The sequence below is a fragment of the Neomonachus schauinslandi genome, chromosome 5 (genome assembly GCF_002201575.2).
Source record: "Neomonachus schauinslandi chromosome 5, ASM220157v2, whole genome shotgun sequence".
Lineage (NCBI taxonomy): Eukaryota > Metazoa > Chordata > Mammalia > Carnivora > Phocidae > Neomonachus > Neomonachus schauinslandi.
This window is the reverse complement of record NC_058407.1, coordinates 75,781,339-75,835,395: the sequence shown is the minus strand read 5'-3', so window position 1 is coordinate 75,835,395 and position 54,057 is coordinate 75,781,339. Positions and strand designations below refer to the sequence as shown.

At 40.4% G+C, this 54,057-nt stretch overlaps 1 protein-coding gene across 2 annotated transcripts; it reads right to left on the bottom strand.

Annotated features, from left to right (window-relative positions):
- Nucleotides 1-10,747: 10,747 nt before the first annotated feature.
- On the bottom strand, nt 10,748-42,888 carry SINHCAF (SIN3-HDAC complex associated factor). 2 transcript variants are annotated; one of them, XM_021690549.2, is made up of 6 exons: nt 41,740-41,793; nt 28,163-28,310; nt 26,476-26,575; nt 24,561-24,687; nt 16,889-17,039; nt 10,748-12,838 (listed from the first exon to the last, which is right to left on the bottom strand). In XM_021690549.2, exons 1-6 carry the CDS (start codon nt 41,783-41,785, stop codon nt 12,679-12,681), a joined length of 732 nt encoding a protein of 243 aa, XP_021546224.1. In that variant the 5' UTR covers nt 41,786-41,793; the 3' UTR covers nt 10,748-12,678. The 2 variants fall into 2 exon arrangements, with proteins under 2 accessions (XP_021546224.1, XP_021546225.1); XM_021690550.2 differs by lacking the exon at nt 41,740-41,793 and adding an exon at nt 42,796-42,888 and having other exon boundaries at nt 10,766-12,838.
- Nucleotides 42,889-54,057: the final 11,169 nt, after the last annotated feature.

Genomic DNA, 54,057 nt, shown 5'->3' with positions numbered 1-54,057 from the left:
CCATTTATATAAAGTACAAACATAGGCAAAATTAATCTATATTGTTGGAAGTCAGGGGAAGGTAGTGACTGGAAAGGAGCATGGGTTGGGGGGCTTCTGAAAAACCTGGTAATATTGCATTTCTTAAACTGATGCAAGTTACATGGGTGTGCTCAGTAAGCAAAAGTCATTGAGCTATACATTTATGATAATGCCTTTCTATTTTTTTTAAGTAGGCTCCACACCCAATGTGGGGCTTGAACTCATGACCCTGAGATCAAGAATCCCTACTGACTGAGCCAGCCAGGCGCCCCAATAGCGCCCTTCTTTTTATGTATTATACTTTGATGAAAAGTTTGAAAATAAATGTACCCAGGGAAGCTTAGATTTTTAGTGGCTAGATGTTTATCTGCAAAAAAAAAAGTTTATCTGCAAATACTTTTCAAATTACTTCTTAGTTTTTTGGATTTCTACTTACAAAATTTTTGATATTGGCATCAAAATTGTTTCTTATCAGTTGGCCTTTCCGAACCTCTGTTTTCTCATCTGTAAAATGAGGACAATAGTAGAATTTAAAAGCCAGTGTGATTTTTAGGGGTGCCTGGCTGATTCAGCCAGAAGAGGATGCAACACTTGATCTTGGGGTTGTGAGTTCGAGCCCCATGTTGGGTGTACAGATTACTAAAAAAGAAACTTAAAAAAAAAAAGAAAGAAAAGGACTTTTAAAGTGCTTAGCACAGTGCCTGACACAAAATGTTCAATGGTAACTTAATACTTTTCTCTAAACCAGTGGGACTTCCCATGTGGCTAATACAGCATCCTGTACTAACCCCAGTCTTAGCATTTTTTACTATCTCTTTTCCAAGACTCTGAGGCACTTGAGAGCTGGGATACCGCATAGTATACACTATTCCCAGAGTCTAGCTCAGCACCTGGTATAGAATAAGAACTGGATATTTTTTTTTTTAAGATTTTATTTATTTATTTGACAGAGAGAGAGACAGCGAGAGAGGGAACACAAGCAGGGGGAGTGGGAGAGGGAGAAGCAGGCTTCCCCGCGGAGCAGGGAGCCCGATGCGGGGCTCGATCCCAGGACCCTGGGATCATGACCTGAGCTGAAGGCAGACGCTTAACGACTGAGCCACTCAGGCGCCCCAAGAACTGGGTATTTATTTATTTATTTATTTATTTTTTTAAGATTTTATTTATTTATTTGAGACAGAGAGAATGAGAGAGAGCACATGAGAGGGGGGAGGGTCAGAGGGAGAAGCAGACTCCCCGCCGTGCAGGGAGCCCGATGCGGGACTCGATCCAGGGACTCCAGGATCATGACCTGAGCCGAAGGCAGTCGCTTAACCAACTGAGCCACCCAGGCGCCCTAAGAACTGGGTATTTATTAAAAAGATGATTGAAAAAATAAATTTCAGACACTTTGCAGCACTATTTTATTGCTAAATTATGGAATCACATTTATTTTCCCTGAAACAAGTTTTCTTGGTTTCTATCATCCACTAATAATTTCTCCCAGAATATTCTGACTTTCTACTATTCCCTCATATTCTTCATTACCTTCTTGTTAGGGTAGCTGTAGAACTTCAGTTTTACAACTACTAAATCTAAGTAACTCCATTTCTACTCTCCACTCAACCTTCTTTAAAAAGCCTTGCAAGTCTTAATTTTTTCCTGCTCTGGCCCCAAATGTAGAGATTTATCTTTGATGAATAAACCAGTTTGGCCATTCCCACTAATTTCTACAACGTTTCAACATGAGTAAGAAAAAATAATCTGGGGGCCGCCCAGTTGGCTCAGTTGTTAAGCATCTGCCTTCAGCTCGGGTCATGATCCCCAGGTCCTGGGATCGAGCCCCGCATCAGGCTCCCTGCTCCGTGGGAAGCCTGCTTCTCCCTCTCCCACTCCCCCTGCTTGTGTTCCCTCTCTCACTGTGTCTTTCTCTGTCAAATAAATAAAATCTTAAAAAAAAAAAATCTGGGGCTAAGAATTGTGGGCATCCAATTAAATGGGAGGCGAAGGAAGAAACCAGAAGTCCCCAGGTAAAGCCAGGTTTTTGTTTTCTTTCCACTGATAACATGGCACGCTTAATAACTTTACTCCTGAGGGAAGATATTTCATTCTGAAAAACACTGTGATAAAGGCCAAGAAGAAACAACCTTTTGATAAGCATGTAATATAAAACAGCTCTGTGCTGCTGACCCTCCTCTTTGTCCCCCAAATCTAGGAACAGTTAATAAACCCAGTTTCATCAAAATCATCTCTTGGACTTGAAAATAAACAGCCCTCACCCCCAACCTTCCATGGCTCTATGGTTTCCTTCAAACACTTTCCATCTTACTGACATGTAATGCACATACAGAGAGGTACACAACTCTCCAAACCTTTCTGATCTCTCTTTACTTTTCATTAGGAAAGAAATGAGTACATACCCGTGTTTTTTTTTTTTACATACTATGCATGTGTAGCACTGTGCTGATATTATATATAAAACATAAAACAATACATAAACAGATCTCAAAATTTGTCATAAGAAAAAAATTTTTGTAACTATGTATGGTGACAGACATTACCTAGACTTACTGTGGTGATCCATTTTGCAATATATACAAATATCAAATCATTGTGTTGTACACCTGAAACTAATACATTACATGTCAATTATATACCTCAATAAAAAAGATAGGAGAAATAAGAATAAAAAAAAACAGAAATGGCAGTCTTCTGGGATAAGGACATTTAGAGGAGAACACTTTCTTTCTCCTTTGTAGTAATTTAAAGTTAATTGCAGAAAATAGTAAGGGCTGGCTTTTAGTTCTTATTGAAGAGTAAAATTGTCTTTTCCAAAAGGTACTAGAAATAAGATTCTCCAAACATTTTACATGTTTCTAAGGCTTACCTTTAAGCTAAATGACTACTTAGCTATGGATGAAGCAATGGGTTAGCTCCAGTTTTAGCTCTACAACTACCTACCTAGGTGACCGCTAGGTAAATTTCATTTGCAAAATGAGGGTGCTAACCTGGATGATGCTAAAACCATCTCAAAGTATGATGCGTGACTAGCACCACCTTGTGGACATTCGTATAGAAATACATGATAAGGGAAGTTACATGGCCAGAGTAGAAAAGCTGCTGGTTAAAATAGCAGTGAAGGCCTTAGTCGCTCAGTTCTTCCTGGCAGTCTCCTCAATAATTCATAGTTTACTGGGAATATGTGAAATGTTTTTAGTTCTTCAGGAAAAAAAAAAAATGAAAATTGTAATTTTTAACTATGACAGATTTCTTCCTCTTAACACCTGACAGACTGACATCCCCAGGACGCTCTACAGACAGCCAAACCTATCCCGGCAGCACTCCTCTCTCATCACTGGCTTACTTGGAAAAGAAAGAAAACATTACGAAGAAATCTGAAATCTGTCTAATGGAGAGTTTAAGAAGCAGAGTCTCAAGCTGCAAGAGCCAAGAGCACCCCTGAAATTCTGCACTCCGGTGCCACTGTCTTTGGCACTAGCCTAACGGGGGAAAGGGGACAGCATTTTGGTTACAATGTGAATTGTGCTCAGGGCGCCTGGGTGGCTCAATCAGTTAAGCGTCTGCCTTCGGATCGGGTCGTGATCCCAGGGGTCCTGGGATCGAGCCCCACATCGGGCTCCCTGCTCCGTGGGAAGCCTGCTTCTCCCTCTCCCACTCCCCCTGCTTGTGTTGCTCTCGCTCTCTGTCAAATAAATAAATAAAATCTTAAAAAAAAAAAACAAAAAACAATGTGAATGGTGCTCCTTTGGAGCTGTTCCAGGAGGCCAGGCTGGTGGAAGCAGGCAACTGGCCGGGCTTAAATTGTTTAGAGCTTTGGGCCTCGAGGCTAAAAGGTATTCTGAACAATTTCAGCATGTTTTATGAATTGGTTCCACTGTTACAACACAGCCAAATTTTACCCTTCAAAAATCATCCCAAGAGCCTATCTTGGCCACTCCCTGAATTTCAGCACACTTTTGTGCAGCTTAATTACTGTATATCTGGCACCACTTCATGCCCTTTATACACTTTCCCAATCCTGGGATTCATGTGCTGCCAAAGCATAATCATCTTGTAGTGAATACATTTTCTCCTGTAAGCACTGAAACTTAAGAAAGCTTTAGAGCTTTTTTTGAGGGGATAGCTGTCTTGATGTGCAATGTTGAAGACCTTTCCTGTGTTCACCATAGCTATAGATTATAAAAGTTTTCATTCCTCTGGTAACCACTTAGACCTCATAAAGATGAAAAGAACAAATGATGGCACACACCTTTCACTGTGCACCTATTTTAGGCCAGGCCCCTTATGATGCATTCTCTCACTTTATTCTTTTTTTTCTTAGATTTTATTTTTTATTTATTTGACAGAGAGATTGAGAGAGAGAGAGTGAGCAAAAGCATGGGGTGCGGGAGATGGAGAAGTGGCCTCCCTGCTCAGGACCCTGGGATCATGACCTGAACCAAGGCAGACACTTAACCGACTGAGCCTCCCAGGAGCCTCATTTTATTCTTACTACAGCTCTGCTATATTTCCTTCAATTTACAGAGGAGGAAATGAGCTCAGAGAAATTATCAGAGATCATAAGGCCAGAAAGTACCAAAATCAAGATTTGAATTCAAGTCTTTTTTTTTTTTTTTTGACAGAGCGAGTCACAGTGAGAGAGGGAACACAAGCAGGGGGAGTGGGAGAGGGAGAAGCAGGCTCCCCACCGAGCAGGGAGCCCAACGTGGGGCTCGATCCCAGGACCCTGGGATCATGACCTGAGCCGAAGGCAGATGCTTATCGACTGAGCCACCCAGGCTCCCCAGAATTCAAGTCTTCTGACTCTAATTCCATTGTTTATTCATATATGCCCTGGCGATATTTACTAACAAGCTCACGTGCCAAACATAACCCCTGCACCTTATCCACCACAACTTTACTTCTGAATGAAAACCACAGAGAAATCAAGAAAATGAGTCAAGGGCAATGAAAGGACAAGAATAAGCACAACACCCTAAGTGAGCTGAGATCCTCAAAGGAATTAAGGATGGCATGATTTCTCAAGTGTAAGGGACTATTTAGGACATGTAATAGGGTCTTGACATAGATGCTCAATGAATACTTGAAAGTTTGTTTAAAAAGCCTCACAGTACTGGGCGCCTGGGTGGCTCAGTTGGTTGAGCGACTGCCTTCGGCTCAGGTCATGATCCTGGAGTCCCAGGATCGAGTCCCGCATCGGGCTCCCTGCTCGGCGGGGAGTCTGCTTCTCCCTCTCCCACTCCCCGTTTGTGTTCCCTCTCTCGCTGTGTCTTTCTCGGTCAAATAAATAAATAAAATCTTAAAAAAAAAAAAAAAAAAAGCCTCACAGTACTTACCACCCCACAGATTGTCTATCTACAAAAGGAAAAAAATGTCCTTTAAGATGGAAAGGTCTGGCAGTCACCATTTTAACCAAATGATCAATCTTAGCATTAACCAGTGGGGCAACTTGACATTATGTGCATCTTGATATGATACAATAAGAGATGAACCACATAGCCTGTTATATTCTTACCAAAAAGTATAGTCCAAATCTACTAAGAAAACCAGAAAAAGCCCAGGATATGGGACATTGTACAACTGACTGGGACACTTCAAAAAATTCAATGTCATAGGGGAGAAAAAGGAAGGGAGGACTATTCCAGATTAAAATGTATGCAAAACCCTTGATTAGATCCTACAAGAGGAAAAAATTTTAAAGATTTTTATTTATTTGAGAGAGAGAGAAGATGGGGGGATAGGGGGCAAAGGGAGGGGAGAGAGAAAATCTCAAGCAAGACTCTGCACTGAGCAGAGCCCAACACAGGGCTTGATCCCAGGATCCTGAGATCATGATCTGAGCTGAAATCAAGTCAGACGCTTAACCGACTGAGCCACCCAGGTGCCTCGAGGAAAAGGTTTTAAAAGACATTTTGGGATAATAGGGCAAATTATCCCATACAGATTATATTAAATGTTATTGAGTCATTGTTAATTATTCAGGTATCGCAGATTGCCTGGGTGCTCAGTCGTTAAGCGTCTGCCTTCGGCTCAGGTCATGATCCCAGCGTCCTGGGATCGAGCCCACATCCAGTCTCCCTGCTCAGCAGGGAGCCTGCTTCTCCCTCTCCCTCTGCCTACCGCTCCCCCTGCTTGCGCTCGTGCGCTGACAAATAAATAAAATCTTAAAAAAAAAAAATTATCTCAGGTGTGGCAATGGCTTTGTGGTTTTATGTAGAAAATCTTTATTCCAAGATGAATGCTCAAGTATCCAGGGATGAAGTACCATGTTGTCACAACTTACTTTCAAATGCTTCAGCAAAACAAATTAGATAAAGTACATTTGGTAAAATGTTAACAGTTGGTGGATCTAGGGAAAAGTTATTCTATTGTACTGCCCTTTCAACTTTAACTGTTATTTTTAATTCTTGAAATTCATCGAGACCATTAGCATAGGGGCACCTGGGTGGCTCAGTCGGTCGGGCCTCTGCCTTCGACTCAAGTCATGATCTCCAGGTGCTGGGATCCAGCCCTGCACAGGGCTCCTTGTTCGGCGGGGAATCTGCTTCTACCTCTCCCTCTGCCCCTCCCCCTTCCCCACATGTGCTCTGAAATATTTTTTTAAAAAACAGACCGTTAGCATAAATTCAACTCTTCTATGAACTTCTGAAAATACAAAACTATAATCAATAAATATGTATTGTGCTATTTACATAATAGTAATCACTGTACTAGACTGTGGGAGCAATAGTGGTGAGAAAAATAGTTCCAGCTTTCATGGAACCTACTCAGCATGTAATTATGAGTGATGGGGGCGGGGTACGGTGGCTGCTCTGGAAGGCTTCCCCAAGTGGTACTGAGAGGAAACCTGAAGGGTGAGTAGGTGATGCCTAGCTAGGTGGTGGTGGGGAAATGGGTCAGGGGGACCAAACAGTATGTGTGAAGGCACTAAGAATGGAGTTGGTCAATCTGGAAAGTGACAAGAGTATGTATTCCTGCTGCTTCCCAGTCTCCCACCCTTTCTACATAGCTGGTCTCCTGGTTCCATTAACCACTTCCTCCCTTCAACCTTTCAGACCTAAAGGTGGTAACAACACCCCAATACTACTAGTCCCAGTGTTACTGGGCCTCAGAACTGTATTCTCCCCTGGGATTTCCCCACACCCTGTGCACAGCTTTGTAAACTCCTTTTATTAAGCTTTCCTCAAATTACCCACTTTCAGTAAGTCATCTATTTCCTGCCAGCACCCTGACTGATAAAAAGCTCTGGAGATAGACTTGAGAGATGCCAGCACATTTTAGATAGTATCTGGGATGGTGGGAATGGAGATGGCCCAGGAAGAGGGCCAAAGATGACCCTGGCCAGTGAGCATCTGAGATAGGAAAGCCTAGAAGCTGCAGTGTTATCAGCCAAGAATATTTGAAGATACTATGCATAGTATCAAGTGCTGTTGAGGGGCTGAATGAAAAAATTGAGGGCTCTGAAATTCCCCATGAGAAAGCCATCAGTGGTCCCTGGAGTGGTGGGGACAGAATCAACACTGGAGTGGATTGTAAAGGTGGTTGGAGGCAAAGAATACACTTGTTACCTTAAAAAGGTGGGGGGGGGAGGGACGGACATAATTGTTCAGGTTCCTATTTTAATCCTACCAATAACTTGCTGAATAATCTTGAGATTTTTGAGTCTTAATTTTTGATATTTAAAACCACTCTTTCTTGTAATTACAAAAAAGCAAAACAAAAACCCAGGGCAATGTTAAAGCTAATGTAAGCTGAGTATAGACAACTGAAGTTCTAAATGGAGCTAATTATTTCCCCCCCCTTTCAAGCACTGAAACAAAGGACAGGCTTTGCCAAAATATTTTCAGTTCTCTAAACTACAAGATTAAGCTCTTTTACACTGAAGCCTGCAACTAAGTATGTCCAAGACCCCCTAACTCAACATACAATAACAAGCAGCTTCTAACCAGGGTGCAAGATATCTGAAACCCAAAGCATTCTCATGATCACAATGAGTAACCAAACTCCACAGCTCGAGAAATTGTTAGAACCCTCAGATCCCTTTCTTTGAGAACATAAGCCTGTGAAATTATCTATCTTTGATCCAATTTGGCTTTTTCCTCCCTTCCCAGTTCACTGAACATCACACAAAATTGATTGCCAGAGTACCACAATGCTAAATCTGGAGTATTAGGAAAAGTGTTACAGGACCACTGAATCAAGAGGCTCCCTGGCATCCATCCTTCACTGCAGAGCAAGCCATGAGCTCTGGCTACCTTCATTTATTTTTAGAATATCCAGTTGTTTCACTACACAAAAAGACAGTATATTAATAGGTACATCAAAATTAAGAATCTTAACTTGATCAACTGATTTAAACTGAGTAAGTCATTCTCTCAGCAAGGGTAACATTTGCCTCTCATTTTCAGCCTTCAAAACAGAGCAAGGTAGGGCGCCTGAGTGGCTCAGATGGTTAAGCGTCTGCCTTCGGCTCAGGTCATGATCCCAGGGTCCTGGGATCGAGTCCCGCGTCGGGCTCTCTGCTCCTTGGAAGCCTGCTTCTCCCTCTGCCTCTCTCTCTCTGTCTCTCATGAATAAATAAATAAATTCTTTAAAAAAAAAAAAAAAAAACAGAGCAAGGTAACCACCTCCAAACGCAGGTTAAGACAGTACCACTGCTAGAGCAGGGACGGGGCCAATTCAGTGAGGAAAGGCTTTGCAATCAGGGAAGTTGATTTCATTTAAGTTACAAAAGACCTCCTGGCACCTCCACTTACCTGTGAACAGGTTTTTGGTGTTTTTTTTTTTAACTTTGCTGTTGTTTAAACAATGTTTAAAAGTGCCTGACCCACAGTAGGGGAGCTTTTTTTTTATTTTTTTAACTTGCTACAGAAAGCACTTGTAATGTAGGGCAAAGAGGCCCAATTTCAAGTGATTCAGTCAGAAAAGAAAATGAGGTGCTGTGGCAGACAACACTCCAAGATGTCCCTCAAGAGCCCCACACCCCAGCACGGGGTGTTCATTGTGTAATCCTCATTTGAATGTGGGCAGGACCTGAGGAGACTCGGACTTGCTAGCAAACTGGCTCTGGAGACCTGCTGGCATGATGCAGGAAGCAGCCACCTCAGAACCACCCAGGGGCCCTACAGCCAGGTGAGGAATCTGGGCTCTCCATCCTAAAGCCACAGGAAATGATTTCTGCCAACAACCTGAGCTTAACTTCAGGTTAACTTGGTAACTTCACAGTAACTGGATTAGGTGTTGGCAACTCATCTGGACTATCCCAAACCAAATTTAAATCCTAACCTATGGGGCGCCTGGGTGGTTCAGATGGTTAGGCGCCTGCCTTTGGCTGGGGTCATGATCTCAGGGTCCTGGGATCGAGCCCCACGTTGGGTTCCCATCTCAGCGGTGAGTCTTCTCTCCCTCGCCCTCTGCCCCTTCCCCTCCGCTTGTGCGCTCTCTCTCAAATGAATAAATAAAATCTTAAAAAAAAAGCCCTAGCTGTAGCATAGAAAGTTTGGCCCACAGGATCCACCTTTCCCAACTAATAATCTACTTTTAAAACTTTGATATGGTGGCACTTGGGTGGCTCAAGTCAGTTGAGTGTCTGCCTTCGGCTTCATGACCTCAGGATCCTGGGATGGAGTCCCGGGGCCTCGTGTAGGGCTCCCTGCTTAGCAGCAGTCTGCTTCTCTCTCTGCCTGCCCCCCACCTGCGCCTGTGCTCTCTAAAATAAATCTTAAAAAAAAAAAACCCACAGGGGCGCCTGGGTGGCTCAGTCATTAAGCATCTGCCTTTGGCTTGCGTCAGGATCCCCGGGTCCTGAGATTGAGCTCCACATCGGGCTCCCTGCTCAGTGGGAAGCCTGCTTCTCCCTCTCCCTCTGCTTGTTCCCTCTCTGTGTCTCTGTCAAATAAATAAAATCTTTAAAAAAAATAAAAACCCACAAAACTTTGATATGGATTACCCCTTTAGATTCCTCATAATTCTATGAAGTAATTTTGGTAAGTAAATTACAGAAGTTTGGAGGTTCACAAAGGCCAAGTGACTCAAATGGCTAATAAAGGGGCAGAGCCAGAAATTAGAGACCACGTCTGACTCCAATGCCAAAATCCACCTTTCCCTATAACCAGTTTTGATAATTTCTTTAAAGTCTCAATGATGATTCCCATTATGCCAATAGACAGTAACAATAAAATCACATCATAGACATTAAAACACCAGAGACATTTTAAAAAAATAATAAAAATAGGGGCGCCTGGGTGGCTCAGTCGTTAAGCGTCTGCCTTCGGCTCAGGTCATGATCCCAGGGTCCTGGGATTGAGCCCCGCATCGGGTTCCCTGCTCCGCGGGAAGCCTGCTTCTCTCTCTCTCCTGCTGCCCCGCTTGTGTTCCTGCTCTCGCTCTCTCTCTGTCAAATGAATAAATAAAATCTTTAAAAAAATAATAATAATAATAAAAATAAAAAACAGAAGAGCAGAAAAGAAAAAAGAAAAAAGAAATCAACTAACCAACCACTGGAGAAAGTTTGTCCTTCATTATTAAAATCATTTTATCTACTAAGGTTAGTTACTGGGCATGTCTGTTAAAACGTCTTTTATTTTAAAGTACTTCTCAGTAAGGAGGACTTTGTTCCTTCATGGCTTATTATAAAACTTAGGGAGTTAAACTGAGTATCTGTGAAGGCCAAAAATGTTAGTTATTCTTACCTAAAAACACCTTTTAAACAAAGCCACAAAACAGCTTCTTTTATTTTCTAGTAAGACTAAATTTATTCAATACCCTAAGTAAAAGTTTTGATTATAAGTATCCAACAGTATAAAAAGTACAAAACAGATTTGTAGATTTCTAATATATTAATACAAAGTGCATGACTACATACAGTACATCCTACAGGCAAAGAGGTGGAAGGGGAAAAAGAAGACTGTGGTTGAGGTCTAGTAATAAATAAATAAATACAGAAGTAGAGATGATCCATATTATAGTATATTCTACCACCAATACTGTAGCCAAAATGTACAAAAAAAAAAAACCAAAAAACCATTTCAAAATAACGGGAGGAAGATGGTAATGGCTGGGACTCTTGGAATACACCTCAAAGGCTGTGGGAGAGCCAACCCAACTCACTGCGTAGTCTGTGCATATGGTGGCTTGTAGTTTGTGCCATAAGAAATATAAAATTTTAAGTTTAGATTAAGAACTATAAAACTATAGGGTGCCCATAGAAAGTGGCTCACTCCTTGTTATTTATACTATCCAATTTTAAAAATCCAGTTTTAAAAATAAGCACTGAGTCATGTTACTGTAAGGTAGGCAAATGATCCTCCCTTATTATGAAAAGTCTGAACTGGTGATATGTTCTTCCTGAATGTTTAGAAAAGAGGCAATGAGAGTACTTTGGTTTGGGTTCAAGTAAAAGGCTTTCAAATGAAGATTTTAGAACTGAAGAGCTCTGTGTTCAGGATTTATCATCTAATATCTCAAGGTTCACAAAGCCTGACCATAAGAAGCCAAACCTAAACCAACCCACTCAGCATTAACACACACCTCTCTTCTTTTAGTAGAATTTTACTTTAATAGAGTGAAAAGAAACCCAAAACCCTAATAGATTAAAACAAGTCAAACAACCATTCTACACAGATAAAACCTTCACAAAGGTCAACTGAAGTAATCCAGAGCTAAAACTGAATTGTGCAGATTTTCAATGAAGTCACCAGTCATGTAACACAAACAAAAGTCAATTATTTACACACTAGGCAAGCCCTCTAAGAAATGTGCCCCAAGAAGCATTAACCTTTGTTTATTTGTGTATGCCATCCTGAAGACTTGCACATTTTTTCAGATAATTTAACCTTCTTAATAGAATGTGATCTCTACCATGTGGTAATGCTTTGGTACTATTCATTTAGGATTGCTCATCCTAAAATCTGACATTCCCCAGAGGAGCTTTGATTCTGCTTTAGAAGTTTCAATATAGATTAGAATCTTTATCAAATATCAATATGGAGGGAGGTGACACAGGATGCGACATATACAGTTAGTCAAGTTACCTGTGTATTTAGAAATTACTCCTTCAAGGTATTTGCACCAGACAGCTTAGTCTGTCCTGCTTCATATTCAGTAGTACAGGTTTGAATCATCAGAACCTTGGCAAGACCTTATTATTGCAAAATTATTAACAACTACCTCTAGGGGCAAGTCCATGTTACTGAGTTATGACAAATTTATTATCATGAAGGAAAACAAGTATAGCCAGCCATCTTTAAAAAATGCCCCAACCACTGCTTCTCAATATAGAAAGACTAAAACTACATACGTTTATCATACAACAAATCCCATCTCTGTCCCCTGAAATTCCCCTAGTTTCATTCATTAGAAGGGGATTAAAAAAAAAAAAAAAGACTTAAAGAGCACTTTACAGCAGCATTCAGCTTTCCTATGAAATACTCAGCATCTTAAATATTATGTACACTTCTTTTTTTTTTTTTTAGTAAGCTAGACACTGGCTTCAGAGTTTGTGGAACTGGAGGAGAAATAACCACCCATTCAAAACTATTCTAGAAATTGTCTTTTGGCAGAATAGCAGGTATCAGAGTTAAAAATAAAAGGGTTTTGTTGCTTTGTTTTCTTTGCAAAATTTAAATCGTTTTTCTTCCCCTTCTCCCTAAACCTCAGTCACCACTCCTGAGTGGAGATGGGCAGAGGCTCTGGGCCCTGCTCCTCCGGCTTCTCAGCAGCTGTTTTCTTATTGCTGCAGCAAGGCTTGAAGAGATGCGTGTCAATGAGGACTTCCCCAAAACGGCCTTTATAGATAATCCCGCAACATATTTTCTGTCTAAAAGAAAAAAATGGGAAACAGATTAATAAGGTAGAAAACTAGTAATACAAGAAAACAAAGGGGGGAAAAAATCTACATCCTTATAACTAAGTACCACATGAGCAAGCATTCCAAATGAAAGGCTCCTAGAGAGATCCCCAATTAGCTAAATTATGGGAATTACCCAGGTCCCTTAAATCTCACACTGGAATCTTATCAAATATTAAGGGGGGCAGGGGTCATTCTGAGAGACAGCAGTTTCGGAAGCTGCTCCTAACATTGTAAACTGTTTCTTCTAAAAATCACCGACCCTTGGAAAAAAACAAAACAAAACAAAATCCACCATCATAAACAGGCTGATACAACTGGTAAATATATATACCATCAAATATACATAAAGGCATAAAAAATGACAGAACAACAAAACATCCATGGATCACATACTCTACGGAAAAAAAAAAAATCATTTTTTATGAAGTACCCTTGTATGCCCTTCTCCAATCCCACCCTACCCCATCTCATTCTCTCCTCCTTAATTTTAAGCCTATCACTACTTTTTTTCTTTACACTTCATAGTTTTACCACATCTGCATCTCGACAGATATTGCTCGGTTATCTCCTATTTAAAAGAAACACATATATGGAATCATACTCTATAGTGCAATTTTTTTGCTCAACATTGAAGTTCATAGCTATTGTTAGGCAGAGCCTTTATTTCATTTTATGTATAGAATTGTACCATGTAAATATACATTCATCCACTGTCCTTTTACTGGGACAACTTCCACTACTACAAATATGCTATACACACATCAATGCATGCTTAAACGTTTTCTAGGTTATGTTGCTGGGATACAGAAATGGAAACATGTTCATGTTTACTCGAAAACGCCAATTATTTATCAATGTGGTCCCTTGTATTCCTATTTACTAAAGGTTTTAAGTTTTGAAGAAACATTCAAATTTATCAAACATCTTCAAAATACTGCTAAGATGGTAGGCATTTTTTCCCCTCCTTTACAAACTGTCAATGTGGCAAATTTCTATCAGTTGATTTTTAATGTTTAAACCAATCTTATATCCCTAGAATAAATCTAATCTGGTCATGATACACTCTTTTGCTATCGAAGTTATGTTAGCCTCACAGAATGCTTGGAGCCTACGCTCTCTTTTACTCATCATCTGAAAAAGCCAATGCAAGAGCAGAATCATTTGTTTCTAGAATGTTTGGCAGAACTTGCCTAAATGGGTCTGGGGTTTTGGGAGGCAAGACTGACCAATGAATCAACTTTTTATACTATACAGGTTTTCTTTTTTTTTTCTATTTTTTCTTGAGACAACTTAGGTAAACTTTTCCTACTAATGTATCCACTTCACCTATATGTTCAATTTATTGGCATACAGTTGTTTATAATGTGTGTCTTTTAAATTTGATTTATAGCTAAATCTCCCTTTCGTTATCCAAGATGCTTATGTGTATTATCTTTTTTTTCTTTATCTGCTTCATCTCTAGTAGTTTTTTTGGTCAGGTCTTTTTTAAGATCTAACTTGTTTCTTTACTGATCCTATTCGCTGCATACTGGTTTTCTACTCCCATTTGTTTCTACTCGTATCTTTTTTTTTTTTTTAAGATTTTATTTATTTATTTGACAGAGAGAGACAGCGAGAGAGGGAACACAAGCAGGGGGAGTGGGAGATGGAGAAGGAGGCTTCCCGCAGAGCAGGGAGCCCGATGTGGGGCTCAATCCCAGGACCCTGGGATCATGACCTGAGCCGAAGGCAGACGCTTAACGACTGAGCCACCCAGGCGCCCCTCTACTCATATCTTTAAGACCTCTATGCTTTCATTTTTCTTTGTATTGGGCTTCATTAACCTTTAAATTGGACATATATCACTTCATTTACTTTTAGTCTTTCTTTTCTAAGCATTAAAGGCATTAACTTGGGGCGCCTGAGTGGCTCAGTTGGTTAAGCGTCTGTCTTCAGCTCAGGTCATGACCTCAGGGTCCCGTGATAGAGACCCACATCGGGCTCCCTGCTCAGTGGGAAGCCTACTTCTCCCTCTTCCGCTCCCCTCTGCTTATGCATCCCCCTGCTTGTGCACGTACTCCGTGCTCTCTTTTGCGCACACTGTCAAATAAATGAATGAATGAATGAATGAATGCATTAACTCTTCTTCCAACTCTTTGAAACTTCATATCATTTGTTCTGATTCGTGGTATTTTTCAGTTATTCTTTAGTTATAAAGGTTTTCTCATTTATATTATACTTTCTTCTTTGGACTCATGGTTTCTTAATTTACAAATATATAGAAGTTTTCTATTTCCATCTTGTTTTGCTAGGTATATTTAGGTATATTTTTAAATATTCTGCCCTGCCCTTCTCAACTCTGGAGGTTTTCACTCTTTTTTTTATTCTTCTAGTGGTGACACAGTTAATCTAGTCCCAATGTTATTCAATATATTTATTCTCAACAATGCAAAGGATGTTAGGATACCTTAACTCTTATCACTATTATTGCCTAAACTTATGTTACTGTCTTGTAATTCGCTTTTTTTTTTTTTTTATTCCCACAACTATTGTTATTTCAAACAGTCAGTGTTTGTTTAAATTCACCTAAATGTTTACTACTTTCTTTAACTATCCTCAGAATTTTAATCTAGGATCTCTTTTTCTGCCTGTAGAACTTTGTTATTTAGGGTCAGCTTGGCAGCAAATTCTCAAAATTTTTTCCCCAGTGAAAAAGTCTTATACCCTTGTTCATGAAAGATTTTTTTTTTAGTTTATTTATTTATTTTAAGTAATCTCTACACCCAACGTGGGGCTCAAACACAATCTAATGATCAAGAGTCACATGCTCTTCCAACGGAGCCAGCCAGGCGCCCCAAAGGATACTTTTGCTACATATATATAATTCTAGGTTGAGAATTTCTATCTCTTGGTCCATTGAAAGTATTAATCTATTGTTTTTTGGCTTCCTTTGTTCATGCTGAGAACTCAGCTTTGTATGTTTGTTGTTCCTTTGAAAATAATGTCTTGGGCGCCTGGGTGGCTCAGTCGGTGAAGCGTCTGCCTTCGGCTCAGGTCATGATCCCAGGGTCCTGTGATCGAGTCCCACATGGGGCTCCCTGCTCAGCAGGGAGTTCACTTCTACCTCTCTGTCTGCCCCTCTCTCCCTGCCCCTCTCTCCCTCCCCCTCCCCTCTGCTCGTGCATGCTCCCATGTACACGCTCTCTTTCTCAAAAAAATAAATTTAAAAAAACAATTAAAAAAAGGGGGGCGCCTGGGTGGCTCAGTCAGTAAGCAGCTGCCTTTGGCTCAGGTCATGGTCCCAGGGTCCTGGGATCGAGCCCCACATCAGGCTCCCTGCTCGGCGGGAAGCCTGCTTCTCCCTCTCCCACTCCCCCTGCTTGTGTTCCCTCTCTGTGTCTTTCTCTGTCAAATAAATAAAATCTTTAAAAATAATAATAATAATAATGTCTTTATTTTCCCACTGCTTAAAGATCTATTTTGTCTTTCATGTTCCACAGATTCACTGTAACAAGTCATCTATGGGTGAATTTTCTCTACCATAAGATAAATGCTTATTATCCCACTTTTGTTAGTTTTCCCCAAATCTGTGAAAAAGAAAACCCTTACTCACTTTCTCTTTGAATATTCTCTTTCTTGGTCTATTCTCTTTTTTGACTTTGGGGGCCCCACATTCACTTAGCATTTTGGCCTTTGATTATTCCTTTTTAATTTACTCACCTATCAATGCTATTTTTAAAGACTTAAAAATATGTATTTCTACCTTTTACTTTTTTCAGTGAGAGAACTGGTCAGAATACCTAGTCTACTCCATTATAGGAAATTTAGGTTCCCTAACATGATTTTTATTTTACATCAATTTTAATAGGAAAAGCACACAAAATCCCAACTCTCAGCTCAATTCTTGCTTAATCCACCTCCAACCATGTGTGCTACCAGCTGTTTGCCAAATGCCATTTAATTGCTAAGGAAGTGGGAAACCATTGCCTGTAATTAAGAAGGTTTGCTGGTTAGAGAGAGATTTTCTGTTGCTTTTACCTTTTCCAGTATGTGAGATCTAAAAAGGAAAAAACTGGCGTTCTGTTAGAGCCAGAGGCCATCTCTGTATCTGAGCCATCATCTGACTGGTTACTGTAACAAGGAGACTGAGCTGGGGAGGCACTTGAGGTGGTACTGTGAGCATCAGAATCTGTAATGAGGAGAAAAAAAATGTATAATTTCATTATCTGCAACTAAGGCTCAGCATAAAAAACTGTGAATGAATTAGTAAAAGGATTTATTTTCTATTCACTACTTGTATTTGAAGACATTTGTACTAAAGTGTTTCTAAAAGAAAATGAGGACATAAGCTTCCAGGAAGATAAGAATAGACAGACTTTTTCCCCATTCCTCCTACTACTACTAAATAAGTACAACTAAAAACCCTGGATATTACACATAAAACAATCCTAAAGACTCTAAAAGTTGGCAAGTTAGAGAGCTTGACCCAAGGAAAGACACGGTGGTGAGTTCCCTAGTTTTTATGGGTTTTCTTTTTGCCTCATAAATCCCAGTCTTGGAGCTATAGAAGCCAGCAACCCAGAAATGCCAAATGGGTATAGAGCCAAAAAAAAAAAAAAAAGTGCCAACAAAACCCTACTCTCTAAACAAAAGGCCAGGAGCAAAGTGGTAGCCTAAAAAGACAGCAAACTTTTATTAGACAATAATCACTCTACTCAAGCACCATAAAAAAAAAAAAAAAAAAAGGACCCAACCCCACCCACCCCAGCATAGGCCAAGTGGGGAGCCTAAGATTTCCATCCTTATAAGATTGGTATGAAACCCTCAACAACTCCACCAGGGTGTCAAGAGGAAGCCTGTTGAAGACTCAGGACTTTCATCATGGCCCACCAGGAATGAGTACCCCCACCATGTGGGAGCTTTAACTCCCACCCCCATCCCATAGCAATGAGGCGCTCCTCCCACCTCAGGTGTCAATGGAGGTTGAGGGGGGAACCTGACTTTTAACACCACTGGGCAGTAACTTTTAACACCTCTGCTACAGGGGTGTCCAAAAAACCCAGTAAAATCAAAGGTTTAAATAAGATCCATAACATAATTTTTAAATGTCCAGGTTTCAATTTTTTATTTAAATTCAATTTAATTAACATATACAGTATCATTAGTTTCAGAGATAAGAGTTCAGTGATTCATCAGTTGCATATAACACCCAGTGCTCATTACTTCAAGTGTCCTCCTTAATCCCCGTCACCCAGTTACCTCATCCCCCCAGCCAACTCCCCTCCTGCAATCCTCAGTTTGTTTCCTACAGTTAACAGTCTCTTAATGGTTTGTCTCCCTTTCTATTTTCATCTGATTTTATTTTTCCTTCCCTTCCCCTATGTTCTCTGTTTTGTTTCTTAAATTCCACAGGTTTCAATATAAAAAAATGCCTCAGGGGTGCCTGGGTGGCTCTGCCGGTTAAAGGCCCGACTCTTGATTCCGGCTCAGGTCTTTGATCTCAGGGCCTGCAGGTTTGGGCCCCACTTTGGACTCCACACTGGGCATGGAGACTACTTTAAAAAAAAAAAGAGGGGTACCTGGGTGGCTCAATTGGTTAAATGTCTAACTCTTCATTTCAGCTCAGGGTCATGATTTCAGGGTCCTGGGATCAAGCCCCATCTAGAACTCTGCTCAGCAGGCAGTCTGCTTGAGGATTTCTCTACCTCTGTCCTTCCCTCCCCCCCACCTTGCACTCTCTCTCAAATAAGTCAATCTTAAAAGAAAAAAAAATCCTTCAGAGGGGCACCTATGGTAGAGCTCAGTTGGTAGAGCATCTGACTCTTGATCTTGGGGTCATGAGTCCGAGTTCTACACCCAGGGCAGAGTTTACATACATACATACATACATAAAAGAAAAATTTTTTAAAAACCCATATCCAGAACCAAGATCTCAAACTGAAAGAAAAGGTAAGCAGATGTTAGCACCAAGATGACAGAGATGTTAGAAGTAATGGACCAAGATTTTAACAGAACTATGACAAAAATGCTCCAGTGAGCCATCATGAACATGACTGAAACAAGTAAGAGTCTCCATGAATATATCTCAGTTTAAAAAATAAAAGCTACAAAGAAGAACCAAGTGGAACTGAAATTTGAACTGGGAAAAAAAGAAAAAAACCAATAAATGAAATAAAAAGCTCAGTGGATGTGCTTAACAGCAGAATGGAAGGAACAGAGGAAATAATCAATGAACTGGAAGAAAGAACAACAAAAATTACCCAACCCGAACACCACAGAGAAAACAACTGAATAGAGACTTAAGAGACCTCTGGGACTATAACAAAAAAAAATCTGCATTTGTGCCACTGCAGTCCTGGAAAGAGAGAGAGGGTGGAGGCGAAAATGTACTCAAAGAAACAGAATGGCTGAGAACGCGCCAAATTTGTCAAGAGACATAAACCGATATATTCAAGAAGCTGAGTAAACCCCAAACAGGATATACTCAAAGAAATCAATACCAAGACACACCATTAACTAAATTTCTTAAAACTAAAGATAGAGGAAAAAAAATCTTAAAAGCCACCAAAGAAAAAAACAATACCTTACCTATACAGGAAAAACAGTAAGATTTTGATTTCAAATGGAATAAAGGCAGTTCATCAGATACAAACTAAACATGATTTAGTATTTTTGCCCTTAAAAGACAAGTCAAATTTACAAGCCAGAAAATAAATGTTTTGGTTGATGGTCACCATGCTCTAAGGCTTTCATGCTGCTATTTTCCAGTCACAACAATATCACAAGTAAGGGTCAAGCTTACCACACTCCCACCATCCCAGGATAGGTGGATAGAGCAATCCTCCAATTCAAAGAACCAATTATTTTTTTTAAAGATTTATTTATTTGAGAGCGAGCCCATGCAAGTGGGGGGAGGGGCGGGGGAAAGGGAGAAAGGGTCTCAAGCAGACTCCACACTGAGCATGGAGCCCAAATGGGGACTCCCATCTCCTGACCCTGAGAGATCACAACCCAAGAGTCTGACACATAACCCACTGTGCTACCCAGGCGTCCCCCAATTAGTATTTAGTAAGGACGTACCTATTATATATCAAACCCCATTTCATATGCTACATGGCAAGAAACAGACCAAAAAAAAACCCTATGAAGAGAGCTTATAGTGTTTTGTATTAACAAAAGTTTACCTACAAAATCCTCAAGAATAGCAGGCTTTAAGGGCGCCTGGGTGGCTCAGTTGGTTAAGCGACTGCCTTCGGCTCAGGTCATGATCCTGGAGTCCCGGGATCGAGTCCCATATCGGGCTCCTTGCTCAGCAGGGGGTCTGCTTCTCCCTCTGACCCTCCCCCCTCTCATGTGCTCTCTCTCTCTCATTCTCTCTCTCAATAAATAAAATCTTTAAAAAAATAAAATAAAAAAAAGAATAGCAGGCTTTAAGAAATAAGTCTACTGGAATGTTTAAAAGACTTCCCCAACAATCAGAAGCAGCAGCAATCAGCTCGATGCTGGTTTTGAAGAAAACTCACTATCCTAGGAAGTGCTTAGTATCTAAGAAACAATTTTGAAGCTGCAGTTTATTAAACCATTTTCTACCTATAAAAATGGCAATTTCATATGGTTTAATCTAACACTTGGGATACTAGAATAAAACTAACTATATAAGAATGCAGTAAGGAAGAAAATTCCCTTCTAGAATGCAGGCCTGGAACTTCTTCAAAGAACTACAATTTTTAAAATGTTAAAAATTGTGGAATTTGAAAAGGCACAAAGGAGTAATTATCTAGCATGGGGTAGGTAGAGATGATAAGCAAAGCAGTGGAAGCAGAACTCACCATGCACAGGAAGGGAACTGACTCAGCCCAAATATTCTTTGCCTAAAATAGGACCTCCAAAAGACTCACTAGGGATTTTCAACTTTATTCCATAGCAACCAGAATTCATTGTAGATTTTAAGAAGGATGACAGGGGCGCCTGGGTGGCTCAGTCATTAAGCATCTGCCTTCAGCTCAGGTCATGATCCCAGGGTCCTGGGATCCAGCCCTGCATCGGGCTCCCTGCTCTGCGGGAAGCCTGCTTCTCCCTCTCCCACTCCCCCTGCTTGTGTTCCCTCTCTCGGGGTCTCTCTCTCTGTCAAATAAATAAATAAAATCTTAAAAAAAAAAAAAAAAGGATGACAAAAAGAATAACATTTATATAGGAATTTGTTTTGTTTTATAAAACCCTTTTTAACCTGATTTATCCCCATTTCTCAGATTAGAAAAATATGGTTCAATGTTCAGTGCCACGAGGGTCACATATTTGTTAAGTTTCAAGAACAGTAACTCAAATCCAGATCTTTAAGCTCTAGGTCTAATGCCTTTCCAGTACACCACACAAAAGAAAGAATATCTCAGAAAGAGAAATAAAGGTCAGGTACACACAGGATGCATGGAAGCAAATACATAACCAGAGGTGGGAACACCATTTAGTGGGTGATGTATAAAAATTCAAGTAACTGTTGTGTTGCACACAGGTGCTAGCAATTCACAACGCACACGGGAAAACCCTGCTTCAGTCTAAGCGTACAAAGCCCACACACCTTTTTCAAAGGGACTTATTTTCAGTCTCCAATCCCTCCCTCCACAACACAGCTTTATAATAAAAATCTAAAATTACACTGGAAATATTCCCTTAGGTAAGGCAAAACTGAGTCAGGTATCACTTTCCCTATAATTAAAGGGAGGAGCTAAGAATATACATATGAATAATCAATTCCTCTAACCTTCAAGTGGTAGAAGAAATTACTATTTCCCAAATGTTCATTAAAACTTAGTTGGAGGGGCGCCTGGGTGGCTCAGTCGTTAAGCATCTGCCTTCAGCTCAGGTCATGGTCCCAGGGTCCTGGGATCGAGTCCCACATCGGGCTCCCTGCTCCACGGGAAGCCTGCTTCTCCCTCTCCCACTCCCCCTGCTTCTGTTCCTGCTCTCGCTATCTCTCTCTCTGTCAAATAAATAAATAAAATCTTTAAAAAAAAAAAAAAAAACTTAGTTGGAAAAGAGGGTAGAATTAATCTTTTTCTTTTCCCCGGGTGATAGCTGATTAAGAAGGGAACATATGTAAACAAATAATCCAGTAACAAAATGGGCAGAGGACCTTAATAGACATTTTTCCAAAAAAAGAAAAGAAGGACAAAATATAGTAAGTGTTGGCAAGGATGTGAAGAAAAAGGAACCCTTGTGCACTGTTGTTGGGAATGCATACCGGTGCAACCACTGTAGAAAACAGTACGGAGGTTCCCTCAAAAAAATTAAAAATAGAGGGCGCCTGGGTGGCTCAGTTGGTTAAGCGACTGCCTTCGGCTCAGGTCGTGATCCTGGAGTCCCGGGATCGAGTCCCACGTTGGGCTCCCTGCTCGGCAGGGAGTCTGCCTCTCTCTCTGACCCTCCCCCCTCTCATGCTCTCTATCTCATTCTCTCTCTCTCAAATAAATAAATAATCTTTAAAAAAAAAAAAAAATTAAAAATAGAAATATGTGATCCAGTAATTCCACTACTGAATATTTACCCAAAGAAAATGAAAACACTAATTTGAAAAGATGTATGCACCCCATGTTTACTGAAGCATTATTTACAATAGCCAAGGTATGGAAGCAACCCAAGTGTCCATCTATATAGATAAACAAATAAAGATGGGGGGGTTGCACATGTATGTATATGTGCACACACACATGCAGAAATATTACACAAAAGGTTTGCAATGATGTGAATAGAGCTAGAGAGTATTATGCTAAGAGAAAGACAAATACCATATGATTTCACTCGTATGTGGAATGTAAGAAATTAAGAGATGAACATGGGGGGGTTGGCAAACCAGAAAACAGACTCTTAACTATAGGGAACAAACTAGGGGTTACTGGAGGGCGGGCGGGGGGAGAATGGGCTAAATGGGGGATGGGTATTAAGGAGGGCACGTGTTGTGATGAGTATTATATGTAAGTGATGAATCACTAAATTCTACTCCTGAAACTAAAATTACATTCTATGTTAACTAACTGGAATTTAAATAAAAACTTGGGGGGGAAAAAACATTTTTTAAATAAAAAAGAACATGTATAATTAAAATACACACATATTTGATATTACCTAAACATTTTACTATAAAGTATTAAAATATTTTAGCCAAAGATTAAATATATCATCAGAATAACTATGGACTAGTAACACCTACTTAAAGAGCAGAAAGCAGAAGATCTGCAAAGATTTCAGAGTCGTGGGTATTGATTATACTACCCCCCAGAGAGCAGGGTGGTATTACAGAAAGAGCACAGGGCTTTGAAGTCAAGACAAACCAGAGGTCGAATTCATCTCTACCATCTTTACTAAGTGACCTGGGTCAAGGTTAAATCACCACTCTACTTCCTATCCTAATCTCTAAAACAAATTATTGAGATAGTTATGTATGTAAAGTGCTTGGTACATATACCAAAATGCCCAAGAGATGATAGTTCTCCTTTCCTCACTCTACCTTGTTAGTATATTTAACTATCTTTTACCATTATTCTAAAACAAGCATTGATTGGTAATATTTTGTCCTATAAATTGTTATTATATTTGTCCTACAGGGTCCAACAGATTGTTCTTTTAATCCTGAAAACTCTATTACCAGTCCACAACCCCTTACCTACAATTTTGAAAAAGCTCTGAAAACAGAAAGTTCGGCCACAAAATCTGGCCTAACCTGAATTATAAAATTAGGGTAGCTAAGGGACGCATGGGTGGCTCAGTCGCTTAAGCGTCTGCCTTTGGCTCAGGTCATGATCCCAGGATCCTAGGATCGAATCCCTCCTTGCTCAGCGGGGAACCTGCTTTTTCCCTCTGCCTGCCGCTCCCCCTGCTTGTGCTCTGTCTCATTCTCTTCCCCACCCCCTCTCAAATAAATAAAATAAAAATAAAATCTTATTAAAAAAAAATTAGGGTAGTTAAACCTGACTAGCCCATGCAAGTTTTATTTATTCCACCTATGTGAATACTCCTAAATTTGTGCTACAGAAATACTAATGTGTGTGATTCAGTAGTGCTGCCTTAGAAACCCTCCCACTTGATGCAAATGCTACATATAACATTATATGCACTGCATTTCCCTTTCAAACCCTGAAATTCTAAACTCCAAAATATTTAAGTGCCACTACAGGTACTCTCTCCTTCAACAACTTCCGTTAAGAGTATATGAACCTGATATTAGTTTGTCATTCCTTTCCCATTCCATCACACACAACACACACTGCCCCAGAAACCTGAAGTCCTGAGGCTAGCTTTACTGCAATATGTGAGTTATGATCTCTAAAGTTACTTTCCAGAAAACCTGGGCTTTGGTCTCATATTGTCCACTAATTATTTACATACCTTTTCTGCACATCTCCAGACCTCAATTTCTTTATGCATAAAAAACAAGTGAACAAACCTGAAAAACGCATCTAGAAAATTTCAGATGGTAATAAAGAGATCAGAGCAGTCAGAGGGGTCTCCACACAATCTGAAGAAGTGGCTACTCAAAGTACTTTGATGGTATCAAAATTAGAGTTTCAAGAGTCCATAGAAATATCTCTACAGTACATAATGCCTTCACATTTTTAAAAGAAATTTAAGAAATCTATACATACCATATGCCACCCCCAGACAAAAATAAAAACCAAACAACTATCCTTAAGTACCCATATTTCAATATCAAACTTACTGTGACGTTTAAATTCCTTCTGTAGTTTACTGATCTGGTTGCTTTTTATCCTGTTTCCAGATAGAGTTTTCACTTTCTTTGGTTTCAGTGTAGTCTTCAGACTGGGTCCTGCCCTTGCATCTACCACCTGGAAGAAAATACTGAATATTTAATACCATTTAAAAAATGACACCTCTTGTATTCCTTTGGTTCAGATAAATGCCTATTTGAAGAAGCCAAAATTGAGAACCAGTTTTCTACTCAGAGTGTTTGAGTCCACATGAACTTTTAATCACCACATGATAGTAAAGAATAAACAGTTCATCTAGTATTTTCTCCTTTGAAGCAAGCAATAGTAACAGTGTGCTGTACAAAAAATCGGAATAGATTTATATATGGTAAGAATGACCAAGAGGTTAAAGAAAATCAAGCCTAACAAAAACTAACATTTCTATAGGACAGTGTTTTAAGGTTTACAAAAAGCTTTCATACACTTTTGATTTTACCCTTCACTACAAAGTAGTAAGGGAACTATTTTTGTTACTCCAATTTAGGGTGAAGGAAAACAAGAGAAATTCTCTTTTGCCTTATTTCACTAAGATAGTAAATGGGGGAGAATGGGTAGAAAGGGGTACAAGACCAAATCAAGGTTTTCACACCTACACTTTATGCTCTTTTCACTATACGCTTTTATCCCTGAGGTCATTTACATTGCAATGGTATGTTCTCTCACCGCCTAGCATGGCACTGGTCCAGCCCTGCATGGTACCACTTCTCATGAACTCATTCACCTTTACTATTTGCACATTTCCACCCTTAAAAAGGTTGCCATCACCTTCAAAAATCACAATTTGGATTGTCTCTGGATAAGCTATTAATAAAACTCACTTTTTAAGTAACTTTTTTTAAGTCATAAGACCCACAAAAACCTATCATAATAATGTAACATGGTCACCAAACGACAATGTAAGGCTAGTGTTAGGAAAAAAGATAAAGAGGGGCGCCTGGGTGGCTCAGTCGTTAAGCGTCTGCCTTCGGCTCAGGTCATGATCTCAGGGTTCTGGGATCGAGCCCCGCATCGGGCTCCCTGCTCCGCGGGAAGCCTGCTTCTCCCTCTCCCACTCCCCCTGCTTGTGTGTCTGTTCTCGCTTTGTCTCTCTCTGTCAAATAAATAAATAAAATCTTTAAAAAAAAGGAAAAAAGATAAAGAATAAATGGCTGCCTGCTTAAAAACAAGTATTCTGTATAAATGCCATAAACGTTCTAAAAGCTAGCATACAAAAGAATAAGTAAGACTTAACAGTGTTGTTTTTGGTCATTGAAAACCAGTGACCATGAGCAAGTAGAACACACATTTACATACCAGTATGACCTCAACTAGATTTAAATATAGAGAATAAGAATAGCTTCCACATAATTGATCACTATGTGTTAGACTTTATATAATCTCATTCAGTTCTCTTAAGAGCTACGAGATAGCTATTATCCTTGCACTTTATAAGTAAATGTAACTTGCCCAAAGTTCACAATTACTAAGTGGTAACGGCAGGATTCAAATCCAGTTGATTCTAAACCCTATGTGCTCATGATGGTACCACAGTGAGTTAGGATAAATGTTATCCTAAGAGATGAAAAAAGGATCCATGTCTAATTAACTGGAGGAATGTGTGTTAAACCTAAAAATATGTGAATGTACACTGTGAATCTCCAAAATGAGGATATTGGATACAGCCTTAGGGAAATGCTACACCAAGCTATTTTGCTTCTAAACATGCCAAAATGTTAAGTAATTATATCTGAGCAGTAACCGGTGTTTTTCTTTATTTTTTTCCACTTTTCCATCTGAGGGATGTACTACTTCCTAAATTAGGGGGAAAACTAAAGTTACTTTAAATGTAAAAGAGGTACAACTGACAAAGACAAAAGATGAACTAACATGATTCCAGTTTTTTTTTGATCCTGCTGGCAATTTCTTCCATCTTTTCACAAGCAGGACACAGGCGTTACAGATGTCTCCAGAACGGGTCTCATGCAACCTGATAAGAAAACAATCAAACCTTTATTAGTCTCATTTACATTAAAGAATTCATGCAGGGGCACCTGGCTGGCTCAGTTGGCAGAGCATGCAATTCCTGCTCTGGGGGTTTTAAGTTTGAGCCCCACGTTGGGTGTAGAGATTACATAAAAATAAAATGTTAGGAGGGAAAAAAAGAATTCATGTAATTACATTTCTTTTAGGAAAAAATACACCCGATTATAGTTTATAGATGCTATTTCTAATTGTCCTGGGTGACCCAGTTCCATTGTTTCTGTGGTACTTTTTGTAAATATAATTAAATCCTTGATCCAATGAACCAATTCTATGTACTGCAATTTGGTCATCCTAAAATAATGTTTTTAAAATTAAGTAATAGTAAAATTTAAGACCTAGAGAAGATCCTTGTCACCACAGTTTCAAACAATGTAGTCCAATTAATCTTTCTGAAGTGTGTAGGTACTTCCACAAACAAAATATCACCTTTTAAGTAAAATAATGTATCATGATATTCTAGTTTTACAAGACACATAACTGGAGAGGCACTGTAATTTTTTCAAAATGACTGCATCTGCATAGGGGGAAAAATCTATAGGACTAGTCACCAAGCTCTTTAAATTTTATCTTTGAGAAACTTCCATTTAATACACCTTTCCTGTATTATATATACATACAGAAAAATACTGGTAACTTTTATCATGTATACCATTGGAAACAGTAAGAGAAAAATGTAATTTAAAAAGGCAAGGTCAGGAGAAATTCTTTGACAACATTCAAAATAATTACAAAATCCAGGATTAACAAATAAACAATCAACAGGTATTTTGATTAAAAAAAGGTGGTAAAAATAACTTCTAACATGGGAAATGGTTCAACACTAAGTATTTTACCCAAGTATTTGTCAGAAAGTAAACTCCATTCTATTAACCAGAGATTTATTGTCAAAAGATAAATGAGGGGCACCTGGATGGCTCAGTCAAGCGTCCAACTCTTGATTTCAGCTCAGGTTATGATCTCAGGGTCCTGGGATGGAGCCCCACCTACTGCCTGCACTCCGCAGGGAGTCTGCTTGATTCTCTCTCTACCCCTCCCTTTGCCCCTCCCCCCCCAAATAAAGAAATCTTAAAAAAAAAAAGATAAATATAGAACAAAATTATAAAATGAAACATACCCTGACAGACTTCAGGGCAGAACAGTAAGTCCTGTTATTATCCTCAGGAGGCTGAGTTAAAATACATTTCTATAATTTAGAAAAACAATGCAAAGAATAGAAAACTATCGAAGACGACTATTAAGAGAGAGTAAGACTAAAGTCTCTATATATCTCGGAGTTAAAAACAAAAAAGTTTGTTTGGTATAACTAAGGGGCTTCCAATACAGTAGTTCCTTATAATCTGGAAAAGGGTTAAGTGGTCAGTATTGTTTGGTTCGTTTTCAAAGCAAGAGCCTTAAAATAGCCTAGATGAGAATGCAAGTGATTTTAATTTATTAGCACGTTACTCCAATTGCCTGCCTTGCTTGGAAATATTTCCGTAAGCTGTGATCTTTTTCACTCTAGGAATGGTAAAAAAACATCAGATGACCTTACCCAAAACAGCTCTGGAAGTCCTTTTCATAGCGTTTACTGTCAGTGAATCGAGAACTGGAGGACTTCGCTCTGCAAATACAGCAGCCCTCTATACTTCGGTACATCTTTGGCTTGTGAAAACCAAACATCTTTTCTTCTGGGCAATAGTCTGTAAAGCCAAGGGAATTGACACAGCTTTGCTGAGGGCTGTAACAAGGAACCATTAAAAGAAGAGTTCTCTGCTCCACCACACCCCCAGCAACTTGCTATTACATGACCAAGCCAGACAGGAGGGCTCTGGGGAAGACCTCCCGGAACTACCTCCATTCTTGGCACTAGCACGGCAAGTGCATAAAAACACACGGAATAGCTCAGTTATTTAACAAGGCCTCTACCACACGTCCTTCTACCCCACTGGCAACACTCATTCCAAAAATGAGGGGAGGGAGGCATTTTTTAGAAATCAACTTTTTAAGTAGAAAATATAACAAACTCTCCCCACCATAAAATGATGGAATCATACACAATGAAGGACACATCCTAAAATTTAAGATAAGGCACCCCCTTCTATTTTGCACCTTTGCATGGATACGATTCCCCGCTGGGAAAGTTCTGAGCATTTACCATAACCACTATTTGATACTAAGAACAAAAGTAGCTCAATATGCATCAATCCACAATACTTTGCCCTATGGGAAGTTAGAGGGGATTTCTCCTGTGATAAATGGGAAGCTCTAAGCCAGCAAGTTGACTCTGAATTAAAACTACTGAAAGGAGGATGTAAAATTCACAAAAATCCAGGGTCAGGATTTAAGAAGAATAATTTTATGAATTAAAAACAAGCGCCTATTTCTTGACCATTGGTCTAGTTCAGCTGTTACAGAAGTTTCTGGAGCTCTTCTATGAAGCCCTGTGCCTGAGAGCAGTAATAGTGAGAGGCAGATGTCCAAGAAATGTAGAGTGAGATAAATGATGATTCTCATGATAAAAAAAAAATCTCAACATCAAGCAAGGAAGGAAGACACAACTCTAGAGCTACATGTAGCAAACAAAAATGTAGCTGGCATTAAATAACCACCTTACAAGAAATTTAGAATATCCAAACCAGGGGCACCTGGGTGGCTCAGACGGTTAAGCATCTGCCTTCGGCTCAGGTCATGATCCCAGGGTCCAGGGATCCAGCCCCGCATTGGGCTCCCTGCTGAGCAGGGAGGCTGCTTCTCCCTCTCCCTCTGCTGCTGCTTCCCCTGCTTGTACACTCTCTCTCGGTCAAAAATAAATTAAAAAATCTTAAAAAAAAAAAGAATATCCAAACCAAGGGCCAGTTTCACCAGAACATCTGGTGTTCTTTTATGGTATCCCATAAGAGAGGGACTAAAAAGGCAATGAATATAGAAGCTAAACCCCAATGGTAAGTGTTAAGAGTCCAAATACAAATCATCACAAAAGCATCACATACAGCATCAGTAAGAAAAAATTATTAATACCAATTAGATTGGTGCCCATAGTTTTAGGAGTCATAACCACAGAACATCCTCTTTTAAAGGCTTTTAAAGGTCTTTTAGAAACACACTGAAATATAGGAGTAAAACAAAAACTTTGGTATGTCTTTGGATGATCTATCTGATCCCATTCCATCTCAATTCTGGTTAGTATACCAGAGCAAGTATTTACAAAAGCAATTCACAGAAATAATCTAATATCCAGGCTGTGTGTGTGTCTGAGATTGAGGGATTCTGAAATATGGACAGAGGATTTATGATTTATTTTTAAGAAAATGTTTTATGAGCAAACAATTAGCTAAACACTGAAGCTTTCCTTTTAAACAGGGGCTATTGTTTATCAAGTGTTCTTTAATGTTATTGTTGGTGAGGGAGGCAGGCAAAGAAGGGAGATGGGGCGGGGCAGAAGGCCACTGATGCATTTCAATAATTAAGCCTAAACAGTTATTTCAATTTAAGAATTGTTGAAACAAGAAAACAAAATATTCCTAGTTGATTATTTTTGTTAAATGGAGCACTCAGGAATTTGATTTTTTTGAGAGAAAAAAATGAGGAAGATACTCTATATAGTAGGAAGAGGTATAGTAAGTAAGGCCTGTGAAATGAGATAGAGTTTCTCCCAAACAAACCCAAACGATAAATGAAAATATCCTGGGGTGTCTGGGTGGCTCAGTTGGTTAAGCGTCTGGGGGTTCATGATCCCAGGGTCCTGGGATTGATTTCAGCATTGGGCTCCCTGCTCAATGGGGAGCCTGCTTCTCCTTCTCCCCCTGCTTGTGCTCTCTTGCTCTGTCAAATAAATAAAATCTTAGAAAAGAAAAAAGTGTCCTAAAGAAAATGACTGTGTATTCCTGTTTTGAGGCAAAAATGTTACTCTTTCCAGTCCTCACAACTAACCTGTGGGCTCTCCAAACTCCCCTAACATTCTCCATTACTACCATCAAGGTCAAAAGTCCACACTTCCTCTTACAGTCGCCAGCTTCATCAATAGCTCTAGGAAACTTCAGCCTCCCTTCTCAGCAAGGACAAAGGAAGTACAGCAAGAAAGGCCAGTTCATTCCATTAATACACAGACCAAATCCTATTACAACAGATAGATTCCTATCTCTCCACTTACAATCCCCTTCCCTCTCCACAAATAAACATACCATCAAAACCATACAGCATTCGGGTCATCTCCGAGATAGGAACTATCTTCAATGAGGCTGGATTTGACCAAGAAACAGAGTTTGTGCCAGTTATTACACTAGCAAGCTTTTAAGGAATGCTAGGGTTACAGCTAAATACTGAGGCCTTCCGTTTTATAAGCAGCTATTGTGAATCAAGTGTTCATCTTCAATATGATTTTTTTGTTGGTGGGGATCTCCACAAAACTTACCCAACAGTCCCCACAAGACATCCCAGTCTTCAGATTGAGTAATATTTTTTTAGATATCAGGGGAAATCGCCTGATATCTTCTGACTGACAATCCTTTATGCAGCTCTGAGACCTCTAATGTTCGTCCTGATATAATTCTGCTTCAATGTCTGAGAGGGAGTAAATCCTAGGGTCCACGCTCTTCTAGGCAGTGCTAAATGCAGTAAGGGACAAGGCACTCACCTGATGCAACACACAAGTAGTGTATGAACCTTTTAATGGATCACTTAAAACCTATTAAACCTTTTCTGAGCTTATTCCTGCATTTGAGAGGCACCTGGGAATCTGCAGCAAATACACAGGGGTTTCATTTTGGGCTTTGTTTACAGCAACCCAGTTAAGCAGTGGTTGGTGTTTTAACCATTTTGAGCTTTGGAGAGCCCAGAAATTAAGGAAAGTATTTTCACAGAATCTACAGACCCGCTAATGTTTAAAAAAACAAAACAAAACAAAAACAACCCTAAAAAACCTACCCACTGTCTGGAGGAAAAGGACACAAAATGGCTCTAAAACCAACTTACTTTTTATATTTGAGAAGGTGGTAGGTGGGTGTGACACAACTAGATTTTAAACCTGGAATTTCTGTTATTTCAACAAACCTGGTAGTTCCTTGGAATACTTCTTTCCTAGTCCCACATTTGTGCAATATTGAACGATTCCTCCAGAACAATTTTATTTGTTCAAAGGCACTGTAAGCTATTAAACTATTTGTGACTTTTGCATCTATTCTCACAGGAGTCACATCATTCAGCACCGTTTTCACAGACGGAAGCTAATACCATCTGCTTCCTAATTGATGAATAATTACAGAAGAGAATGGGCACCATACAATCTTGCTCTTAAGTGTGTGGGGAAAGAAGAAAATTAAGCTTTGAGATAAAGCCAAAAATCAGGAAAGACTTAAAATGCTTATTAAAAACTGCCATTTATCTTCTAAAATTAGAAAAGTGGTGATGGTTGCAAAACTCTGTAAATATACTAAAAACCACTGAATTGTACCCTTTAAAAGAGTGAATTTTATGGTGTGTGAATTATATCTCAAAAAGATTGTTTTTAAAAATGAAAACAGGAGCACTGGGTGGCTCAGATGTTAAGCATCTGCCTTTGGCTCAGGTCATGATCCCAGGGTCCCGGGATTGAGCCCCGCATTGGGCTCCTGGCTCAGCGGGGGGCCTGCTTTTCCCTCTCCCTGTGCCTCTTCCCCTGCTCATGCTCTGTCTCAAATAAATAAAATCTTTAAAAAATAATAAAAATAAAAATGAAAACAGACTGGGTTAGGAATTTTCCTGTCTTTATACATCTTTGTAACCTCAGCATCTAGAATAATCCCCGTCACTTAGTAAGTACTCAATAAATGTGATCAAACTTTTTTAACAAGTTATTTCTTTTAAAAAGTTGCTGTTTATATAGCATTTCATGTTTTATAAGGCACTTTCATTAACATTTCTTTGGCTGCTGTCAGCCAAATAGCCACAAATTTTTACTGTTCTGTCCAACTTAATCCAATCTCCCAAAGTTAAAAAGATTAAAGTTAATAGTTAAGTCAGCAAAAACCGTAAGAGAAGTAACTGTAATTATATGGGCAAAATATCATATATAGACAACAAAAAGTGAATTTTAAAAAAATGCAACAATTAATTCTAAACATCTGATTAATTTCCTGGGGTTTTTTTTTCCCACTTTAAAGCTGCACACTTCATATAAGATCTAATGATCAAATTAATTAAAGGATGGGGAATGCAACCTTAGCATTTCCTTAACACAAGGAAAGAGTGGGGTCAACGCTGTGTATCAAAGATACAAAAGGACCAATTCTATTCTTTATTTATGTATCAAGTAATCTCTATGCCCTATGTGGGGCTCAAACTCAACCCTAAGATCAAGAGTCCAATGCTCTACTGACTGACTGAACCAGCCCGGAGCCCCATCAAAAGGGCCAATTCTAATCTAATCTAATGAGATTACGAAGCCAAAGAGCAGCGATGGTATCTATTTTACACTTAATTCAACATGCAGATGGTAAGTATACTGAGTGCAACACAATATAAATGGGAAAGAAAAGGAATCTTCACAGCAATAGTTAATACTGAAGGGATGCTATTTAAGAAGTTTTCTGATAAATAATTCTAGCCTTAAAGAGGGTCTTTTAACAATACTAATTTTAAACTTGACTTTAATCAGGAAACAGTATGAAGAATAGTGAAATGCAAATTTTAAAGCTTTTAGTACCCTTTTTAATATGGAATTGGAGACAGTGAGGTGAAAAACTTAATTCTACAGAGTATTCTTGTCTTTTATCTTACAAGGGTATTAATTTAACATTTAGAAAAACAGAGATTTATCTTCTTATGATAAATACAACATCTAATTGGCTCACCTTTTTTGGTACACTTTGAAGGACACCAACAGTTCCTCCTAAATACAACTTCCCCAATTCCACTTTCTAGATTCCTTTCAGGAAGTAAAGGGTTTTTTTATTTTCAAAAATACCTTTCAAAACTCAAAATGCCACTGAATGGACTGGATAGAAGAAAACTGAAAGAGAAGTTATGAATGCCAAGGGTGAGAAATCAACTTTATAGTTAATGTCACAATTTGTCCATGCCACTTAGGGAAATGAAATTCTGATTAACACATTTACAAGTGCAACCTCCCAAAAAAGTATTCCTAAAGTGTTTTTCATTTTCAATAGACCAAAATCCTACAGCTTCTAATCATCACTTTTTCTTAAAAACTAACTGACACAGACCTTAAAGAAAAAAAAAAAAATACACAAGATACTGGAAGCATCCTAAATGTCCACGGATTCTTAGACTGGTTAAATTATGATGTCTTCGAGGCACCTGGGTGGCTCAGTCGTTAAGTGTCTGCCTTCGGCTCAGGTCCTGATCCCAGTGTCCTGGGATGTGGAGCCCCACATCGGGCTCCCTGCTCTGCCGGGAGCCTGCTTCTCCCTCTCCCACTCCCCCTGCTTGTGTTCCCTCTCTGGCTGTGTCTCTCTCTGTCAAATAAATAAATAAAATCTTTAAAAAAAAAAATAGGTTTTTAAAAACTAATAAGTAGTGGTTGCCTCTGAGGGGAGCAAGAATGAAAGCAGCTTACTTTCACTTTCCTCTTTCTAGCACCACGCCCCAAAACCTTAGTTATCATCGCACACCTTGACTTAACTAAAGAGGGATCTGAAAGAGCCCAGAGAGCTTAAACAAACTTCCTCAAAGACACAAGATGGAGAGATACACATTAGGAAATATGCTCCACAGCAGAGAGAGTACAGAACAGACATGGAGCAGAATGGGAAGGAAGCTGCAGAGAAGAGACAAGCAAAAGATTTGTAAAGTGGGAAGGAAGCAGCGGTGAACAAAGACAAAAGAAATCAAGCAACCAAAGACAACTTTGAAGTGAAGGAGATGGCATTTCTTAAATGACAGGATGATGGGAAAGGAAGAGAGATAAACACTGAAAAACACCCGTGATCAAAAGTTATGAGCAACCTTTAGTTGCTGTAATTGTTAATGTCACCCTCGACACCATTTTTAGTCAGTGGTATGCTATCTTCAATCACCTGTAAGTACAGGATCCAGTAAACACTAACAGTGTAACTGGAGCAACACTTCACGGAGTCAAATAGGACTAAGTGTGTTTTGTGTTCTGATGCTGCTAGGCCACTTGGCTGCAATGTTCCCTCACAACGAGCCCTGTTTCATCAGCAATTAAGGAAAGCCATGGAGCAACTGAACGTGATTATTCCCTTACCTCCTTGATACCAATCCATATCCCAACATCAAAAGTTCTGAATTTACTTATTCACTTTTAAGGGACAAATTTTAACTTGCCTGGAGGAAAACTGAGAAAGGGTTGTGGACCCCACTTGTTTGCCATTGGCTTCTTCACACATGCACCCAGTCTCTGAGAATTTATATGGTTAAGTATTTATTATGGCTGCCTATGGAATCCACACTTAGCAGAAGAACCTAGAACTCATCCTACAGGAAAGAGGTCAAACTCAGAAATAAAGTCTTCAACTGAAATAGCATAAGTTAAAAATAAAAATCAAAAAAATCCAGGTCTCTGAGTTTTAGATAGTGTAAAAAAAAATACTAGGTCCTCCCATTTTTTTTTTTTTTAAAGTTTTTATTTATTTGACAGAGAGAAAGACAGCCAGAGAGGGAACACAAGCAGGGGGAGTAGGAGAGGGAGAAGCAGGCTTCCTGCGGAGCAGGAAGCCTGATGCGGGGCTCGATCCCAGGACCTTGGGATCATGACCTGAGCCGAAGGCAGACGCTTAACGACAGAGCCACCCAGGCACCCCTCCCATTTTTTTAATAGTGTGAAAAAACACGGGGTATCCCAATTCTAGATTAGGAGTGATTCCAATGGATGAGAAAATTGTAAAGGTTGGGGACTGCTTCTCAGGGATGATTATTATCATTTAAGAAATGTAACTACTGTTGAGTCTGGTGAAAAAAGCACTGTAATGAGTCAAGCTGGAGTCTATTTCTGCTTTTGTCTTTATAACTGAATAGGAAGTCACTTCTAATTTTATTTGCCCCTCTGCAATATTAGGGTGAAATCTCACTTCTACTTTCCAGGGATGCTGTGAAGCAAGGGTATGAAAATACCAGTGTCTGTATACCATCTATTTCCTTGAATTTATAAGACTTGCACATTATAGGGGCGCCTGGGTGGCTCAGTCCTTAAGCGTCTGCCTTCGGCTCGGGTCATGATCCCAGGGTCCTGGGATGGAGACCTACATCGGGCTCGTTGCTCGGCCGGAAGCCTGCTTCTCCCTCTCCCACTCCACCTGCTTATGTTCCCTCTCTCTGTGTCTCTCTCTGTCAAATAAATAAACAAAATCTTTAAAAAAAAAAAATGAGTTGCACATTATAGAAATATAAGCTCAATCTATCCCAGGACATGTCCAACAAATTAAACTGAGGATAGAATCCTGATTTCTGAAGGTTTTCTTTTAAGCCCAGGTTTGTGGGAAAAGAGGAACTTGGTCTTTTCAGGGAGATTTTAAGGTCATGAAATTGGACCATATTCTTTTCTGTGAAGCTATCGTGTTTCCAAACTTATGAAAAATGTTAAGAAACGGGACATGGTAGCATATACCTGGTCTGACCCAAACCTCAGAAAATTTTCTTAAGCTCTCTGACCCTTCCATTTCTGAATAGTACCTATTAAAGCATCAACACAAAGACTGGCACGTCCTAACCTTTAAATACTCTAAATTAATTCTATAATCTTCTCTTCCAGACATGCTCTTCTGGTGTTCACCTTAGTTATGACCTATAAAGTCACACAAAAAATCTGGAAGTCAACTGGGCTCTCCTTTCTCATCCTCTGCATGGCTCCCAACATGTTTCTACTATGAAGTCCTTAAAGATTCTACTTCTTCCTTCACTTCTCTGGTTCATGTCCCTTCTGTGCCCACTGCCCATTTGTTCCTCATTATGGTGCTGGAGCCTCATAACTGACTTCCTCAGAACCTTCAAACAGGTGGTCCCTTCCTAAAGCTCAAACATTAATCATCTCTTCCAAGTTATTAAGACGGGCTTTAGGATAATATCTAAGCTCCCTGGCAAGAAATGCAAAGCTTTTCAGGATCTGGTCCTGCCTACCAGCTGCTCCCAACTTGGAATCCTGATATTCCAGGAGTGTCAAACCAACTTCAATAACTAGCCACATCTCTACTCAGGTTGTTATCTCTGTCTGGGATGGTTTCACCTCCATCGCCTTAACTCAGGAAATTATATATATATATATATATTTTTTTTTTTTAAACAAAAGCTGTCTATACCTGTATTATAATACCTAACATAGGATTTTTACATACTTGTTTGCTATATTATCTTCTCCTCTCAATGGTAAACTGTTGCAGGGCAGGAACTAAGTCTTATATTACAACCAGGTGCTGCCTGTATATGGTACACAGATACACGAAGAATTTGCGAACACCTGAAGAGTGGGATAGGCAAAACAGATCTGAACGGTATACTTAAGGGCACAGATGGGAAATGGCGTCCACAATAAAAAGGTGTATTAAAAAACTGATATTTTGAATGGAGTCATTTTTAACACTGTCTATAGACTTCTGCAGAAAAAAAAATTGTGAGGTTCAAAGATTTCCAGGGAATGTAAACCAAGTGAATTACTTTAATTAGAGAAGATTAATAGTAAATAATTCAATGCTTTCATAACAATCAGTAGAAAAATATTTCTTATGTGAAGCAGGCATGTGGGGAGGAAGGAAAGATTAGGAGAATAGTGCGGAACAAAATGAAACCTCAAAATGAGAGCTATTTAAACTCAGCATACATTAACATGAACCAAATTAAAATTACATTAAGACAGATCAAACTTATAATAGGTGGAAACAACTCAATAAAAAGCTAGCAATGAATTATTTTAGTTCAATTGCAACTCTCATATTTCTGGTACAAAAAGAAAACCTTCCTTGAAAACAAACTGCCTTCTCTTGGACTAGATGCATTTCCAGATCATTTCCATAATACAGAAAACCTTAGTTATAGACTCAATTAAGAGAGAAACTGGGGGCGCCTGGGTGGCTCAGGTCATGATCCCAGGGTCCTGGGATCGAGCCCCACGTCGGGCTCCCTGCTCAGCGGGGAGCCTGCTTCTCCCTCTCCCTGCCTCTCTGCCTACTTGTGCTCTCTCTCTACCTCTCTCTCAAATAAAATCTTTAAAAAATAAATAAATAAAAAAGAAACTGAAGAGCCAAAGACAATGAAATGTTTTCATTTATAACCTTCCAGAGTCAAAACTAAGTGTGGGAAATCCAGGACTCTTGTGGACAAGAGAAATCAGGAAGAAAGAAAATGGCATTTTCTTGATTTCCACAAGTTTTTGATATAAAATGGTTCAATCAGAACTGGACAGGCAACCTGGTGTAGAAGACAATGTCTTCCCAGAACCAGTTTCTGAAGGTGGGGGAGAGGGCCAAAGACACTCATTCTTTCCACTCAACATTTACTGAATTATTTCCTCCAGCAATGTTACTGGCCCCAGGCCTCAGTTTTGTCTCCTGTAAAATGTCCACTTCCCAAAGTTGTGAGAACAGCCAGTATTTACCAAGTACATTACTTGCTTAACTATTTACAGCTTTGTGAAGTAGGTATTATTATTACTATTTTGCAGAGGAGAAAACTGGACCACAAAGTGACTTATTTAACATGATCACAGCTTTGAAACCTAGGCATTTTAACCCACTTCCGAACAACTAACTAGTGCATCAACAAATGGGTTCCCTTCTTTCTCAGCCAATTATATTCCCTTTAAGTATAAATAAATAAATAAATGGTCGTATTTTTAAAGCAACCTACTATGTGTTAGCATGGTAAATTAATTTGTCCTAACAGCTTATGCAGTTGGTTTAGATTTCAAGCAAGCTTAAGCTTTCACCAGTGAAAAACTTATTTTACATGGAAAATCATTCTCAAATTGCTTTTCTGCTGGAGTCTGAGCCCCACGAGCCAGGTTTTTCCAGGGCCTGATTACAACTGGGAAAATAAATTGACCATCCAGGTTCCAGACCTGTAGAGTTAAGAACACTGCGCAACAGCAGTACACTGCTGCCTAGTACAGCTACTACACACTACCCTGCACACTACCCAGGCCTGCTGCCCACCAAAGTTCCAGAACGCGCTACCTATTGAACTTTTCATGTCCAAACTCCCTCAAAAAGTAACGCAAGGGCGCCTGGGTGGCTCAGTTGGTTGGGCGGCTGCCTTCGGCTCAGGTCATGATCCTGGAGTCCCTGGATCGAGTCCCGCATCAGGCTCCCTGCTCGGCGGGGGGTCTGCTTCTCCCTCTGCCCTCTTCCCTCTCATGTGCTCTCTCTCTCTCTCAAATAAATAAATAAAATCTTTAAAAAAAAAAAAAAGTAACGAAAAGAAAGGTGGCAGACCTTGTCTGTCAGTCTTTCCCACTCTCCATTCATTCACCTTGATAAATCAAATCTCCCTTGCACATATCATGTTATATGTAAAGTAAAAACTATTAAGCTCTTGTATTTGAAATCTCCCAGAACCCTGAAATTCTAGCTGTATCCCAGATATAAAATACTAATTCAGAAAAACAAATCAAAGAATCTTAGTGTACTTAAAGCATCTCTTATGCTTCTTAAATAACCCAGAGAAATAACTGCACAAAAGAAATTCATAAAGTTATTAAATACAAACTTTTTCATTTTCTTGACATGTTCCTTCTACCCGCTTGAGAAATGTACTGTTACTAGTATTGGCTGCCTTTAAGTATTTGTACTTTGGTCAACCAAAACTTGGGAGAAACATGTCTATTTAATAACAGAACAATGAAAAGCACAATTTGTAGAGGTTTTTTGTTGTTGTTTGGGCGTGGCATCTAAGGATATTATTTTTTGGTAACGACCACTTTTAGATTCTAACCCTTAAACATGATCCAAACGCAGGAGAAATCAGGAAAGAAGCAGCAGATACGGTGCTGCTTATCGGCTGTCTAGACTGCAAGCAAACCCCAAATACCAAAGAAGCATCCATGTGTCAAACCAGCATAATTTTTGAGCTATGCCTGGGGCCACACTAAAAAAAAAAAAAAAAAAAAAGTTGGCTTGAAAAAAATCTAAGAGGGGTAACCAGAAGGTCAACCCCAGTTCACAGGAACTAGGAAGCAGCTAGCAGGGATAGTATAGGCTTTTACCCTGTCATCCCCCTGATTAGCTTCCTCCCCAAGCCCCATATAAAATCTCCAAGAAAGGCCCAACTCCCTACGAGCTAGCTTCTTCAAGGTCATCCTAAGATAACGCAGTGAACAATCACCAAACATTGAGCCAGGCATACCTTTAGGCCTAAGAGAGATTTTCCCCTTCCCCAAATGGTTATATAAATACTTTAAATGCCATCAGGCTTTTCTCCAACTCCACCAGAAACAAACTCCCAGACTTTAGATTGAGCAACTAAATAAACATGTTCGGTTTTGCGACCCACATTATTAAAAGGCTTTTCAAGTCTGGCAAACTCCAGTTCAAAAACAGGTGCTTTCAGTGTACTTTTAATGACAAGGTCAAATTCATATTTTTAATTTTTAAAAGAAAAAGAAGAAGAAAAGTTTTTTCAACCTCCTTACGACAACGTGAGGCGTGGGGACTGGGGGAGTACTGCTGGGGTAAAACTGCCTCACACAGGCTCCGTATTGGTCTAATCAGTAATTCCTAGTCTTCCCAGCGCCTGTAGTTACCCCAGGTTAGACAGAGAAAATAAAAACAAAGAAACCTACTGGGTCTAGTTACCAGAACAAACTGCACCGCCCTGCCACCCCAAGAAACCAACCCCACCCGCAACCAAAACAAACCTCGCCCCTCCCGGATCCCCCTCCCACACGTAAACACACAAAGAAAACGGCAGCACGCACAATTCAGCTACAGTCCTCACTTCCCTTTGTAGGACAACGGGGAGCCCCGAAACTTCCCCACGGTGGTTTTTTCGGGTGTCGTCGGGGCTGGGTCCCCTTAACGTGCGGGCCACGGCTCGACTGCGGGGGGTTGGGGGTGCTCGCCGCACGCACCGGCTTCCCAGAAAGCAGCAAGATGCCTCCCCAGTCCTCCCGCGGCCCTCCGGCCCCCCCCCAAACGCGCTCCCCCCCCACCCCGGCACGCGGTGACGGCCGAGAGAGAGGCACCACCGCAGCAAATAGAAACGCTCCCCGGTGGGTTTGTTGGTAAATAGAACAACTTGGGTCGGAAAGTTCCTGCGGAAAGCTGCTCGCCCGGACGAGGGCGGCAGGAGGTGACCCGCGTCCCTCACCGCCTCCTCCCTCACCTGCGCCGGAACAACGGGCCCCCGCGCACGCCCGCCCGCCCGGCGCCTCCCGCAGGCCGCGCCTCCCGCACGCCGCGCTGCCGGGGCTTGTTCCTCCTCATGGCTTTGCCCTGACGTAATTCAAACATGGCAACAGTTCGACTTCAAAGGCAAATCCACAGACCTCCCAAACACAGGCTCCGGGCCACGGGTAACGGGCCAAGAACTCGGGGCCACGCTCTCCCGGCCCCTCGGCCGTCGCGGCACTCGGCGCCCGTACTGAAGCGCCGGGGCCCCGAGACCGCCGCCTCCCTGCCCGCCCGGAGCGCGGAGCACGCCGCCTCCCCGCGCACCAGCATGGCACCTCACACCAGCAGCGCCGCCAAAGTTTCCCCGCGAGGGGCTGAGGAACAAAAGCCCCTCTCGAAACTCGCCCGAAGTTCGGGGGCCCGGGCCCGCACGGCCCTCCGCCCCGCGGCCGCCCCGAGCGCCGGCGGGGCCCGCACGGGCACATGCAGCTCTTTGTTTTCTGTCCAGCCGGGCGCTGCCTACGTGCAGCATCAGGGATGTCGGATTGTTTCTCGGAGGCGAGACACTTGACGATCACCCCGGGGAAGGGTCCGGGCCCCGCGCCCCGAAAGCCCGGAGCCTGTCCCCCCTTCCTCCCCTCAGCAGCAAGCCCATTTAATCAAAGTTTTTCAGTGTCCTTGATGAGAAACGCCCGATTACCCGCCCCGCACCAGCGGAGAGTTGGCGACTTTCACTCTGCTTTTTAAACTGGCAAGACGCCATCATCAGCAAATCACATTGTCCTGCCGGCCGGCCGGCCGGCCCCAACACCACCCGCATCTCACTGCCGGCCCGGAGCCGGACACTCACACAGACCTCCGGCGAAAACCAGGGTCGCAGCCCCAAGCACGTGGTCTGTCATATTCAGCACAAAAAGCTGTGCCCTCAAGAGTTCTTTCACTCCTTCGGCGCAGACAACGCCGCTGCCTCCATCCCCAAGTCAACTTGGCTCTGACTGGCCATCTTAAGCCGCACACGGTTACCCCAGAAAGCCCCCGCCGTGGCGCCCACATCTACGCTACAGGTGAATAAATTGCGAACAAAACTTGAGGCTCCACAGACACATCGCCCCCCCCCGCGCTGCCTGGGCGCGGTCCGGGGGGGAAGAGGCGTTGGGAGCCGGGCTGCTTCGGAGCTGCCGCGTGTTGGCTCTCATTGTCGCATCCGCATCCCTCCGGAGTTCGGCAAACAACGCCACGCCGCGTGCACCCCGGCCACCCCGGCGCTGACCCAAATGGCCGATTTAAAACCCCCTCACGCCCGCCAGCTCATAAGTAGACGGCAACTTAAGTTTCCGAGCGAATGGCGTTTATTGTCCACCCTTCTCAAACACGCGCGGGGGGGCTGCAATGAAACTAAACCACGAGGTTCAACCACGGCGCCCGACCACTCCCGGGGCGCGCGCCCACGCGGATGCACCAGCCCGGGGCCCCTCCGCAATTGGCAGCAAGTCGTTTTTCTCTCGGGCCTTCCAGCCACCGAGCTCCTTTCCGCCAGAGAACACTACGGCTGAGAAAAGTCATTGTCACCTTCAACGTGGATCCCTCAACTCCGGCGACTCCTCACTCGTTTGCAGCCTCCACTCACTTCCCCCACCCCAAGACTTTCGGTTTGCCTCCAGTACCCTCCCCAATTAAAAAGACACACTAAACATGTGTATACAAAAGAACCCGGGGTTTGAAGATCACGAGAACATTGCTCCCAGCAATACCATCTCCAAGACAAAACTTCCTGTGCGTGTGTGTGTGTGTGTGTGTGTGTGGAAGGACTGGGGGAGGTGGGGGAGGTGAAAAGAGGGAAAAAAAAAAAACACTCTGAAATCAAAGCCTTATGAGACAGTTTTGCACCAGAGTAATGGTTAGAGTCACTCACCTTCCAAAGACAGCCGTTCCACACGCAATAACGTTCCCGAGGTGCGGAGTGCACGCCAAGCCAACCCCCCCTCCAATCGCTCCCTCCTCCTCAACTGCCTTGTCTAGAAAGATTGTCTCCTGCAGTTCTGCAGTTGCTACCGCTGGCCGGGAAGGTGTAGATTCCGCTTTCCCTCTGCGCACGCGCGTCTCCCGGTACAAAATTCTCCTGAATCGAACTTATTTGCATACGGGCGCGCGCGCGTAGAGGGCTGGGAGGGGAGAAGGCCCGGCGGCCGTGCGCGCTCCCGGGGCCTCTATTGTCCTTTTAAGGGGAGAAGCGCCGCGGCGCGGGAAACGAGGCGGCCAGAGGGAAACGGGGGCGGGGACTGCTTACTACGGCTGACGTCACGTAAACAAACGCCCCCTGGCTGGAGGCTGCGGTGGAGGGGGAGTGGCGGGCTGGGAAAGGCGGAAAGGTTAGCGGTGGAGGGAGAACGTTTGGCTGCGTGTCGTGCTTTCGAAACACCCTGAAGTTCTTGGGACGCACCGTTTCTCGTTGAAAAATAGTTTTGGAAACTGTTTTTGCAAAATTGTCACACTTGTGCCCACTTTCAGGCTGGAGGCGACAGGGGAGGTGGTCTTCCAAGCAACCAGACTGAATTTATGCCTCCTATATTTCCTAAATTTTGTTTGAAGTTGGGTTTTTGAAGCTTTTTTTTTTTTAGTCCTCTGGGACCAGGAGAGGTTCGTTTTTCCTGCAGTTTTAATGAGACGTTTAATAAAGTCCCATTTTGACACTCTGTCCATTCATTAACTCCCGCCTGCCCTCCTCAAGCAGTAACCCAGCCCATAACGATCCAATTTTTCCCCCACTTTGGCCTTAAGATTTCAAGTTGAATGGTTGTTAATTTCCGTGGGAACAGTGTAGCTTTCCTAAAAGACTAGTCGGTGGAAAGTCAGTAATCTAGGAACATGCATCCCTCCTCCAGCTGCTTGTAAAGGGTGTTCCACTCACCCAGAACTAATACCAGTAACTGGTGGTCTTGGGAATGGAAAAGTAGCCAGTCAAGTGCAGACTTTCCCTAATGAAATATATAATAAACCAACAATTTAAAAGCTTCCTGTCCCAGGAGGAAAGAAAAAAAAAAAACTGAAAAATTGAAGTAACTCTTCTCATGCTAAGTGAAAAATGAAAAAAGAATAATTGTGATACACCTTTATTTGGAGAACACACCTAACACCAACAGACTGAGCCCCTGATGAAATGATAGAGGGAGGGTGGGGAGAGAGGAAGGATGTTTTTCCCAGAAACTTGATATTGTTTCCAAGCTACAAAAGTGTGGACATCAACCATAAAACTTAATCATCTGCTGACAAGTTTCACTGCTTTCACTGTAATGTCAGCAATATGGATTTAAATAGATACTTCTGAAACGCTAATTTAATTCAACAACCAATTCATAGTACAGTCAAGACAAACCCACTTCCAACGTCTTTCAACTAATGCTTCTTTTTTTTTCTTTGGGTCCTGTAACATACTGTTTCCCTAACTGTATATGAAAACTACATATTAAATACCTGCGAAAAAGAGAAAAAAAAGACACCCCTCACTAAAATCTGAACTCCCTTAGGGCAAGAATTTTATATTGTGTTCATTTTTGTACTTCAGTGCCTAAAACAGTGCATAGCAGAAAAATTGAAAAACTGCTTGCAAAATAATAAATTGATGGACATTTTCAAAATTATTTATCAGACTTATCTCAAGTCAAAACAGCTTTACTTTAGTGTAGAATTTTTGTATTTACTCTAAAATGAGTTTGGAAGTTATAGTGATCACCTCGATTAATATGATGCCTATGATGCTCAAATGGTCCTTATCATAATAAATAAAGTGGAGTAGGCTTCCTAGCTGTTTCTGGGCTTTCGTTGGTAACAAACTGGACCCTGAGCATAAACACTTACCTTCTTTTTGAAGAAAATTTTTGTAAGTTGTCCTGGATTCTCACATACTTATTTGGCTTATGATAGATCTTCCAAAAATAATTTCAAATTAGTATATGTTTTTCCAAGTATGAAAGTTGCAAGTGTGATAATATTTTTCAAACTTCAATTATTGCTTACAGGATATATCTATATATATTATTTTATATATGTATATAAAATATAAAAATGTACCTTGAATGCCTTTTCTCTTAAAAGTTTATATAAGGAATATATACTCTAATCCAGGGATGGAATAGGTTCAAATGTACAAGAAATTCAGGAATTACATACGGTATTTAGGATAGACTATTCAGATAAAAAACTACCTGTAAGCTTCAGAGCTACTGAGTTACTTAATATTGTATAGCAAGACTTCCTGTGCTCTCAAAGTAGAGTAATCTGGGTAATTTTTTGTAGGAAAGGTAGCAACAAAATCCTTAAAAAGGAATTTTAGTTTCTTAGAGCCTTAAAAAAAAAAAAAAAGAACCTCCTATTTCTGAACAACCAGATACATTCCAAAGGTTCTTTTGTTCATTTTGTTGCTTGAACATGTTATGGCTGTCTCTATCCAGGTCCAATAGCTCATTTATGGGCTACTTTAAAATACTATTACCTAAATATCCCAAGTGAATTTTTCATAGAAAGAAAGAGAGAAAGGGAGAAAGGGAGAAAGGGAAAAGAAAGAAGGAAAGAAAGAAAGAAAAAAGAAAGAAAGAAAGAAAGAAGAAAGAAAAAGAAAGTAAGAAGAAAGAAAGAAAGAAAGAAAGAAAGAAAGAAAGAAAGAAAGAAGGAAGGAAGGGGAAAAAAGTACTTTATAATATATAAATTTGGTTAATAAGAGATTAAATTACACAATGTTAAAGTATTTGAGTATTTTTAATGACTATAGTGCTATGTTGAACTCATACTGAGTTCTCAAAAATGTTGAAATTAAAAATATAGTAGGGGCGCCTGAGTGGCTCAGTCGGTTACGCGTCTGCCTTCAGCTCAGGTCATGATCCCAGGGTCCTGGGATCGAGCCCGCATCCAGCCCCCCATCGGGCTCCTGGCTCAGCGGGGAGCCCGCTTCTCCCTCTCCCTCTGCCTCCCCCCCCGCTCATGCTCTCTCTCTCTCTCTCTCTGTATCTGTGTCTCAAATGAATAAACAAAATCTTTAAAAAATAAATAAAAATAAATAAAAAATAAATAGTAAAAATTGAAATTGAAATTGAAAATAAATTACAAGATATTCTGGTTAAGCCAACTACCTTCCTTATAATTTGTTGTCCTCACTGTAGAATTATCCCTAGTGCTTGAACATTTTTATTCATTTAGCAAACATTTAATGATCATAACTACGTGCCAGATAGTAAAACCACTTCAGAAGTAGAGGAGCTCAAGCCCTCCTTACGTTTTCTAACTTATTTCTATATAATTCTATTTTATTTGCTACTTTTTCTTCTGTAGCATTCATTGCCTTCTTTTGAGACTGAACGATTAAGCTACTTTACAATTTCTTATAATATTCTTGGCATAATGATAAATTATATGTAGAGGACTGAAAAGGACAATTCTTGCCTGGTAATGAAGGATATTATCAGCAATTTAGTAATGTTTGTAATGCCAACTCAAACTAATGATCGTTTTTAAATGAAGGCTAATACCCTCATTAGAGGCTTGTACCAACCACATCAAAACATTTTGTTTAGCCCAGGAAAGAGCTGATTATTATTATTAAACATTGGGTTTAGGGGCGCCTAGGTGGCTCAGTCGGTTGAGTGGCTGCCCTGGGCTCAGGTCATGATCCGGGAGTTCTGGGATGGAGTCCCCAGTCGGGCTCCCTGCTCAGCGGGAGCCTGCTTCTCCCTCTGCCTGCCACTCCCCCTGCTTGTGCGCTCTCTCTCTTTCTGTCAAATAAATAAATAAAATCTTAGGAAAAAAAAAAACAAAACATTGGGTTTAGTTCCTAGCAGGTAATAGCCATAGGACTAAACTTTTTCCTCACACTAAAACAAGCATGGTATTTTGTTATTTATTTGTTTAAATCCTTTTGAAGTTCAACTAGCAAGTGGTCAGAGCAAGCCAGATAAACTATAAGGAATAGATTTGGTTATGTGATCTAAGCAATCCTCCAACAACCGTTTGACAGCTGCCAGAAAAATATATCTATTACTTAATTAAAGTTAGCTTTTCAAATTTTTGAACTTAAAGATTTAAAGAATCATCACAAATTTATTCTTAGAGGAACCTCTAAATTTATAGAAATTTTAAGTCTTATACTACCATCTTATGACATTTGAATAGCTCCTTAAAAAAAATAAAATTACTGGTAACAAAAGTAATTTTATTTTAAGAAGGACATTGACTGGGGCGCCTTGGTGGCTCAGTAGGTTAAGCGTCTGCCTTTGGCTCAGGTCATGATCCCAGGGTACTAGGATCGAGCCCCACATCGGGCACCCTGATCATGGGGGAGCCTGCTTCTTCCTCTCCCGCTCCCCTTGCTGTGCTCTCTCTCTCTCTCTCTCTGTCAAATAAATAAATAAATAAATAAATAAATAAATAAATAAATAGGACATTGACAAACTAGAGTCAGTTCACAGGAGAGTAAAAGGATGATGAAAGAGCTGAAAACCACAGCATAAAAGCAGTAATTGAAGGAGGGGCTGTGTTTTGATTGTGCAAGAGAGCAATCTTCGACAATCTGAAGGACCATCATTAGTAAAACGAATGGGCTTGTTCTTTTATGCCTAGGAACCAAATTTGTTTTGAAAATCACAAGAATGTAAATTTCTGCTAAACATCAGAAAAATCTTGACACATACGAGTAAGTCCAAAGATTGTTCAAAACAATTCATAGATTAACTCCCCATCACTAATGATGGTATTCACAAAAATAAAAGCAAAAATTTTATTTCAATGAATTACAGACATTATTTACAGTATAAAGCTTACTACCTCTGAACTCCTATAGAATTCTATGGATCTATGATTCCATGGGATAAATGAGTGGTACCATCAATAAGCGCCTCAAGTTCAAGAGAGGGATTTATCACTGTGGCTAAAGAGGTTAGGAATGTCTTTGGAGAGGATGGGATTTGAGCTTGAACTTCATTCATTCATTCATTCATTCATTCATTCAACAAATACTTACTGAGTTTCTACTAATTGCCAGTCTCTGACAATAAAATGATATGAAATGCAGAAACAGTCTCTCATGGAATGTGGGACACAGACATTCCAAATAACCACGCAAATGTAATTATGAACTGTGAGAAATAAAAGGGAAAAAAAGGTACTATGGGCCTAATCATGTATGGAAGGGGAATCTGATCTAAACTGGAAGTGAGAAAAATCATTTTTGAGGAAGTGAAGTTGAACTATTAGAGCAGGATTAAGATGGAGAATGTGAAGTGGCAACATCAGGAACAAGTTCTTAGCCGTGGTACTTTGGGTGGTGGGAAAGACATGACTAGGAGAAGACTCATGTCTTTGATTGAATAAAAGTCATACATGAGGGCGCCTGGGTGGCTCAGTCGGTTGAGCGACTGCCTTCGGCTCGGGTCACGATCCCAGGGTCCTCGGATCGAGTCCCGCATCGGGCTCCCTGCTCAGCCAGGAGCCTGCTTCTCCCTCTCCCACTCCCCCTGCTTGTGTTCCCTCTCTCGCTGTGTCTCTCTCTGTCAAATAAATAAATAAAATCTTAAAAAAAAAAAAAAGTCATACATGAATCCTGTTTCAGGGAAAAGTAGGTGTCAGGTGCTGGAGACCAAGAAAAATCAGGATTTAAGCCCTATGCATTTGGAACATTGAGTCAGAAGTAGTTACATGCCAAAAGCATTCCAGAATCAAACCCTATATGATTGGATTACAATTGGTTTAATCAATATATTTTTCTTCTATGAAAATTTATTTTTCTAAATGTCAGTAAGAAATTGATCCCCCCTCCATAGACTCCACTTCCTGGAAGAATCCCTGTTCTAATTATTCAAATCATTCCTGAAGGTAAGCATGCGACATCATCAACAGATAAACAAGTGAACAAGCAGACACATGGTGCAGAATGTCAAAGAAACATGCCATTTCTACGAGCTTTGGGAATAAAATATTCAGGAATCTAGAATTTAATATTTTCTTATAGTTATTTTTAAAAACTTTTTAATATATATTTTTAAGAATTTAAATTCTTATACATTAATTTTAAAAAAATAGAATGCAATCCCATAGTTTAGATGATACAAACATTAATGGTTTATCTGAAGGCTCCTGGCTGGCTCGGGGAGAGCATATGACTCCTGATCTCAGGGTTGTGAGTTCGAGCCCCATGTTGGGTACAGAGATTACTAAAAAAAATAAATAAACTTAAAAAAATAGTTTATCTAGCTATATTGTTAATTTAGCAGTGCTGTAGTGTTCCAGAAATGGAAATACAAAGCAGATGAAACAGAGGTAATTAATGTACCATACTGCACTTATGGCAGTGATTAGAGAAGATGGAACCATCAGAGAGTAAAACATACTGCATACTATCCTCTTAGCAGGCAAAATTTAGTATATGAACATAATTTAAATTTCTTTTTTTTTTTTTAAGATTTTATTTATTTATTTGACAGAGAGAGACACAGCGAGAGAGGGAACACAAGCAGGGGGAGCAGGAGAGGGAGAAGCAGGCTTCCCACGGAGCAGGGAGCCCGATGCGGGGCTCGATCCCAGGACCCTGGGATCACGAGCTGAGCCGAAGGCAGACGCTTGACGACTGAGCCACCCAGGCGCCCCATAATTTAAATTTCTTTACAGGAATAGAATTAGGAAACATTCTCGGATGTATTGAAAATAGGGGAAGGTATTTGTACTCAGTTTGTTGACAACTAAAGTGCTAATGTAATGCTAATAATATAATTTACACTTAAACTAATAATTTACAAAATAAGATTTTGTGGAAGAGAATAGAGAATGCCAAGATCTTTAAAGCCATTGGGATGCCTGGGTGGCTCAGTCGGTTAAGCGTCTGCCTTCGGCTCAGGTCGTGATCCCAGAGTCCTGGGGTTGAGTCCCTGCGTTGGGCTTCTTGCTCAGCGGGGAGCCTGCTTCCCCCTCTGCCTGTGCTCCCCCTGCTTGTGCTTTCTCTCTGACAAATAAATAAATAAAATATTTTTTAAAAATAAAAATAATTTTTTTTTAAAAAAAGCCAATGCTGGGGACATCTGGGTGGCTCAGTCGGTTAAGTGTGCGACTCTTGATCTCAGCCCAGATCCTGATCTCAGGGTTGTGAGTTCAAGCACACATTGGGCTCCATGTGGAGCCCACTTAAAAAAAAAAATCATTTCTGAAAAAATGCATTCTTTAAAATTTTACCTTCTCTCATTTCTTCAAATCAGAAGAGTTGCCAGTCATGCTGGAATGAATTTCAGGTTTAAATAATTATTTTTTATCCAAATTCTTGATTTGGAAAACTGAATATAAACAAAACATATCCCTATGAACTTTTTTCTTTTTTAAGTTTTTATTTAAATTCCAGTTAGTTAACATGTAGTGTTATATTAGTTTCAGTGGTAGAATTTTTTTTTTTTAAGGATTTTATTTGACAGAGAGACACAGCGAGAGAGGGAACACAAGCAGGGGGAGTGGGAGAGGGAGAAGCAGGCTTCCCGCAGAGCAGGGAGCCGGATGTGGGGCTCGATCCCAGGACCTGGGATCATGACCTGAGCTGAAGGCAGATGCTTAACGACTGAGCCACCCAGGCGCCCCTCAGTAGTAGAATTTTGTGATTCATCACTTACATACCACACCCAGTGCTCATCACAAGTATTCCTGTTCACTTTTATCATAACTGATATAATATAATCAAAAGAGAAAATTTATAAACGTTTTCCTCTTTTTGGCATGTCATAAATATTACTTAAAAAGAATATTGCAATTAAAGGATGGAATTAAAAATTTATATCAAAAAAAATTTTTTTAAGATTTTATTTATTGTGGCACCTAGGTGGCTCAGTAGGCTAAGTGTCTGCCTTTGGCTCAGAGTCCTGGGATCCCAGGGTCCTGGGATCAAGCCCGGCAAAGGCATTGGGTTCCCTGCTCAGTGGGGTGCCTGCTTCTCTCTCTTCCCTGCTCATGCTCTCTCTTGCTATCATTTTATTTATGTATTTGAGAGAGAAAAAGAGCAGGGCAGGGAGGAACAGAGGGAGAGGGAGAAGCCCCATATGGGTCTCCCTGCTCAGCTGGGAATCTGCTTCTCCTTCTCCCTCTGCCTCTCCCCCTTCTGGTGCTCTCTCTCTCTCTCTCACATGCTCTCCCTCTCTCTCGTGCTCGCTCTGCCTCTCTCTCTCAGATAAATAAATAAAATCTTTTTTAAAATTTTATAATAAAAAATTTATTAATAATTTTTAATGTAAATGAAATCAACCATTTTTTAAAAGATTTTATTTATTTATTTGACAGAGAGAGACACAGCGAGAGAGGGAACACAAGCAGGGGGAGCGGGAGAGGGAGAAGCAGGCTTCCCGCTGAGCAGGGAGCCCGTTGCGGGGCTCGATCCCAGGACCCTGGGATCATGACCTGAGCTGAAGGCAGACGCTTAAGGACTGAGCCACCCAGGTGCCCCATGAATCAATTATTTGTTAATCTAGATTTGACTGTAAATAAATTTGTTTGATAATATCCAGGGTTGATGACCATGTAGGAAAAAAAAATTTTCGTCCTCTGTTATTGGGAGTATAAAGTATTCATTCCATTAAGACACCAGTTTAAAAAAAAATTTTTTTTAATTTAAAAAATTTTAAAAAGTAAGACACCAGTTTAATATTATCTATTGAAATGTAAAACCTTTTGTTTTGTCCCATTTCTGGGAATTTTCCTTGAGATATATTCATACAGGAAACACAGGTATGTGGATAAAAAGAAACTTCTAAAATAGTAGGTAAAGTATAATTTCATTTGAGGAGCAAAAAAGAATATAAGGGGAAAGTGTATATACATATATGTATATATCACGTTTGTATGTGCATAAAAAGTGATTGCAAGGAGACATACCACAATGTTAATCACAGTTACCTCTGAGGATAGAAATCAGAAAGCAAGTGGGAGTAGTGATTTTTATTTTAAATAATTTTTATATAATTTTTTCCTCTTTGAACTTTTCTGAGCATCAATTACTTCTATAACAAAAAAATTTAAGGTAGAAAAACACCTATTAAAACACATGTAGCACATTAGGAATACAAAAAAGAAAAGTGTCTGTATCAGTTTGACGAGTTACTGAGGTAACTGTTAGATCCATATCCAGTTTGGCTCTAAAGCTTCCAAAATACTTCGTATGATGTGTGCATATAAACAGCTATAAAACCATTCCGCCTATAAACACTCTTCTTTTTTTTTACTGGAATTCTCCTTCCCCTCATCTCTGAAAGTTTAAATCCTACCCATGCTTCAAGGCCTGACTCAAATGCCAGCTCAGGTTCAGACATAATTACCATTTTTTGATTGCCAGCTCTGTATATAGCATTGCTCTGTGTGCATGTTTTATTTCTTCTCTTCATTGTTTAAAATCTTCATGATAGGGCGCCTGGTTGGCTCAGTTGGTTAAGCAACTGCCTTCGGCTCAGGTCATGATCCTGGAGTCCCGGGATCGAGTCCCGCATCGGGCTCCCTGCTCGGCAAGGAGCCTGCTTCTCCCTCTGACCCTCCCCCCTCTCATGTGCTCTCTCTCTCTCTCACTCTCTCAAATAAATGAATAAATAGGGCGCCTGGTTGGCTCAGTTGGTTAAGCAACTGCCTTCGGCTCAGGTCATGATCCTGGAGTCCCAGGATCGAGTCCTGCATCGGGCTCCCTGCTCGGCGAGGAGCCTGCTTCTCCCTCTGACCCTCCCCCCTCTCATGTACTCTCTCTCATTCTCGCTCTCTCAAATAAATAAATAAATCTTTAAAATAAATAAATAAATAAAATAAAATCTTCGTGATAATCCTGTGACATAGATAGGAGTCCTTCTCATTTATGTATGAAACAATAATAAATTCATTTATTGTTTCATACGTAATGAAACGGGCCTTAGCAGTCATGAGGCTTAATCCATATCATAGTAAGTGGTGGAGGTGCAAGGAAACCAGGTCTCTTGAGTTCGAATCCCAGATTCATTCTCCTGCACTCCTCTACGGACTTCGCGCTGATTTCTCAAACAGAAAGTAGTATTTTCCTCCTCTCAAACCCTTCTAACATGTTGTCAGTGCATCTTAAGACACCCATCAATTTCTGCTTTATTTCAGTTTATTTCAGTTACTCATGTGCAGCCTTGTTTCTCTATATGACAATGAGAACTAAATCTAATAGTTTCAATCCTTGAAGGGCATGAAAATCATCTGTGAACTTCTTTTTTCCAATTTTTTTTTTTGTGGTAAAATACATATGACATAAAAAATGTATCATCTTGATTTTAAGTGTACAACTTAGTAATATTAAATACATTTATAATGTTATGCAAATCATTATCATCTATTTCCTTAACTCTTCTCATCTTGTAAAACTGAAACTCTACCCGTTAAAAAATAACTTTCCATTCTCCCCTCCTCCAGCCCTTGGCAACCACCATTCTATTTTCTGTCTCTATGATTTTGACTACTCTAACTACCTCACATAAGTGAAATCATACAGTATTTGTCTTTTTGTGACTGGTTATTTCACATGCATAATGTTCTCAAGGTTTATTCATGTTGTAGAATATGTGAAATTTTTCTTCCTTTTGAAGGCTGAATAATATTCCATTGTATTTATATACCACATTTAGCTTATCAATAGACATTCGGGTTGCTTCCATGCTTTAGTAATTGTGAATAATGCTGCTGTGAACATGGTATACAAATATCTCTTCAAGAACCTGTTTTCAATTTTGGGGGGTTATATACTCAAAAGTAGAATTGCTAGATCATGTGGTAATTCTATTTTTAATTTTTTTGAGGAACCACCATACTGTTATCCACAGGAATTACATTATTTTACGTTCTCACCAACAGTGCACAAGGGTTCCAATTTCTCTACATCCTCACCAACATTTGTTATCTTCTGTCTTTTTTTTTAATTATCTGTTTTTTTTAATTTTTTTCTTTTTAAAGATTTTATTTATTTATTTGATAGAGACAGAGATAGTGACAGAGAGAATGAGCTGGGAGGAGAGGGAGAAGCAGGCTCCCTGCTGAATGGGGAACCTGACATGGGACTCAATCCCAGGACCCCGGGATCATGACCTGAGCTGAAGGCAGACACTTAACCGACTGAGCCACCCAGGCACCTTATTTTCTGTCATTTTGATAGTAGCCATTGTAATGGGTG

What these genes read in the sequence shown, in the direction of transcription:
- SINHCAF (XM_021690549.2), bottom strand. Translation starts at nt 41,785, where the DNA reads ATGACAGACCACGTGCTTGGGGCTGCGACCCTGGTTTTCGCCGGAG. An exon ending in CAAAAAAAAACTGGAATCAT is followed by an intron (nt 24,688 to 26,475) that starts GTTAGTTCATCT and finishes ATTTTCTTCCAG; the next exon opens with GTGGTAGATGCAAGGGCAGG. An exon ending in GATCTCACATACTGGAAAAG is followed by an intron (nt 12,839 to 16,888) that starts GTAAAAGCAACA and finishes TTTTTCTTTTAG; the next exon opens with ACAGAAAATATGTTGCGGGA.